This window comes from Brachycentrus maculatus, unplaced genomic scaffold, assembly GCF_059751285.1.
Source record: "Brachycentrus maculatus isolate JH-2025_06_01 unplaced genomic scaffold, ASM5975128v1 h1tg000090l, whole genome shotgun sequence".
Taxonomy (NCBI): Eukaryota; Metazoa; Arthropoda; class Insecta; order Trichoptera; family Brachycentridae; genus Brachycentrus; species Brachycentrus maculatus.
In genome coordinates, this window is record NW_028280844.1 from 1628305 (window position 1) to 1700393 (window position 72089).

Sequence of the window (72089 nt, forward strand, 5' to 3'; positions counted from 1 at the left end):
ACATAAAACACAAGTAATATTCACCATTCTACCTATGATTGAAAACCATATTACTCAAATCTCGGAATTTGTATATATCCTTTAAAAGATACCTTCTTTCATATGCGATTATTTGTCACCATCTATGGTTGAGTTGAGTTGGTTTTTATTTTTGACAGATTTAACTTAAATATATAGATTTGAGTCAAAAGCCCTGTAAATGTCCAGACTTCCATATTTCCCTCATTTATATTGAGATGTCAATACATTTTAGTAGAAAAATTTTAATTTAGAGACACTCAAAATATTGTTCTTTATATTTATTAAAAATCTGCCTTGATATACATTGACTTTTTTTTCTTCTTCTTAAGTTGAAGTATGTACTTCTAGTTTACTTATTGATTTGGCGTTTGATTTGTAGGACTCCATAATTCATTTTTTAAATATTCAAATCAAATACTGATTTTTAGGAATTTTTTATAGTAGTTTGATAATGCCCTAACAAAGCTGAACAACTGTCATGAATTTTTATTTTTGTTTGTTTTTTAAATAAAATATACAACAAAGTAAACCATTAAAATCATTGTATGATTTTAATATTTAAAATTAAGTGGCTACAATTCCTTAACTATTTACGTATCCATTAAAAATCTTTAAAAATAATGTTCATCACTTTGGCCTTCTTAACTATCGTCATCTGCATCCTGTTAAAAAAATATGCAGTTTTTCATAAATAAGCAATTTATATAGCCAAAGTTTTTGTACATATAATACAAGAACGTCGAGATAATATTATAATATGTTACACATAATGTAATGTATGTGTTATGTATTATATTTAATGCACCAGATAACGACGCTTTTGTTCAGGCGCCGTGATGCGCACGGGCGCTGTTAACGTCCACTGAATACCGGACTAACAAGTCGATAATCAATACACTAACGGCCATCAAGACAATCAGGGAGATCTACCATCCCTGAAAGCGCGAAATTGGAAAATCTGAAATTCAGCGCATTACAAAACAAACGTAAATAATGGTGTAGATAATTCAATAAAACAAAAATCTATGTATTATTTAAAGATCAGGTGTTTCATTTGTAGAAGTCAATTTTAATTTATACAAAAAACAAACATTGATTTTTAGATTCCACTAAATTTTATTATATTGTTAAAAAATACATAAAATAAAAATTTGGTAATTGTTAACCTTTTTATGTCATTTTCAATCTCATGTGTTTTTAACAATAAAATGTAATTATGTAGACTCTAAAAAATATTGTTTGATTTTAATATTTAATGTAAAAATATTTATTTTATTTCATTTTTATAATCTCCTATCAGTGGTACCTAGCTTACCATACTACCTACTTCTACTGCTTACCTTAATTAATTCTCTGTGTACGTTACTGTATATATATATGTTCAGTAAGCCCCCCTGTAACACTGAGATAGGTACCACGTTATCGGAGGGGACGTTATAGGAAAGTTTATTGTTTTCAAATCGTATTTGAATTTGAAATGACTCATAAAATTAAGTAACTAGTGGAAATTTACTGATTTCCAGTAGTGAAAATGTGAAAATAGAATTTAAAACATTAACCCCTTATAAAATCCCCTAAGATACAAGGGTATCTATATTAAAGTTTTATGGGAGTAAAGTGTGCATTAAATAGAGAAAAATCTTCAAAACAACCCCATTTCAGTATTTCATCCATTGTTTGTTAATAAAAATTTAAAAGTACTAAAAAAAATTGTTTTGTTCTTAATAATAATAATAAAACCCTTATCCACACCCCAATGGTGCATAGGGCACTGCTTCATATAAATGCAGTGTTATCTTAATCGTTTACACATGAAGGAAAGGTGATCAGCCCTCCGCTTCAGGTAATATTGAATAAATATTAGAGTGAAAAAAAATCACTTTTATTTATTTGACCCCCCCTGGGAATCGAACCCGGGACCTCCAGAACGGTATCCCAGCGCGCTGACCATTACACTACGGAGGCGGATAAGTTTTGTTCTAAGAAAATACGATTGCATCCCCATTATATGCAATTTACTTTTTTTTTACATTGTAATGTGACCGTCATCAAATATTCCTTTATTAAAACTAACCTTGATTTTATATTTGATGAATGAGCCTTAAGTTGTTGTAGGAAAATTAGGGGTGGAACATGCACGAAACCACGTGGAGCGAGGATGTGACGTAATAGCGTGACGTTTATTGTGTTAAACGACAAAGGTGGAGAAACTAGTTTCGTAAATCTAATCTGGGAGCATTAAATCTTACTGATAAACGAGTTTATATATAATATATAAAATGTTTCATGGATACGACAACTAGTATTTCAATATAAATTACGAATGAAAACATTTTAAAATATTATTATCTAGGCAGAAAATTGTGGGAGAGAAATTACTGCAATAAATACATTTTTTTTCAAATATGACGTATTTAAAACGATTTTCCGCATATAATTGCAATTTTTACTGATCGGGTAGTTTTGCACATTTCTTTTAGAGGCTTTTCTGCTGGTCGGGTAGTAAGGATAGGAAAGGTTAATAATGTAAAAAATGCATTACAAACATCCAGACCAATTGAAAATAAATATTTTTTGAATTTATAATGCAACTGGGGGGAATCGAACCCGCGACGTCAATTTCGTAGCGAGCGTCTACCCAATTACGCCACGGCGCCTGTCTTGTATAATATATGTGTTACATATATAATTTTGTACAAAGATTCTCAATAATAGGATAGGTATTTAAAATCAGTTTAAATTATTCTTTATCTTCTTCTTTTTCTTCTATTTCTTCTACTTTTACTTCTTTCTAACCTTATCCACATCCAATCAGGTTTGAATGGCACCGGGTTGTACTGTCGTATTTTCAGCTCAACCGCCAAATATCTAAAGGAAAACTGATCAGCCTAGCCAAAAACAGTAAAAATAAAAACATATATATTTACTTTTAAAAAAAACTTAATCACATCTGATAAACAAAACCTAGGGAAAGCTGTTTACTTTTCAGATTACTTTTCGAAAATCAATCCTTTGGATGGCGAACGAAACTGAAAACTGAAACTTTTGCAAAAACAACATAATAAAAAGTCAAATAGAAAGTTTTAATGTTGAATTCCACTTTCAGTAACTTTTCGTAAGTAAAACAAAACATATCAGACGGGTTACCTTTCTGTTATCTGATGAGCTAAACCTGAAATCGTTTTATTTATATCTACATTAATGCTTCATAATTATTGTGTATGGAATATTGAAACACCAAATAATATTTTTGATTTATTAAAGCTTACATGTACTTGAATAAAATATTTTTACAACATTTTGAGTGTGTCCAAATACTTGAAAATAACTCCTGTAATTGGAGATAATCTAGATTTTGTGAACAAGTATTTTGACACACTCAAAATGTTGTAAATAAATTATCTGGTCAAATTATAAGCTTAATAATAAAAATGAAAATGGTGTTTTCTGGCGTTTCTCATGTGTGTGATTATAATCCAGGATTTGGACCTCACATACTAATATAAGAGTTTCTGCTTGGTAAAAAGCTTCTTTACATCTCACCAATAGATGTCTCTAGTGAAGTTCTAGTGATTCAAGAACAAGGTTTCTAAATAGGTTCATATATAAAGAACTTCGTTTAGGTAGAATTTTTATTTAGGTAGAATATTAATTATAGTCAATAAATAATATTCTACCATATTAATACTTTACAGTGTATTAAACATATATATTTTAATAAATATAACCAAAAAGCCAAGGATGCTTTAGAGATTTTAAACAAGACAATAAAAACAGGTCTTGAACCTTGTAAATGCTAAAACTTCAATATTACAAATTATTTTTTGGCATCTCATCAAAGATGAAGAAGAATATGGAAGTCTGGGTATTTACGGGGCTGACGACCGTCATAGGCTGGTTTAAGTGATCACTTTACACACGTGTAACATTCACCAATTCTACCCATTATTGACAACCACACCACTCAAATTCTTGGAAGTTCTATATATATGAACCAATTTAGAAACCTTGTTCTTGAATCACTAGAACTTCACTAGAGACATCTATTGGTGAGATGTAAAGAAGCTTTTTTTTATGAGATGTCAAAAAATGATATGAAAATAACTCCTGTAATTGGAGATAATCCAGATTTTGTGAACAAGTATTTGGACACACTCAAAATGTTATCAATATTACAACTTCAAGAAACTTTTGTTTTGTTGATATATCAATAATAATTAAGTAATAATGTATTACTGTTTTTTGTAATGCAAAAAACGTGTAAACTCAATTTGATTTACGAATCAAATGTCTATTGGCGTCTTTTGAATGTTAATATACCAGGAGTACATGTGTCAGCTGAGTGATCTCACACCATGTCCATAAATTTATATGCAATAAGGGTGAGTTAATGCGTGTAACTGTCGACGTGCCTTTGGTATTAAATTGCCATTCGGTCGACCCGAGCCTACTAATGCCCGTATGAGTCTCAATTACTCTGCAAAGCTGACGTATCGCACACGAAATGGATATATATTTTTTGGTTTTTCAAACATGTACTTAAGCTTGTCAATATTTTACTTTTACGTTACTTGAAAAATCATGCCATAAAGAAATTAAGCACTTTGATAAATACTGAATTTTTAAAAATATATTTAAATTTATAAACATAGTACTTTTATATTATTTCGAGAAATAAAAATACTTTGTGTTCTGATCCACTCACATTTTTATTTAACCAACTAGTTTCGGCAACATCCTGTTGCCCTCTTCAGGGTTACATTTATCACTAAATATATATATAAAAAGAAACAGTGTACAAGTTGTTGTACACTGTTTCAACAACTTGTACACTGTTTCTTTTTATATATATATATATATATATATATATATATATATATATATATATATATATATATATATATATATATATATATATATATATATATATATATATATATATATATATATATATATATATATATATATATATATATATATATATATATATATATATATATATATATATATATATATATATATATTTAGTAATAAATGTAACCCTGAAGAGGGCAACAGGTTGTTGCCGAAACTTGTTGGTTAAATAAAAATGTGAGTGGATCAGAACACAAAGTATTTTTATTTCTCGAAATAATATATCAATATGATCCACAAAGTTAATGCTTTCAATATTTAAAACATAGTACTTTTACATTATTTTTTGACATCTCATCAAAGATGAAGAAGAATATGGAAGTCTGGGTATTTATGTGGCTGACGACCGTCATAGGCCGGTTTAAGTGATCACTTTACACACGTGTAACATTCACCAATTCTACCCATTATTGACAAACACACTACACAAATTCTTGGAAGTTCTATATATAAACTAATTTTGAAACATTATTATTGAATCAACAAGATCTTGGTCGACAGCCCCGTAAATGCCCAGATTTCCATATTCTTCTTCATCTTTGATGAGATGTCAAGAATAATATAAAAATAACTCCTGTAATTGGAGATAATCCAGATTTTGTGAACAAGTATTTGGACACACTTAAAATGTTGTAAGTAGTACTTTTATGTACGGATATATAATTCTTATTATTATTTATTGAAATACGTAAGTTACATTGATGTAATTTTGACGTAACAGATTGTTAATTTACTTTTAAGAATACTAAAACTTCAGGAGATCAAAATGTGAAATGAAAAATAATTATTCAATAGATAATTCTGTCGAAAACCTATTAATAATGGGTTTGTCTGTTACTGACAACATCGGTTCATAACCTTTATCAATGATATTATGCTTTTAACATTTTGTATACCTTCAGTGGACTAAGTAGGATATCCGCAACCGGTTTTCGATAAAAGGTTAAGCGAAAAATTTCCCCTTATTTCCAAAGTCGTTAAATAAAAGTTTTATTACCGATATTTGAACGAATTTTTTATTTAACACTCTCCGCATCATTCATCATTTACTTTGTGTAATACCACTTTAAATTGGTATAACTTTTAATGTAGTATTACACAAAGTGAACGAAGAATAATAAGGAGAGTGTTATATTACCATACCACAAATTTAACAATGCTTTTAATTTAGAAAACATATTCTTTATTTCTTTAAAGGACGTAGTTTCATAAAATTTGTAGATGTAATATCTCTATAGCATTTAAAATTAAAATTAAAATATTTTGACAAATACCAAGTAGCATTCGTTATTCCCATATTTCTAAAATGTTGACATGTAACTCATTTTCAAGATTTCTGTGTTTCTGAATAGCGTAAATGATATTCTTATTTTCAACTTTGTTTTGTGACACATGTGACAACAAAAAATATAACTCATGTTAAATCTTCATTCTATTATTAACTTATTTTTTTATAATGCAATAATTTGAAAAATAATTAAAAAGTAAATTAGACAAATAATTTAATGATGGAATAAGTTTTTGTGAAAAAAACTATAAAATGTTGCCGTGGTATTCACTTTTTACTAGTAAGTTCTTAGTTAATGGTTTAAAATTCATATTTTTACCAATGAACAGAATATTTTTAAGTGTTTTTTTTTCAATAATTTTAAAAATAAACTTATTCTTCTAATAATAAATAAACATTTTATTGTTTATTATTTAAATGCTTAATTTTAAGTTTTGTGGCATATTTTATGAACTTTTTAAAATAAATAAATCAGAAATTTTGTTTTAATTTTTTTTTTTTTTGATAATATTAATAACCGGTTTAAACAATTACCTCGTCTTTAGGGATAGATACTACTAAGTCGACGTACTTTCTGTTATCGGGGTTAATAATAGTACCAAAAATATTTATTATTCGGAATAATGGTACCAAAAAAAAAATGAATAAATACAAAGTTTATTTTTTATTTATTTAAAGTTAATAACCATTCATTCACTTTGCATCCTTTACTACCAAATCACATATTTTCCAGGGGGTCGAAACACTATTTGTCATAATGTACATAAGTTGTCACATTCCCCATTGTTAGCGCCATGTGAGCATTCGTCGAAGTATATTATTGATTACGTCAGGGAGATGACGTAAATGAGGTTTTCGTTCACCAACCAATTAAGTTAACGACCAAATTAGCGAAAAGGAGCTAGGTTTCTATTTTCTCTACCATTTTGTCGTATTCGGTAAACTAGCGGAGCCTTCTCATTTCCAATTTCCCTTTGTCCTTACATAACCAGTGTTAACAATACCAAAGATTTATTTTGTGGCACCATAAGATAACGCCCTCTACTTTCTCTTAATATGTTCCTTTATCAAAACCATTAATCGGTTAGCCGAGAACAGAACCATTGCGACCCGAATGAATAGTGACGTTTTAATGTTGTTATTACTTATACCTAAGGCGGAAATAAAACCTACTTATTTACCTACGCGGTATAATATTATTTTTACAACCCTAATCTCGAGATATAATTATGACATATTACCTTACTTCAAAATATTTGTAGTGCAGTGGGTGTATAAAATAAAATTCATGTTTTAATAACGTCTGAGTAGTATAACAAAACAATGAAAGTGGTCAGGTCAAGAGTCGGTATAATCGTCATGTATTGTAAGAGATGCATCAATGTGGAAGAGGCGTAGGTTGTTTGCATAGACATATTGTTGTGGCTCTATCATCTATTATCTCTTTTACTCCTACAGGAAGTGGCGAGATGGCAATTAAGATAGTTTTTGGGTCAAGGTTTGTGCTTCAATATTATAATTAAGTTATGTATAGTGTTTTTAAGGTAAATTATAAGTTTGTCCTTTAAACATTGGTTCATACAAAAATTGAAATATGTCAACTTATGAAAATATTGTAATTCGTAACGTTTTCAGAAAGCAGTATTTCATTGACATTTACCGTTGAATCGAAAATTCATATTTACAAGAATGTATGTTCACAACATTTTGAGTGTATCCAAATACTTGTTCACAAAATCTGGATTATCTCCCATTACAGGAGTTATTTTCATATTATTTTTTGACATCTCATCAAAGATGAAGAAGAATATGGAAGTCTGGGCATTTACGGGGCTGACGACCGTCATAGGCTGGTTTAAGTGATCACTTTACACACATGTAACATTAACAAATTCTACCCATTATTGACAACCACAGTACTCAAATTCTTGGAAGTTCTATATATATGAAGAAAAAAATACAATGTTTGTTCATTATTGCAGCAATAACGAAACCAGATATCTAAGCAAATACTTAAAATTTTGCGTGGGTGTTAAATATCCACGTTTCCTGTCTGTACTTTCCTATCCTGAACTTTTATATCAGGTGTGTAATGCTCTAGCTACATCATTGAAATACTACAAGATGAACTCGAGCTAGTAGGGGAACAGGTGGAGTAGGGAAGTGGGTAGAGTGGGGGTGGTAGAAAGGTAGACTTGCGAAAGGGAAGTAAAGAGGATCACAGTACTTACAGAATATAATATAGGGTGATATTATTCACGAGTAGAAAATTTAGCTTAATATGTAAGCACGTTATGCACATGCTCTTTTATACGTAAAAATATATATGTTTGTCAAAAATGGATGCTTCAAGCATCGTATTCCACATTTCATTTTGAAAAAATAAATATGCAACTATAGACTTTAAAAAATAGTTTTTAAAATTTTGTGCATATAAATATTTAACAAATGAGAAACTAGAGCCACAGTAGTGTGGATACAGTCTTAGTGTGCAAACACCCAGGGGATGATATCATTAAGACCCCTTTGATTTGCTGCCTCTTAACCCGTAAGCTGCGGATCGCATCTATTGTCGTTTTTTTATAGAAGTACCGTTGACTGCGTATCGCATGCATAGTCGTTTTTCAACATTACGTACTTATATCAACACCTATGGATAATTTTTTGCACTTAAATTTGGTTCGAGGTATGGATAAATTAGTTCTCTTTGATTTATTATCATAAAATATCAAAATTATTTTAATGTAGTGTCAACTTTATCGTGAATACTTCCGGTCGGCTCGTGCTCCGCAGATACGACAGCCGCGTCTTCTATACAGCCGCCATACTTTAGGCCGCGAGTCCGTAAATGTTAATATTTTTGTGTAAATACACCATAAAAACATAATAAGTAAAGTGCATTGTGTACTGTGAACATCTATGATGGATATCCGAAAGTTTCACTACAAAAAATAGGCAAAAATATGCTCTTTTTGTCAAAAATATTGTAATGTAAAATAATCCAGCACGGGACGGAAAGTTTGACACTCGAAATCGAGCAGCTTAGAGGTTAAACTCTTATTACTGTATGTGTTATTACATGAACCATAGAGGCTTGCCCACGTCGCCTCAAGGTTTGAGATAAATAAAATTCTTCTTGAAATAGGATTATCTACTTACTTTTAGAAAGAAATGTTTTTAAATAACTTAGTCAATCCTATATCTTTCATTTACTGTTTGAACAAATTATTTGGCAAATAACAACATTATAAGTGTGTCCCAAGAGTGATAAATGTGATTGTCAATCACAGGCAGAACAGCGAATGATGTACATGTATAAAGTGAACACTTTATTTTGAGCCTATGACAAGTCTTAGGCTCTATAAATACCCAGATTACCATATTCTTATTCATCTATGTTGAGGTATCAAAATATTAAAAAAGTATGTTTTTTCAGCCAACAGAATGATAAAATTTGATTTAACGGATCGATTCTTCATTACCACCCTTGAACTTAATCCTTGAATCGGAGGCTGTTTTCAAGTAACTTAGTGATATTTTTCAAATGCCTTTTTATCATTAGCTTTTATTTACTAAATTAAAACATTGTTAGAAATTCGATATTAAATCATGATCATTTCCGAAACAAAAGTAATTATTTTTTAAACATCCTATAGCTGAAATGTCCGCATTAAGTGTCACCGTTTCTGCATAGGTTTTTAATGAAGGCTTTATTGTATGAAGTGCAAAATACCAGAGGGTGTATTTAGAAAGAGGAAGTGAGCCATAAAACGAAAGGGAGAATATTCCATGGAGTTTAAACAATGGCTTAAAAGAATCATTTTACTATTCGAGTTAATGAATTTTGTGAACTTCAACAAGTATTGTGTTCTTCATATATTTTGACAATAATTATTCTGAACTTTTTGTCAAAGTGAACCTCTTATAAGAGTATGCATTTTTTTATTGTGCCCAATTTCGCAGTATTATCTTGACCGAAAACGGAATGTCACAAAGTTTATGATGAGATTAATCGATCAGACATATTTTATTTTAACTTACATATTTCAGCCTAAACGACGCGACGCCGACGTCTCAAACATTCTTGAGGCTCAGATCGCAAGCGTTTAAATCAGAATGATAGAGCCGCAATCAGGACTCGACGATTTTTTTAAAATAGTTTATATTAAATACATTTTTTGTTTTTTAGACTATATACAAAAATGTTTTTGTTTATATTTTTAAAATTCTAACTTTTCAATAACTCTTTTCTATTCAAAACCAACATAATTATTTCCAAGAAAAAAGCACTAATTTTTCAACGCACAAACGATGTTTTTACGTAAATAAAAATAAATCATTTACGTAAAATGTTGCCTGGATTAAGAGAAAATAAAGTAGCGATTTAACGAATACTTGGCCTTAAAGCCTAAATGGAGAGCAACCTTCGGTTATCAACAATTGAAAGTCAAGTTTTTGCATAAATATTATCAACCCGTGTTTCTCACAAACATTAACCCACTTATATAAGGGGTCGTTGAAAGCCTAGGGTAGCTTAACGAATCAGTTAATTTATTTGCGCCACTGAACCAGTTCTGTTGTTTGGTAATGAAAACTTAAACCGATGCAACTGTTGTGGGCTTACTCAACAAGCATTATAAATCTCACCCTTGAAGGTAGATTCAGCCGTAAATACACCAGGAATAAACCAAGATAAATTTACTTTCACCATGTTCTAACACAGGGAAAATTTAAATGGAATCTTTTATTTGTTTAAAAAATAAAATTAAAAAAGTAGAGGTTTTAAAAGTAGAGGTTTTCGCGTTTGTGTGATCACAAGTCGGAATATTCAACTTATTTTGTTAAAAATAAATATTTGAAAATCAAAAAACATTAAACGACACATTAAAATTTTATTTTAAATAAATTTGATTTGAATTATGTAGGTTAATAATCAATAACTTGCATCTATATCAATTGCTAAAAATTTGAAATATGAGGATAAATTATAAATGAATTACGAGAAACTATTTGTTTATAACAAAATAATCTATCTTTCAAAATAATCTCTGTTTCTTATTTTTATTAAATAAACCTTTATACAATGTATATATATATATATATATATATATATATATATATATATATATATATATATATATATATATATATATATATATATATATATATATATATATATTGTATAGATAGTTCGGCTCCCTAGTGTAATGATCAGCACGCTCCGCTACCGTTCTGGAGGTCCCAGGTTCAATTTCCAAGGGGGGTAAAATAAATATAAGTGATTTTTTCACTGTAATATTTAGTCAATATTACCATGGACTGGCACCTGAAGCGGAGGGCTGATCACCTTTCCTTCATGTGTTAACAATCAAGATAACACTGCGTTTATATGACACAGTGCCTTGTGCACCATTGGGGTGCGGATAAGGGTTTTATTATTATAATATATTTATAAACACCACAGATATGTAGTCAATTAAAAAAAAAGTTTTTAAATAATGTGAATTATTTTAAATTTAGTAAAACCGATGGATTTTTAAATATTCCTTTCAATTGTACATTAAGTATGTCAAAATAATATTCCTCTGTAGTTACGAGTAAAATACCCTATTATTCATGCCGCTCTGCAAGCTTTCATTATTTTCCCGAAATTATCAACTGTTATTAATTGAAGTAGCATTTACTTCACAGGGTTTTGAATTGAAATGTGTCGTATTTTATTTGTAATCATTTTTTATAATAATTTTTGTAATTTTTACAAACTACAAAAAACCATATTAATATTTTAGTGTAGTTAATTTAAATAAATATATAACTTTTATAATTTTGTGAAGAGACTAGTACAAATAAGAAGATTTAAACCTTCACAAACTAGTACTTATACAAGTATGTTACTTGAAGTGCCTCAGCCGTCGATACTACATACCATGTTCTACCTTATTTTTCTACTCTATTCCTTATTTTAAAGTTATACCATATCCCTAACAAAACATTCCTTACCTTACTTTTTCAATATCCCAGTATACATATTCCACTCCTGTATCTATTAACTATGTTAATAATCAAAGAATATAAATACGTAAACAATAATGAAATCATTATTACACAAGGTGTACATGTACATATATCTCCCTCCGTGGTGTAATGGTCAGCACTCTCAGCTACCGTTCTGGAGTTCCTTGGTTCGATTCCCAGAGGGTAGGGTTCAAATAAATATAAATGATTTTTTCACTCTAATATGTGTTCGATATTACCCTGGACTGGTACCTGTAGCGGATGGTTGATCACCTAACGTTCATGTGTTAACGATCAAGATAACACTGTGTTTATATGATGCAGTGGCCTATGCACCATCGGGTGCAGATAAGGGTTTGAAGAAAGAACTTGCGGCATAATATGCTATCTAAAGCGCGATTTTATTTAAATTTTGTTAGTATTACATTAAAGTTTTTGAAATAAATATCGGAATGGCAAAGGTAGTCGTCAAAAAACTTCGTACTTTTTTTATAAGGTTTTGCCACTTTTGCTATCGCGCGTAAATTTTATTGTATTGTTAATACATACTTTATATATTCTGTGTTTTAAAGTAAACAATTAGTCAGTTGTTTTTCAATAATATCAATTTTTTTTTGTCTGTTAATAAAAAAATATTTAAAATACTTTTAAAGTTTATTTTTTATCATTTTCTGACACATTGTTATATTCTTTTGCAGTCTTGATATTCACCTCTGATAATCTGAAAATCTAAAAACCTGAGTTAAGTACTTTGTCACAAGCGTATCATTTTACTCGCAGAAATGAAATCGAGACCTTGTTTAGTTATTATCGCCCCGCTGTATTATAATATCCTTGTAAAACTCGCGTGAGGTAGCTAAGTGCTTCAAACCCTCAGATTTAACTCTGAGACTCGAACAAGTTAGTGTTTCAGGCGAATTAGAGTCGTAGCACGGCGGTGAACCGGACGCTTTCTGAATGGTCATTGAAATGGAATCAAAGCAATCATCACTAACAATTTGAACCCAGTGTGTATTAATGGTCAGATCAAACACAAATAGATCAACCATTATGGTGACTATGATAGAAAATTTCAACTGTATAATTTAACTGTTCTACTGTTTAGTAGGTTATGTTAGGAATGTTATGAATTTTAAATTAAAAATCATCAGGATAATGAAAAAAAAGGATGATTGATATTGCGCCATTTTCTTAAAATATCAACTTAAGAGCGCGTCGTGTCTTTAATGGTCAGCACGTTCGGCTACCGTTCTGGAGGTCCCGGGTTCGATTCCCAGGGGGGGTCAAATAAATGAAAGTGATTTTTTCACTATAATATTTATTCAATATTACCCTGGACTGGTACCTGAAGCGGAGGGCTGATCACCTTTCCTTCATGTGTAAACGATCGAGATAACACTGCGTTTATATGAAGCAGTGCCCTATACACCATTGGGGTGCGGATAAGGGTTTTATTATCACATATATATATATAAATATATATATATATATATATATATATATATATATATATATATATATATATATATATATATATATATATATATATATATACATATATATATATATATATATATATATATATATATATATATATATATATATATACATATATATATATATATATATATATATATATATATATATATATATATATATTTACTTATATATATATACATATAAATATATATATATATATATATATATATATATATATATATATATATATATATATATATATATATATATATATATATATATATATATATATATATATATATATATATATATATATATATATATTTATATATATATATATATATATATATATGCTTTAGTTTAGCATTCGTATAAATTTAATAAAATAACAATTATCTATTTTTTTCCACATGAATTATTCGCATAAATGTTAAGTCATGTAAAACGATTTAAGTTTAAAAATAAGACATTTTTTAAATACCCCTTTTGAGTTAATTGATAGAAACACAACTAGTTTTGAAAACTATAGATATTCTCATGAATGGGTAGAAATACAAAATACATACTTTAAATTCAAACTAGTTTGTATTTTCACCTCTTTATAAGAATATTATAGCTCTCCATAATGCTTTTGCTTATTTTATGTAACACAAAAGAAGTTTTGTTTTCTCATGTTTTAATCATCAAAACAAAACATTAAAAAATATCCCTTATATTGAGTGCTGGAGCATTCTGATGTTAATGAGAGAAATTGTATCAGAGATTTGATTTGATTCCCACAATTAGTATTACTGTAATTTCAACGCGTGTTGATAGCATTTCTGAGTATGACTAGTAAATCCCTTTGATCTCATGCTGAGAGTACCTTAGAGACATCTTAGCGCAGTAGGTGCTGAGTACTAATGCACTCATATTACCACAAACCCTACTACATACAAGCTAATGCATCCTTAACGCCACACACATACGGATTCAAACGTTTTAACCGAAACACATTAATGCGTCCTGTTAACTTCGTGTATGGTGTACCTACTTCTGAAAATGTAAATTTAATTTTTTATCATTAAAAGTACAAATTATTAGGTCTTACATATTTTTAAGATTTTCTCGTTACCGTTTAATGCTAGGCTTTTTTCACAAAAATAGAAATAAAGATATCAGATTATTTTATTTTATTAAAATAGTTTACACTATCAATAAGTTGTCTAGTTCAAAAAAATAAAACAGAAGCAATGAAAATTAAAAAAAGATTGTAAAAAGAAATAAAAAATTAAACATAGTAAAAAGATAAAATTTGGTAATTTATCGTAGAATTTCCAATAAATAGCATCAAATGGCAACTGGGAAGCTCGAAAACAAACAATTCTGAAACATTTTTATTTCCTTTAAATGCATGCACCAGTTACTAGATTTTTTACCCCTATCCGCACTCGAATGTACATAGGATACCGCATTGAATCGACGCGATGTCAATTTAATAGTAAATTACATGAATTATTTTGATCAATTCTTGGCTGAAGATTCCAGTTGATGCAAATAAAGTAACTTATGTTGTAGGACATAACTGATCAATGGCAAAATGAAATAAAGGAGTATTTCAAAGTAGGAATGGGAAAAAATATATTTTTAAAGACACTCAGGGTTACATACCCACACTCGTTCTATTGTGTGTAAGCTTTAAATTGAAGAAGTCCCTTGAGGAAAAATATATTCCATTCATGAAAATAATCAATCGCTGTGCTTATTCACTTCTAATGTTAATTTTAACGTTGCAGTCAATAACACAAATATCTTCTTTTTTTAACCCTTATGTAAGATAAAATCCAGTGCATTGGATTGGTGCATAGGACATTGCAATGATTCATAGGACATTGCGTTGTTTTGACGCAGTACTAATCTGAATTATTATTATACTTACACACAGGCAAGGTGAGTAATCCTGCGCACAGGTACCTCCAACGTATTATTTATTTTTAAAAATTTAACTTTTGTATTAAACCACTTATTGTTTTTTATTTCATTTCACATGACTAGTTTCAATAACTTTATATGGTTTTATCGACAAGTGCACAAAAACTATTTTTCAAACCATTCCACAAAGTAATTAATATTAATATGAATCAATAAATAATGTAATAAAATAAGTATAAGGGTGGATATCACTGAAATGATATTTATTTTTACTCCCCTGGGAATCGAATCCGATGACGAGCAGTGCAGCTACAGCGTTAACCAATACACTACGGAGGCGGACACATACTAGTTTGTGCCTACCTAATCCCAGTTATAAACAGTTTTTCTCAAGTTTCTTCTTAGCTTTCGATGAAAACCTGTTTTTGCGAAAAGGCTTTCAATTCTTTTGTACATTTTATTATCACTCGTAACACCTGCAAATTTTATATTACGTCATAAAACTAGAAGTAGGCATACTTTAAAACTTTATGCTGAGTGAGTCCTCGGGTTTTATTTTCTTTTCAGGAAATTTAATGTTTCCACAACTTTAAGATAAAATCGTTTGCATAATCCGTAGGGGTTCAATAAAATGTTTTATTTCAATAAGTTCTTTCTTGGGTCAATACAAAATCTCATTCATATATACTTTATACATCCGGTATATTTGGTGCCATTTCTGTCATTCATGAATACTATGTTTCAATCTTGTAACGTAAAAAGGTGACAGAAGATGAATAGTAATAACTCTCTTGCACTTAAACATTGGTTTATTATATTGTACATAAGTATTACTAGGTAGCTCTAAGTAATTGACTGATTTCTATAAGAAACAAATCTTTAATGAATTCGCTCAACTTTACGCGTATGCTCATGATTGCGGCTATGTTGTTGTCACCAATACGTCAACAACATGCTCAATTTCCTTACAAATTTCAATAGCAGTAAAATCTTTTGTTAATTAATTTGAAAATTCTCAGTACAAAACGCTAAGCAAAAACAAAAATAAAAAAGAAGATAATATTTTATCACAATTCATTGATTGGTTCCAAATCATGGTCACAAATCTGGGTTTGTCCACTGAAAAGTCATTTATATTTTAAGGATAAAATAGTTTTATATTAAAATTGTCATGAACATATTACTAGAAATAAGGATAAAATACGACTGCTATTGTTGAAAAAATACCTGAATGTATGAAGAATGAAAAGAATCTGAATGAATTTGAATGTATATATATATATATATATATATATATATATATATATATATATATATATATATATATATATATATATATATATATATATATATATTTATATATATATATATATATATATATATATATATATATATATATATATATATATATATATATATATATATATATATATATATATATATATATATATATATATATATATATATATATATATATATATATATATATATATATATATATATATATATATATATATATATATATATATATATATATATATATATATATATATATATATATATATATATATATATATATATATATATATATATATATATATTTATATGTATATATACATACATATATATATATATATATATATATATATATATATATATATATATATATATATATATATGTATATATATATATATATATATAAATATATATATATATATATATATATATATATATATATATATATATATATATATATATATATATATATATATATATATATATATACATATATATATATATATATATATATATATATATATATATATATATATATATATATATATATATATATATATATATATATATATATATATATATAAATATATATATATATATATTTATATATATATATATATATATATATAAATATATATATATATATATATATATATATATATATATATATATATATATATATATATATATATATATATATATATATATTTATATATATATATATATATATATATATATATATATATATATATATATATATATATATATATATATATATATATATATATATATATATATATATATATATATATTTATATATATATAATAGTTTACATAAGTTGTCATATAAGCTAACTTAAGAAAAAAAATTAATACTACCATCTCACCATAGATGATGAAGAATATGGAACCGTAGATGGTTCCGAGAACCTTTATGTGAAATAATATATCAATTGAAGTATTAGTACAACTTCCAAAGTAGAGCGCTTGTCAATCATGGGTAGAATGGTGAATGTTACAAGTGAATAAAGTAATCACTTAAACCAGATCGTGAACCCTGACTTCCATATTCAACCGACTTTATCGGTGTTGAGATGCCAATAGAAAACATATTTAACATATACCAGTTACTTTTGTAAAATCTAACGCTTTTTTAAATCATATGCTAGTAAATATCTTATGATTTAATTTTTTTTTAGGAAAAGGTAAAAAGACGGGAAAGGTATTTCTGCCCGTTCGGTCAGAAGGGTATTTTTACCGTCTGCGCCGGCCTCATTTTAAAGTCAGAAAAGAAGGAATTATTCATTATGTTTTTTCATATAGATTGGTTTAAATTACTTTTATAAATATTATGTACCAATCGTATTCTTAAGGTCTAAACCATGTGTGCACAATTATCAAATCCCGTCTCCAGCAGTCCGCAGGTGTAAAAAAACACCCGTCCGTAATTTGTTACGGTTGATGTACCACTATATCAACGGAATAATACATCTAGAAATCAATTAATTTCATGAAATAAAATCAAAGAGCAAAGACGATATTTGAAATAAATAGAATAGCCAGCAATTGGACCTATCCTTACTCATAACAAAACTTGCTGAGGTCATAAATAAACAAGCATGCTTGGAATGAATTAATTAATGTTTATATTCAGTGGCGTTAGTTCTAAACAAGACTTTAAGTCCTACTGCACTTCCGGCGACCTGCTTAGTTACACAATATGTTAATTATCATTAAACCAAACGGATTCCACATTACACAGACTATTGTCAGAAAACAGCCAGAAAGTTCACTTTGCACCGCAGCTGCGCCTGCGCCTGCAGATAGGCAACTTGCTTAGCGTGGCTTAAACAACTTCTCTGGAGGTTTTATTATGAACATTCTAACTGCGATTATTACATGCCAAGTAATAGCGCTGATGCTGTTTAAATTCATATTTAACAGTTCAGAGAATAGCGTCCGTATGATTCGGATTGTTATTTTATAATTATCTGGTGAAAATCATCTAATCAAATAAAAGATTAACTGAATTCGCAGTTTCAGTTTATTTGACCTAATCATTGTTGATACCTGTTGAAAATAACTTATCTGTATATTCAACTATCAGTCACGTTAATTTTTTTTTCATGTAAGCTCGCCAATAATTTTATTTATTACAAACCACGTTTAAAGAGTCAGTAGTAACGCATTTGTACTTGTCTTTGTTTTTTCTGCTGATATTTTCGTAAAAATCCATATTGCCGTAATAATTCCATGAGATAATTGTGATGTTATTTTTACTATCATCCAAAGTATAAAAGCTAATCCAAATATATTTACAGACATTTTTTTTTAATTTAAGATGTAACACAATTCAATTCAATTCAAGTTATTCAAAAAAAAATATATACATTACAAACAAATATTTTAGGCGTATTTATTAACGAAACGATTTTGTATTTAAACCATCCCAATATTTTATATGATAAAACAAAATCAAAAAGTACTACAATCCCAATTTTTTTTATATATTTAGACTATTTTTTGTGTTCAGTAAAAATCAGGGCTCATTAAACTCCATGTTTCATTGAACTATGAAGCAAATTTATCAGATATGGTTTCTCATTAACTTGATGACGTTGTTAAATGGGATGCTCACGCGACCACTTTGTTGAAATATATACAGAATTAATGCTAATGTAATAAAAACTAGACATAATAAATTACTATTAATATAACATCAAACATGACGATGTAACATTGCTAGTTTAATAATTATTATCATGTTTATTGATCGATTCGCGTCGGCCCTAATTTATTATGTAAACTAATTTATTATCATTTTGTTTTGCGTGTCAGTTTTGTGTAGTCAGTAACACGTACAGATCTCAGGTTGGATTGTCAGGTTATTAAGCAAAACTAATTATTGATCTGATCAGTTTATCTTAAAGATAGAACTAGTAGAAACTTTGTTTTTAAACCACTTTATTTGGCTTTATTGGACTAGTTTAAGCATTGGCATGCTATCATCAGAAAAAAATATCAACCTTTTATCATTATAACTAACTTACTAATCATCACGCCGCTTCCCCGCAGGGATAGGCAGAAAGAATAGAACGCCACACCACTCTGTCCTTGCAAACATTCTTCGCCTCTTCCACGTTCACGCATCTCCTCATACATACCCGCCGATTATTTCGACTCCTAACCTGACCACTTTCAAGTATTTGGCATACTTGATCGTGAAGTTTTTCTCGGACTTTCTCTGCTCCTTTTTCCAATTACATTCGCCTCATAAATTTGTTTTACCGTTCTTTCCTCACTCATTTGTCAAACCATCTCAACACACCTTTCTTAATTATATCGATAATGCTTGTCTTAGCTTTGCATTCCTTATATATCCTCCTGCATGATTATACAGTAAATATATAAAACTAGCTGGATATAACATAATAAAGTTTTATTTGCACCTTTAATATTATTTTTTACATCTTCAATCGCGAAAACTGATTTATTGGTTTTGTTCAATATTTGAAAAAACTTTAAGGAATGCAATTTAACTTTAAAATTAAACTGAAAGAAATAAATCTAAATTAAAAAGAGAATTATTTACTTAGTGTTGAAAGGTTATCAATTGAGCTCCAAGCTTTTATATTTAATCATAAAATGAATTTCTTCTACCTCAATTTTGCTAATAAGCGAATACAATTTTTCCCCCATTATTTTTTTATAAAGTTTTATTTTTAAAACAGATAGAACTTAATCTTTTTTTACATTTTCCTTTTTTAATTTGATTGGATGAAAATCATTAAAAAGCTTTATTGTGAAATGCACCTCGCTTGATTGGTAATACATCACAACGTATTTATATCACAATTTTTTTATGTTTTTATCTTAAATATATATTTTTAATAAAGATTTTTTTGTTTTTAATTTTACAAAAAAATTTAGCATTAATCAAAATGCTGTAAAAATAATGAAAAAATCCGTACTTCTTCGACGAGACTCTGAGAGCTAGTTTTGATTTTAACTTTATTTGCGATCGACTCCAAAAGTAATTTATATAATATTTTTTAGGAAATGAAAAACTTACAAAGATAGAAATAAATACATACTTATTCGATAATTATCACAATTTAACAATATTTTTTTTCCAAATTTCCATTTTTTCGGAATGCAACAAATTATATTTAAGCACATTGCATTTTATCAGGTGAGTTTCCGTACTTCAAAGTGACGATCGCGGAATGAACCCTTTATGGTATTTCAAAAATAAGTTTTAACATAAGTGAGTAATTTTCCTCGTCATAAAATCTAGGAGCTTGAAAACTTACAACCCCGTCAACGTTAAGTGCTTTGTTAATGTTCTTTCACAAAAACAATAATACTTTGCAAATAATACATTTATGGCCCATAAAATACAAGTAGCCATTCGGCAAGAAACAGTAAAATTGATCACCGTTAAAGGCGCTTGAAAGCGGAATATTTCCAATAAATATTGATCAATTTGTATGTTTTACGGCTTTTCTATAAATAAACGTATTTGTACAAAATATCTGCCACGGAAGAAGAAATTTGTAAGTTTATTTTACTTTTATTTCTATTCGGATTAGAAAAAAATTAGAAGTTAGAAATAATAATCAAATAGAAATATTTGTATAAATTTATTCTTTGTAATTTATCATAGCATTTTTTATTTGTAGTTTTCGTTTGGAAAATAATTTTCTCATAATTTTTACATTGTTGTTCAATTAATATTTTTTTTGAATTATATAAATATCGGTAAATATTTTTTCCACTTTAAACGGTTAAATTCAAATATGTTTTTCATACCTTTAACAAACTAAAACGTTACAAGTTATTTATTGGTTTATCATAAACTTTGTGGAGTTACATGATGTTTAAATATTTTAATTAAAACTTTTATACTAACATTGAAGGTTTGTATTTTAACCCGTTGATGAGAATATCTGTTGTTTTCGAATCTAGCATACAAATGGTATAAGAATACTAAAATATTTCGTTATTTAAAAAACACTATATTTAGTTATTTTAAAACAAAAATAAATTTTTGATCTTATATAAAATGTAAAATAACAGAGTTTGCGCTTTTAATATTAATTATATGCTAAAAAAATTGATTCTTACGTTTAATTAACGCCAAATTTCCAGTAAAAACCAGAAATATCAGATTACAATAAGTATTTTTTTTCTGATTTGAAAAACAATCATCTGGTCCATTGCTCAAAGAATGATTATTTTTTCAGGAAATTAATTTTAACATTATAAAGTAATGAATAACATCCCTTTCTACTGTACTAACTTAATAACGTCATACTTCAAAAAGTACTTATTTATTGACTACGGGTTAAAGGTAGACGTGCATTTTCAAAATTCTATACCCGAACGCACCCTATAAATCATTCTACATAAACTGGGTGGGTAAAAAATGGTGATCACAAAATTATATTAGGATAATATTCAAAATAAAATTTTGGTTTTGGACGTATTTATGACAAATTTTAAAGATGATTACATCGTAAAACTAGTATTAACTATTTATAAATAGTTAAAATCAATTTATTGTAAATACATAAGAAATGACATCCGCTGCTTTCAAGTATACAAAATTATAATTTTTATGGAAAATGCTAATTTAAATAAGTTTATTCAATATTTATATGTGTACATTTTTAACATCTCAATATGGATGAAGAAAAATAGAATATTGAATATAATATCCAGACTTCCGTTTTCTTTTTATCGACGATAATGTAAGATGTCAAAATGTAAAAATAACTCCCTAGTGAAAAAAACCCAGATTTATAAACGAGGATTTGAACACATCCAAAATATTGTTTATTTGTGTACACAATACAATTAAGATGTTAAATGGTATATTTATGTAGTTATTTTATAAACATATTTTTAATTCAATATTTTCTTTGTCCGCCTCCGTAGTGTAATGGTCAGCACGCTCGGCTACCGTTCTGGAGGTCCCGGGTTCGATTCCCAAGGGGGGTAAAATAAATATTAGTGATTTTTTCACTCTAATATTTATTCAATATTACCCTGGACTGGTACCTGAAGCGGAGGGCTGATCACCTTTCCTTCATGTGTAAACGATCAAGATAACACTGCGTTTATATGACGCAGTGCCCTTTGCACCATTGGGGTGCGGATAAGGGTTTTATTATTATTATTATTATTTTCTTTTAACATTTTTTAAGCGTATTGATGAAATTATGTTATAAACGTATTTTTTGATGAAATATCATTTTTAAGTATACTGAAAAGAAAAACAAACATTTTACTAAAATAACTAGATTTGTAAGTAAGTTTAAATTTTTTTTTAAATAAAACAACTTTTTTTAACCCCTTTTTTATTGGTACACTTTTTCTCGAACCGGTTTCGACAAAAACCTTGTTTAAAAAGTTTTAAAATTATTTAAGTTATAACACATTTGAATACATTCATATTCAGACGTGAAAAACGCTAGAGTAATTAGATAAGACTCTTTTAAACAAGATTTCCCGCAAAGCTCCCAAGAGATTATATAATGAAGAAATTGCAAGATTAAAAATTGCATATTTTGACTCGAATACATCTTGTAGCACCCAATATATTCTGAACACATAACCTGTCTCTTTACCCTTCTTCACAACCCTTATATTTCGGTCACGCAATTTCTGAACCCTCATCCTTAAATCGTGCAAGGCAGGTGTTTTACAACTACCTCAAACTTTTTAAACGTAACTTTCATATAATTTTCATATTATGAAACTTATAACATACAAATCGTAGTCATAAAGGAGAAAGTGACCAAGTGCAATTTTTACAAAAACGTGATTATTGACTTTTTAAAGAAATATGATATAATATATTGACTTGTTAAAATGACTAACTGCTTTGATGTTTATTTTCTTGCCATGCAAACGTGATTTAAACGGCCCTTCTGAACATTTTACGTTTTGTTAGTTGGTCACTTTCGATTTTTTTTTAAAGGATTAAATTCACTTATTCATGAAAAATGGGATCTGGTTTCCTCTATTTAGGAGTTATTTACATAAATTTCCATCTCAACATAGATGTAGAAGAATATGGAAGTCAGGGTTTACTTCATTCAATCTACGTTCATTCTTCTTTTGCCAACTCCATGTTTCATCTTTTATACACTAGGGTTGGAACCAGGACTCCGCTGTGTACTGCCAGTTTCAGTTGCCAGCTTTCGCTGATAGGTTTTTATGTGCTTAATCAATCTCAACACATTATTCACTGGATTCCTTTTCACCTACGCATTAAATTTAATGTTTTTATATGGATTCACGAACTTTATTATGGCAATTCTGGTGTTGAGTTTAATAGCATCATTAACGTCCTCCTAAACTTTAACGTTTAGTGTTATTTATTGCAAGGAATGAAGCTTCCAATTGTAGCAAGAGTAGCTACACAGCGGTACGTACTAATAATATGCACTGAATAAATAACCGTTAATGAGTCTTTTACGTCTTATATTTAAGAATCCCTTCTTCTTTGAAGACGGTAGGTATTTATACAGATCTTGTTAAACAACAAATATTTTTATTCAATTAATTAAAAATTCGTTTTAAGGTGTTAGTATGTAGTTGTATATTCACGCATATAAGAACAATAATAAAGAAATCTTTAATCAATATGAAAGGTCAGAAACTCTAACACTTTGAAACGATGGAAACACTGAACATCTTCTTCTTCTTCTGATTCTCTGAGTCGGTCTGGAAGTCACGTACCTTGGTGTTGGCCGTGCAATGTAATGTTGAGGAGTCTGGATGACATTGAACATTTTTTATAAAGGAATAACATACCAAGCCTCTATTATTTTTAGAGGCTTATCTACAGGTAGGATAGTAAAGTTAGGGAAGGTAAATCACCCAGATCAATTGAATATAGCTTCCGTAGTGTAATGGTCAGCATGCTCACCTACCGTTCTGGAGGTCCCGGGTTCGATTCCCAGGGGGGTTTAATAAATATAAGTGATATTTATTAAACCCCCCTGGGAAATAAATAAATCTTTCATGTATTTAATTGCAATTGGCGGGAATCGAACCGGCAACACCAGTTTCTCAGTCAAGCGTCTACCCGACTACGCCACGGTGCCTGTCGTGTAGCATGGAAGGTAAATAATAATTCACCATATGACAGTGGTGAAGACCTCCCTCTTTTCTCCATGTTCCCACTAATAAAAAAAATAATCATAAATAATTTATTCAATAATATTTTTTTTGCTTCCTTTTTATCCCTCATCGTTCAAAGAGCTCAGATCTATAATTTGGACTTAGCTTCAAATACCGTATTTAAAAATGATGTGGAATGCATCAAAATGCGATTCAAAATATATTTTACGAAATAGTGATATAATGATTTAAAAAATCACTTGCTTTTTACCACTTGAGTTTTATTATAGACTACATGTTTCAGAAGTTAAACTTCCATCATTCAGGTCTGTATAATAACTAGACCTGAGTGATGGAAGTTTAACTTCTGAAACATGTAGTCTATAATAAAACTCAAGTGGTAAAAAACAAGTGTTTTCTTTAATCATTGTAACATGTCTTACCACAAAGTTAATGCCGAAACAATAAATAAAATAGTGATATTTTTCAAATAATATTTAAATTTAAAAAATGGATTGATATTATCGCAAAGCGGCTGTCAAATAAGTAATTAAAATTCACCCACAGATCTTTTCAAATACATTTTATTTCATATACTAAAACATGACATGTACGAAAAAATGGAAATTGATATCCAAGCACAAACGACTTTCCTCGATAATACTTAGGTTATACAAATGTTTTAGCTCTTATCATACGAGAAATATTGAAACACATTCTTAGAACTTGTGATTTTTTTAAGAGAATATTCCGTATAAAATGAGCTTACTTTTAAAAGTACCTTCAGTTTTTTACAGTTAAGCCTTCAAAAGCATAAATAATTTTGAGGAAATGTATTTGAGATTTTTCAATGAAGCTATAGTTTATCCATTTTTAAAATAAATAAGCTTTTCTGCCTTTTATCTCATTAAATGTTTTTTGAAATAAAAATTTTGTATGAAAATTATACCAGGAAAATATAAATTAATGGACTTTCCAATATTAAAAAATATTTCTGGAAAATTTTTCACCGGTAAAAAGTGTGAATTTTGTAGCGTAGTTCACTTCAATACACACCCTTAGGGTAACCTAATTAGCTTGACTCTAAACTTGTATGGAACCCTCCAACTTTGAACTTTCTTTCAAAATTTCAAATCAACCGTTCTATCATTAATAAGGGTCTGATATAAAAAATAATTTAATGTTCCTGAGGCACTAATAAATATTTTTAAATGTGAATAGAATCTTTAAATTTTTGCTTAAAAAAACTTTTATTAATATGTTCACAGCGTACTTGTCCCGTATTTGAATACAAAAACCTGTTTTTTAACTGTAATATAAACATATTATTAAAAACATTTTAAGTGTGTCCAAATACTTGTTCACAAAATCTGGATTATCTCCAATTACAAGAGTTATTTTCATATTATTTTTTGACATCTCATCAAACAGTTTTTACCGCAATGACAGCGCCATCTGTAAAACGTAACAGAACACAAGCAACATATTGTATACCCATAAGCATTGTGAAAAAAATGTATTCGAAATGTGTGCTACCTCTTTTTTCCATTTAACCAGACTAAGCCAAAGCAATGCGTGGCTGGGTAGAGCTAGTATTAAATAAATAATGTATTTACAATATTTTGAATGTGTACAAAATATTGCTTGTATTCTGTTACGTTTAACAGATGGCGCTGTCATTGCGGTAAAAACTGTTTTATCCGCTCACATTTTTTTTTTAAAACACGTCACAAAAAATATCAAAATCACCAAAAAATATGCACGGATGTAAATGCAACGCCATATCAACATTTTAAATCAACGGGTTAATAATTCGGGAAGATAAAAATTTTGTATTAACTAACCATAACATTTTTATTTATATAGATTGTGATATTTTTAATACCTTATCGATATACTCACATTCTGGTATCGACGAATTCTGCATCATTTTCAAACACCATAAGTAAATACTCTTCGCATCATTTATCGTTCACTTTGTATTATACCACATTAAAAAATACTACTCTGTGATTACCGGTTTCGGAATAATCAATCGTATGCGATGTTAAGTCCTAATTTTAGAGTTGGTCTTTAGGACGTTGAAGGGTTAAAAACAGGGGGTAGAAGCTTTTATTTTATTTTATTTATAACCCTTATCCGCACCTAATGGTGCATAGGGCACTGCATTAAATTGACGCAGTGTTATCTTGATCATTACTTACATGAAGGCAAGGTGATCACTCTCGCGCTTCAGGAACCAGTCCAGGGTAATATTAAATAAATATTACAGTGTTACATCACTAATATTTATTTTCACCTCCCCTCCCCCTGGGAATCGAAATTTACATATTTTTATTTATTTATTTATTTCGGTGGGGACATAGACGAAAGAGGGTCATTGTTTTATTGTTTATTACGGGTTTGTTGTCAATTATATTATACTGTATAATTAAGACTTAGCTTCACGTACGGTAATTGGAAATGATGCAAAATGCGTCAAAACACTTCTCTCAATATTTTTTTTAAATAATGGTGTTTACCAAGTAACATTTTAATAAATTACAAAAAAGTTTACGTAGTATTGTTTATTAGCGTTTATTATTATTTACATTTTACTCTAAAATTTATACTAACCATGGCAACTGTTACTTGAAAATGATGCAGAATGCGTTAAAACACGTCGTATTTTAAAGAAATAGTGGTATTTACCAAGTAAAATTATATTAAATAAAAATTCATTTATGCAGGTATGCCTTACTCAAAAAAGTTTCTGTAAAATGCTAGAAATGCATGCGAGGTGCGCTGAAAATTACTTGAAATAAAGGTGTAAATTTGTGTGCACTCCGCCGAGGATTCATCGTTATGTTGGTGCCGGCGTCGCGACGCGCCAAGCTCGGCGTCTGCTGAAAAATATTTTTATCTATGTTTGCACATAAGCACATAATGTTACCTGTGTTACTTTCTGAAAGTTTCTGCAGTTTCCTGTATGAGTTGAGCTACAAACTAGAGCACGTAATATATAGTTATGACGTACTTATTTTTTACACCGCCATTTTGCCGTCACTGTAAAGATTGCCATTGGCTTCTGGACATTATTTTATTAAAGTACAACATAGCTCTACCTTGCTACGATTTGCTGTGACTCAGCCTAGTTAAATGAAAAAATATGTAAAACACAGATTTTTCACTTACCCAAGAATCCAAAAACTTGTTCACAAATATGAATTATCTCCAATCATAGGAGTTATATTATTTTTTTATTTGGTCAAATTATAATCTAAAATAATAAAATGAAAAGGATATTTTCCGGCGTTTCTCATGTATATGATTATAATCCAGGATTTGGACCTTACATACAAATATAAGAGTTTCTGCTTAGAAAAAAAAAGCTTCTTCTTCTTACCGATAGATGTTACTACTGAAAATTCTAGTGGTTCTCGTACAATTTTTCAAAATAATATCATATTTATAGAACTTCCAAGAATTTAAGTAGTGTGGTTGTCAATCATGGGTAGAATTGGTGAATGTTCCACATGTGTAAAGTGCTCACTTAAACCAACCTATGACGGCCGTAAGCTCCGTAAATGCAGACTTTCATATTCATCTATGTTTAAATGTCAAAAAATAATACTTTATCTTTTTTTTCTATCAAACTGAGCCACACCAACACGTGGTCGGATCAGCTGGTAACTAAATAAATATGAAAGTAATTTGGAGGGCTCTGGCTTTTGCTGTCATTATTTTGTGAACTGGTACGAAGGAAAACATTTTTACAAATAACAAACCAACTTCTCCGGCTCATTTCCTTATTCGACCCCTCCTACATCAGGGGTCGGTCCTCACGGGATGTAAATTGTCTACTCCGGGAATTTTTATTTGCTTGGTTTCCAATTCCTTCATCGTTTCCGTTCTGGATTTGTTATCACTACTCAGTCAGGCAAACGCCCCCTTAACTGCTTCCCCTATCATTATTAATTAATATTATTTCATTTTTATCAAACCCTTATCCGCACCCTATGATGCATAGAGCACTGCATCATATAAACGCAGTGTTATCTTGATCATCAAAGATAAAGAAGAATATGGTAGTCTGGGCTTTTACGGGGCTGACGACCGTCATAGGCTGGTTCACGTGATCACTTTACACACGTGTAACATTCACCAATTCTACCCATTATTGACAACCACACTACTCAAATTCTTGGAAGTTCTATATATATATGAACCAATTTAGAAACCTTGTTCTTGAATCACTAGAACTTCACTACAGACATCTATTGGTGAGATGGTGAAAATAACTCCTGTAATTGGAGATAATCCAGATTTTGTGAATAAGTATTTGGACATACTCAAAATGTTGTTATCTTGATCGTTAACACATAAGGGAAAGGTAATCAGCCGTCCGCTTCAGGTACCAGTCCAGGGTAATATGGAATAAATATTAGAGTGAAAAATCACTTTTATTTATTTGACCCTCCTGGAAATCGAACCCGGGACCTACAGAGCGGTAGCCAAGTGTGCTGACCATTACACTACGGAGGCGGACAAATTGTTAACATTTATTAATATTAAACAAATAATTAATATTAACCAATTTTTATGAAAAGCTTTGATTTTTTATTCAAACAGTTGTATAATCTGCGTTCATAATCCATAAAGTCATTAAAAAATGGAAACATAATGTAAAGGGTTATTCATAAATGAATAATGCAGTAGATCTGAAATATTATATATGGCATCATTTGGCTACATCGTATTTGTATTTATTGTATTCATATTATATAGTTTTACAATCAAATATTATAAAATGTGCCCTCGCTGTGTTCCCGTGCCAAGGGATTATTGTAGTTTGAAATTTTTAATTTTGTGTATTATGAAATAAGAATTAATTAATAAATGTTTTTGCACACGAATTTTATAATTATCTTGAATAAAAATTATTTTTTGAATATAATAAAATTATGTAATGGGACCTTGACTCATATTAGACCATTGACCATTAGTACTGTCCACAAACTTTGGAGTTTTGGAAAAACATTAAGAAAACAATAAATAAATAAAAAATCAAATAGATTATGATTTTTTTTCGTGTTAATTAATTTCATTTAAAATAATATTGGTCCTCGAATTTAAAACTACGGTATAGCGTTCAAGTTTTGAGCAGCATCGTTAGTCTGTGTTTGGTTGGTTGGAAGTTATTTTATCTCAGCAATAAGTCCACTAATGCACAAATCGAAGTCGTAAAATAAAAAAGTGACCAACTAACAAAACGTAAAATGTTCAGGAGGGCCATTTAAGTCACTTTTGCTAGGCAAGAAAATAAACATCAATGCAGTTAGTCATTTTTAACAAAGTAAATATATTATACTTCCAAGTTTAAAATCCTTATTATGCTAGTAAGATATTATTAAACAGTCAATGATCACGTTTTTTGTAAAAAAATGCACTTGGTCACTTTCTCCTATATAAGAGTAGGTATATCGTAGTCATCTACGAATTTTAATAAATAAATAAAGTTTTATTTTCATTGTGTTCCAAAGTTATTAAGAAATAAAATGTCAATAACGAAGTGAAATATGATAAACTCACGATAATTTCGTTCATGGATCTGTTTTGTATTAAGGTTACGTGTCTGGAACGACGTTATTAATGCATGTTTAAGTAAAATACTACGTTTTGTTAAACTCCGAACAAAGTGTTACCAAAATGAACACATGAAATTTACATATTCTCATTTCAGACTTATGAAAGACTAACGATATGATATTGAATCACTGCTCGCTTTTCCAAGCCGAATCAAATTATGACAAACTCGTCAACAGCAAACCCATTCAGTCAAGTATTGACAAATATTGTAGTTATTAGTTAAACTATTTCAATTGAGTATTTTCGGAAAAAAATAAACCTTATCTGCATCAAAAACTGTAAAAGAAAAACACATTTTATTCAAAACTTTAATTTATTTTATTATGACAACTAGTTTCGGAAGCTATGCTTCCATCTTTAGGTCTAAATGTAAACGTAAACATACTAAAACACAATAAATAATTATCTGTTCTATAAATAAGGAGAGTGGTAAGTTAGGGGGAGGGGGATGGGGGTTAGTCAAGAGGGTGGAGTTTGAAAATAAAGGAAAAATGGAAAGCAATGGTGAAGAATTTAAAACAATATATTATCATTAGAATTAAAGTTTTCTTGGGTTTCTAAATTTTCTAACTTATTCATATTTTGGCCTTTGTGTGGTACTAGGTGTAATAAAAACAAGTGTTTTTCATTTACGATTTCATCATGTCTTACCACAAAGTGAATGCCAAAACAATAAATAAAATACTCATCTGCATCCATTAGTACATACGGCACTGCATCAAATTGAAGTAATTTTAAGTTGTTCGAAGGCAAGGTGATCAGTCTTATTCTTTAGGTATAAGTCCAGGGTATTATGAAATTAATATTACAGTGTTAAATTTATATTCATTTTCATCCCCTTGGGAATCGACCCCATTTCCAGGTAAATAATAATAATCCTGGAAATGAATATGAAGACAAAAAAATGATTCATTATTACATAATCACTATAACAGAGAAACGAAAAGGCTTTGTGTTAATCAAAATATTTTTAAAAATACACGTTTTTGGAAGTTACGATTTCTGAAAGTTATAAAAAACGATTACTTAGAAAATTAAAAACAGTTTTATAGCAAAATACGTTCTACTCTCACACAAATCAATGTTTACATTTATTCGTGAGAAAAGGTAGCGTCCTTCATTTGGGATACTGACATATAAAAAGATCAAGATCGATTCCCTTTTATTTCATTCTACTGGAAATTTGACGTATCTGTTACAAAAGTATAATATATAGTTTTTTTAACACAACATAAAAGAACAGTTGCATTGTTTTTTTCACGAATATTTTATTTGACCAATGGCCAGATTTTGTCGTTATCGACACCATCAGATTAATGGGAGGCTAGAAAAAATTATATGTTTTAAATATACACACCAAAAGGCAGGGGTTGAAAACCATAATTTACATTGAATGAATTTAAGCAGTGTATCATGATACATACATGTTTATAGGTAAAAGTGATGGTTAAAGAATGATTTTTTAAATTTTTTATTTTAGAACTAGATTTTTGTATTTTAATTAAAATAAGAAATGGACGAATCTGGAACTGTTGGTTGTGAACTTTTTCTACCGCACATTAGTATAGGGATATTATTTTTTGACATCTCATCAAAGATGAAGAAGAATATGGAAGTCTGGGCATTTACGGGGCTTACGACCGTCATAGGCTGGTTTAAGTGATCACTTTACACACGTGTAACATTCACCAATTCTACCCATTATTGACAACCACACTACTCAAATTCTTGGAAGTTCTATATATATGAACCAATTTGGAAACCTTTTTCATGAATCACTAGAACTTCACTAGAGACATCTATTGGTGAGATGTAAAGAAGCTTTTTATTAAGCAGAAACTCTTATATTAGTATGTGAGATCCGAATCCTGGATTATAATCACACACACGAGAAACGCCAGAAAATACCATTTTCATTTTTATTATTAAGCTTATAATTTGACCAGATAATTTATTAACAACATTTTGAGTGTGTACAAATACTTGTTCACAAAATCTGGATTATCTCCAATTACAGGAGTTATTTTCATATTATTTTTTGACATCTCATCAAAGATGAAGAAAAATATGGAAGTCTGGGCATTTACGGGGCTTACGACCGTCATAGGCTGGTTTAAGTGATCACTTTACACACGTGTAACATTCACCAATTCTACCCATTATTGACAACCACACTACTCAAATTCTAATAATATGAAAATAACTCCTGTAATTGGAGATAATCCAGATTTTGTGAACAAGTATTTGTACACACTCAAAATGTTGTTAGTATAGGGAAGTCCATGTTCTCTGAAATATGTATTTTTTTCGGTGGTTATTTCTTATCAGCATTACCTTTTTTATAAAACGTAGTTCCATCAAGAAATGTCAGTACGAAACTTTTATTTTTATACTTTTTTTTTTAAACTTCGTTTAATAATTTCGTACTACCCCCCATTATTTTTATTTTTACTTTCTTTTCTGCAAAAATACTTAATTATTTATGGTCCTCTTAACCTAGACGGAATGGCAGCTCCTGTACTTTATTATTTATTTAACACGAAGGAATTCATCTTGTTTTCGCTTTATCTGTCAGTTTTGCGAAAGCGAATATTTTACGTGAGAATTTAAACGTTTTTCCTCCTAAAAGGGATAGAAATTTTTAATATTCACATTTTTCAGAACAACCCTCTGATCCAAGCAGGAAATTTAATCTTGGAAAGTGCTTTTAACACTTGTAAACATTGTTAAATATCTATCTTTCGGATCGTATACTCGTCATAACAACACAGCTTTATTTTGTAAACCGACTTATATTTTTCACCAATTACATACCCACATCATTTTTTTGGTAAATGTTTTATCAAGTTCTTCCAGTTTACACACCCTTTATATCTTAAACCAGATAACCAGATCAGACTCTCTGGTTTTAGATATAAAGTGTGGACAAATTAATGTTGTACCAGACGTTTGAACCCAAATTCGATACACTATAAGATTGCCATTCATTTCGAGATGTCTGAACTAGTCATCGTTTAAATAGTGGTATTTTGATGCTTAATTTTCTTGATAGTATCTTGAAAATAAATTTTACTAATCATCATTGATTTAATGTAAACTGCGATGTAGTTACTGAAAGAGAAAAAAGATTTTGTGGCGAGTAGGTGACAAAACAACTTTATAAATAAGTTTCTAAATTTGTGTAAATATTAATTGTTAAGCACAAATTACTTTTTCTTGCCCTTTTCCGCTCCAAATAGTGTCTAAAATAATGTATCGCATAGACATAGTGTTACATTAATCGTTGAATATATGAAAAAATTATGATCAGTCCTGCGCTTCAGAAACCACTCCTGGATGATATTAAGTAAATTTTAGAGTGAAAAATCAAATATAGTTATTTTTACCTTCCTGAAAATTAAATTCATTAGTAGCTCAACAAATTATACTAACCATTACACTACGGAGGTGGAAAAAACTACTCAAGTCAAAATTTAGACAATTCTTTCCTATTTATTATCAGACACTGGATTATTAACCCTACCGATGATATGTCAATATTAAAGGTGTCTCAACTTAAGTGAAACATTACACGAAAGGAGAAAGTTGTCTGAGCATCCCAAAGCTTACGACCTGGTATTTGGGTGGCTTTAGTTACTTCTTCATATCAAGATTATTGCATATATCGCTCACTCCTTTCAACAACGTCATATTTCAAAAATCGTCAATTTTCAGTTGTGCATTTTTTTGGAATGCCCAGAAAATGTACTATATCCCAGCAAAAGCGGCATATTTTTAACTAAATATTTACCCGAAAGTGTTGTTTTTGCCTTTTGAAGAAAAGGTTTTGTTTAATTATTTTAATAAATGTACTAAATATTTTTCAAATGGATAAAAAAACATTCAGGTTTTACTTTAAATGATCTGTTACACAATTAAAAGTTCAATATGTGGCTTGATATTTATTTTTAATGCATTTCATTATATTTTTAACTTTAAAAACGATCTTCTGAAAAATCAAGTTTTTTTATATATAACGTTGAAAGGAGTGAGCGATATACAAGTTCTTAAAATTAATGCTATATGGATGTTTAATAATGGGCAGAATGGTACACAAATGTATAAAGTCAGCTATATCCTAGGTCGTATGCTCAAACTTTCATCTTCAATAATTTAAAAAAAAAACTATGTGTCTTATCAAGTTAAGACATCTATGATACAAATTTAGACACTTTATTAAACAAAGTACTTGTTTATGAAAAGAGATGAAGTTAGTAACGTAATAATAATAATAATGAATTTGGATAACTTATATAGCGCCATTTTCGTAAAATACACCTCAAGGGCGCTGTTTTTTATCGAATATTATCGCTTCATGTATTTTTATATTGAGAGTATACTTCAATGTTTCTAATTTTTTTTTTAATTGTATACTGCACGAAAAAAATGTCTCTGAATATTTTTATTTCATCACAAATTCATTAGATTGCAAACGTTCGTAGTTCATATCTCAAAATTCCCTGAGCAAAGTTTACAAGATCTCTGTTGGACCTACATAAGTTACCCTCGGTAAAGATAACCAAAACCAACTTATTGCCGCTGCTTTTATTTGAATAAGTTCTAAATAAATAATTAACATCACAAGAAAAGTTTTCCCAGAAACACAAATTTCCCGTATTATTTCTTTGACAAACTTAAAATAAACTCTAAAAGTCTTTAATGTCTTAATATTAATCTACGCAAAAGATTATTTTATGCAGGTACCGTGTTAAACACGCATAAATATACTTTTACTCATATGTATAGCAGTTGAGGATAAAGTCGTTCTACCAGAAATACGAGGAACAACCCATTCAAAAATGTTTGCTCATGTTTGAGCAACGTAAATTATTCATGACGACAATATTTTCGTCCGTTCAATTCACGTTTGCCTTGATTAATTAAAAAAACTGGTCACTTGGATGGGATGACTGAAACACTGTTTTTATTTTAATCGCAATAATAAAAATCGGGTTGTGGTTCGATGGTTATTGTAGCGAACTCTGTAGGTTTTTTGAGTTTGATCCCTTCTACAACAGCTTTGATTTTTATTTTAATAACATGCCGCTTAGGCCTTCACAAAAAGTGTCTTACAGGTTAAATATATTTTTACATTAAATAAAAACACTGTTTTTTTTAATATTTAGTTAAATTTTCTAAAAACAAATGTGACAAATAATATTGCTAATATGAACGTAACAACAACAAAATGTATTTTTTTTTTTTACTTTTATTCAATTAACCACTAACTGAGTTACTGACATCTTGTCAAATAGGTTTGATGATGTCAGTAATGACTGACAAACTGGAAAATCTATTTAGTTGATTGTTTTATTCTAACTTAAAATACATTTTTTCCATTGAAAATGCCAGCATATGGTTTAAAAAAATTAATATTTACATACATTCAGAATTCAGTTTTAATTTTTTACAGATTAAATCAAAGCAACGTATATATTTATTCGTGTTTTAGTTTTATTTATTTTTATTTCAATAATTGATGTTTCTACCATATTTTATTTATATTTGGAAGCGAATCATTATTTGATATGAACAATTTATGTAATCAGTATCTAGACTAATTGAAGACTATTAAGCATAATACAAATTATTTTGTCTAATTGCATAAGGCTTTTCACCGAAGTACTTTACCAGTTTACCTTAATTAATTACCTAATTAGTGACTATAATAAGCGTAATTGTGCATTAACTTACAATCAACAGAATCCTTTGTTTTTGTTTAAGCAACACACATGGAGACATATACATATCTGAGGACACCTCATTTAAAAGGTACAGAACGAACACCAGATATCTCAATTTGGTTTTTTTTTGGTGCTAAATATTATTGAAATTCTAATAATGGGTTCGGGTATATTACTAAAGTAAATGAAATTTTGATTAATATGTTTATTTAATTATTTTTTATGAAAATATATTGATATTGATATTTATATCTTGATACATATCTTAATAATTAGTCTTGTTATCAATCTGTTAAACGAGAAGATTAATCAAAATGTTATTTCTAGCTCCCTCTGGTAATTTTTTAAAGAGAATTGCTTTGAAAAGGATATTGCGTATGTTCAATTGGGAAAAAACGTTATACGGCAGCTCCATCTGTCAAAATTGCAAATTCAATAAAAATTCAACCAGCTTACGAAAGGAATTTCACAATTGTGCAGTGTATAGTATACCAATTTTAAAACCAATGCAAAAAAGATGTTCGAGCAAAACTTTCACCGTTACCAAATGTATAAATCAATCACTTAAGTTACCCAAATATCAAGTCGTTACCCTTGGAATGCTAAGACTTCCATCTTCCCTTCGTAAAAATTATAAATCCTTCCTCTCAGTTATGATTTGTTTAATAAATAGTAATAATACTATGGAAATTTATTGTACTTGTGCATTTATTCTAGCGATTTCAACCTGTTGAAACGTATATTTAAAAAAAATGATGTTGATAACGATGAAGCCCAATCACTGGCCAAATAATAGGAATGCGGAATAAAAAACTATACAGGCGTTATTTTATTACATAAAATATAGTACCAAGAAATATTAGTAGAAAACTTAAGTCTCATAAAAAATAGTTCAAATAGTTTTGTAGGAGGTTTCTACATTTGAATCTCTTCTTGATAATGACGGCTTATAATTAAAGCTGTTTAATAAATATTTAAGCTCTCAATGTTACATCAATTATAATTCAATTACAGCTATTTTACTATTTACACGTATATTAACATACGCATAGAATAATATGTACAATACACAAAACACGTGAACGCAAAGCCTTTTAAGGAAAATGTGGCTCACCAGATGAATATTTCCAATTTATATCTTATGTATTACAAATAAAGTTCCTACCAAAAACTACTTGCAGGTAAGCACGATATTTGGTATAAGAACAACCAAAAGTACCATATGGGTATATAGGTACATAAATGTAACAATTAAAAAAATATTAGTACAAACCATATCGTAGGTATACTGGCAAAAAAAATAACTCAAAAATATGACATTTTGACTTAATGATGCATATTATAAAGTTTTCAACGTTCTTTTAACTGGCAAAATACACTTAGTAGTTTAAAATGTCATATTTTTATGGTTTTAAAAGTACATTTAACTTATAGTTAAAATAGCGGGTGTTAAGGGCAAGCTTAAAGCTTTAAAGAACAGGGATTATTCCAACATGGTTTATAGAGTAAACGTTTTTTGCCAGTATACCCACGGTTTTAACTAGGATAAGAGTGTGAAAAAAGGTACAAATTACGTATCGTTTTGAAATAAAATCTTTTCTAAAAAAATATTTGAAAAAGAAAAAAATGACCAACCAAGTGTTTGACAACAATTGTCTGGAGTTTTTGTCCGTTGTATCGGAAGTTTGTTAAATAGAGGTCCGTTATATGGAGGATTTACTTTCTCGATAGAGAGGAAGTAGTACATTGAAATGTGCATATGGAAGTCTGGATATATACTGGTTTGAATGATTGCTTTATATGCTTTGTAACATTGTGTGACTTTGTGATATAAATAACTCCTAACTGGAGTAAATCCTTTATTTGGATACACCCAATAATAAAAGCTTTTAAAAACGTAAAATATTACTCAATTAATCAACAACAACAAACCATTCACGTTTTGATGGAGTAGCATATCTTAAAAAAACAACTTATGAAAAAACAGTAAAATCTTTAATTTTTAAATATATTTCAAAAACGTATTTTATTCAACCTTGTACACCAAATAAAGCCATATACTGAAAAGAGTGGAACAAAGGATTGAAACAAAAAAAGTAAAAACCTAGACGGATCGAGACTATCTCGAACCGATACCGATTCGAGCAAACGTATTTTACAACCATTTTTATCCTTAAAAGAAATAAAAATATCTTGAAATAACCTGACATCTGTTGGGTTTAGCCTTATTGCTGGTTTTACTAGAATCTTACAATTCTATGCATTTTGTTATGTAAACTTGTTGAGAAGATTGTTGGAACATATTTATTTGTTATTTAAACAGTACTTGATTTCCATTACAAAGGCGAACTATATATGTATTTATACATAAATTACACAAAAATAAAAACAGCCCAAAAATGCTATAAATATATTGGATTTTAAAGGCTCAACACTGTAGACTCGTGATAACCCTATACACCCTTCAAACTTTAAAATAATCATGGTAATAAAATAAACAATCAATTAATTTCATGTTTCAGTGAAAAAGAATGAATTAAGATTTATTTTGATTCGGGATCTCCAGCACAAGAGTTAATTGCGTTGACCTCTACATTAAGAAGGTATACAATATATATATATATATATATATATATATATATATATATATATATATATATATATATATATATATATATATATATATATATATATATATATATATATATATATATATATATATATATATATATATATATATATATATATATATATATATATATATATATATATATATATATATATATATATATATATATATATATATATATATATATATATATGTATATATATATATTATATATATATATATATATATATATATATATATATATATATATATATATATATATATATATATATATATATATATATATATATATATATATATATATATATATATATATATATATATATATATATATATATATATATATATATATATATATTTATTTAAATATATATATATATATATATATATATATATATATATATATATATATATATATATATATATATATATATATATATATATATATATATATATATATATATATATATATATATATATATATATATATATATATATATATATATATATATTTATTTAAATATATATATATATATATATATATATATATATATATATATATATATATATATATATATATATATATACATATATATATATATATATATATATATATATATATATACGTCCGCCTCCGTAGTGTAATGGTCAGCACGCTCGGCTACCGTTCTAGAGGTCCCGGGTTCGATTCCCAAGGGGGGTAAAATAAATATAAGTGATTTTTTCACTGTAATATTTATTCAATACTACCCTGGACTGGTACCTGAAGCGGAGGGCTGATCACCTTTCCTTCATATGTAAACGATCATATAACACTGCGTTTATATGACGCAGTGCCCTATGCACCATTGGGGTGCGGATAAGGGTTTTATTATTATATATATATATATATATATATATATATATATATATATATACATGAATAAAATATCTAATAATGACCTGCTTAGGCCCACAGAAATGCTATGAAATTGAAGTATTCATGTAAATAAGAAAAACGCAAATAAAGAGCTATAAAATGCCATAAATATATGGGATTTTAAAGGCCCAACACTATTGACCCGTGACCACCCTGTACACCCTCCAAATTTGGCACATCACACACTCTCGACCCATATCATGGACCCGGTCCGCATCGCACCCGTCTGCGTATTTTTCCTAATTACTTTTAAATCCTTACACCGTACACCGTACGCTTTCCAACGTGAAGGATTTCCCTCCAATAAATGGCGTCACCCCTTTCACACATATTCACATTCACCCTCACATATGTAAACCCGTTTCACGGCCGTAGGCTATAGCCAATCTTGTGAAACAGGGATAGATATATAAATGTGGACCTATTGTTTTTTACATGCATTATTTGCATGTAAAAAACAATAGGCGTCAGTTGAGTACTTTAGAGTTTAGGTACCTACCTTTTAGGTCGCTAAATTAAATAATATTTTTTTAAATATAGGATAGTATTATAATTTGTAATACAATCCTCTCTTAAATAAAGTTTAAACATAGATTTTAACATTTTAACAAAGATAAAAAAAGGAAATAGAAGTGTGGGTATTTACAGGTCCTTATATCTGTCAAAGGCTAGTTGAGTGATCACTCAATACACGTGTTACATTGCATTCACCAATTTACCCATGATTGACAACCACACTGGTCAAACAAAAATCACCAATCTCATGAGTTTAAGATTGATATTATTTTTCAATATCTCAACATAGATGAAGAAAAATATGGAAGTCTAGGCATTTGCGGGGCTTACGACCGTCATAATATCCAGATTTGAGGACAAGTATTAGGACACATTTAAAATGTTGTAAGTTCATGATTGATTTCACAACATCCGTGTATGTTGGATTTAGGAAGCATTTATTTAGCAGAGGCCCTTTTATTTATATGTACGCAAAATCCGAACTCCAGATTTTTTAACATATTGGGAGAGAAATCAACTTATTGCTAATATTTTTGCTGGTACTTGTAAAACCTCAAAATTTATCATATAAAAGTTACTAAGGTCCTATTTTCCATATTCTCACAGATAAAAATATAAATTACAAAAGAAACAGCTTGTTCTCTCTCTCCATCATTCAGTGTCTTAAGGATAGAATTCTAAAAGTTTGACTTAGATTCAGATACGGTGTTTGAAAATAATGCGGAATATATCCAATCAAGTGTCACAATACATTTGAACAAACATTTTTATTTACACATCGAATTCATTAAAGAGAATTGATTAACTATTGGAAAATATGAAAGTATATATAAATATATATATATATATATGTATATATATATATATATATATATATATATATATATATATATATATATATATATATATATATATATATATATAAATATATAATATACTGAAATTTCAGTATGTAATATAATGAAATTATTTAAAGCATAAAGGGAGGATTAAAATATCACTGAAGGGGAGGATTGAATAGTGCGAGTCTCGTCACTTCTAACATACCCTTTTAACAACGTCATGCATCGAAAGTCGTTAATTTTCAGTTGTGCATGTTTTCGGAATGCTCAGAAAATGTACTTTATCCCAGCAAAAGCGTCATATTTTAAACTTAATATTTACCCGCTACATTGCAAAAAATGTTGTTTTTGCATTTTGAAGAAAACGTATTGATTTTTTTTTTAATATACTAAATATTTTCCAAATGGAGAAAAAACGTTCAGGTTTTTTACCTCGAAAATTTGTTGCGCAACAATAAGTTCAATAAGTGGCTTGATATTTATTTTTAATAAAAGTTTTATTTATTATTATATGTATATGATTTAGAAGAAAAAAAAATAGTGGAAGAAATTTTCAACCGATAAAAAAATCATATCTGCGGTCAGTTTATTTTCGGAACGAAAACATAAACATTTTTCTAAAATTAATTTATTGGTATATCTGAAAAACGTTAACATGATAATTGAGAATAAATTGAAAATGAAAGAATATTTAATAATTTTATATTTCCATTTACCCATTTCTCCTTCGCTTTGCGATGTTTTGGACCACTTAATCATACCTATCTGTATACATATATCTAGTATTTAAGTTAATTTTAGATACATATACTCATGATATCATGTTATTGTTTAGGAACGTCGTTCATATGTGCATATACGTATTTATATCTTATGTAATCCATGATTTCAGAGAACAAAGGGCATTTACCGGGTATTGGGTTCCAAAATTACTCCAGGGCTGGTCGATTATTAATAGTTTAAGTAGCGACATACGTTTTAATCTATATTAATCAATTTAATGGTGATATAAAGAAGTGTGATGAAATAAAAGTAATGGTGATATGAGGAAATAATGCAAGGCTGAGATAGGCATTATCGTTTAATTAAGAAATATGTGTTTAGATGATAATTTGGGCATGTGAATCGAATAAGTGAAGGAAGAATAGTAAAAAACTTATGAGATCAATGTAGTTGGTAAAAGAAACAGAGGAGGATCGAAAAAAAGTAAAGATAATCAAGTTTTTCAAAAACTTGAAAGTTGACACGTTTAGAGTCGGAATAATCGGCGGTTATGTATGAAGAAATGCATGAATGTGGAAGCGGCTAAGATTATTTCCAAAAATCAGACCGATTGGTTTGGCGTTTTAATCTTTCTTCCTACTCCTACGAGGAAATGGCATGATGGTTAGTTAGTTAATTAATTAATAATTATAAATAAAATAATTATAATAAAATAATTTTAACCCCCCCGTAACCCACCCGATGGTGCATAGGGCACTGCATCATATAAACGCAGTGTGATCTTGATCATTAACACATGAAGAAAAGGTGATCAGCCTTCCGCTTCAGGAGCCAGTCCAGGGTAATATTGAATGAACAAATAAATATATAAGTGATTTTGAAACAAAATAATAATAATAAACATAAAATGTATCTTTTTATGACAGAAATCAAATTAATGTGTTTTCAAAATATCGTTGAAAGTGAATGATAAAATAAAGACAAGTCAGAATAATGAAAGAATGGACTGATTTAAAATTTACTCAACATTTCTTTTAGGCATTAATTTACCTTTGTTGGAAATTTTAGAATTTCGCGAGGATTTATTAACGTAACTCAATGTTACACATTCATTATTTCAATTCAATGTTTCGCGATGATGGATTTTACGTGATTTCGCATGAATTTGTTTTTATTACAGTGCACAAATTGGAATGATATTGTCCACCCATTTACCTGAATCTCATGTATCGTGAAATTTCATACTATACGTGTTTATATTTTGTATAAATCAAATCGTAGGTAACGTGTAATTATTATAAAATCTTTTCACATAAATAAAATCTGTATACTTAAATTTGATATTTTCTATTCACTTAAATATTCGAAATTTAAGTTTAACTTGGTTAATATCAATTTTTATTTTAAGTGGTGGTTTTCACGAAGTAAATTTTTAACTTAAAATGGAAAGATTTTACAACACTGTGACTGCCGAATCAATTGATCAAATTTTTTAAACGTCAATATTTATGTGGTCGAAGTCCAATCTTTCAGATGAATGAGCGGCAAAACGATGAATGAAAGATGTTTGAATTGTGATATAAAGAAAGAATGCAAGGTTATGATAAGGGTTATCGATAAAATTAAGAAAGGTGTGTTGAGATGGTTTTTACGTGTGCAACAAATAAGTGAAGAAATAATAGTAAAACCAATTTTACTATTTGTTTAATAGTCGGTTATGGAAGCGGAGGAAGAGCGAAATACATTTGATATGTTCAAGTATTTCAAAAACTTGAAAGTGGCCAGGTCAGAAGTCGGAATATGCGGCTGTTATGAATGAGGAGATAGATGCATCTACAAGAGGCGAAGATTGTTAGGAATGTAAGATTAGTATGGCGTTCTGTTCACTCTGTCTTCTTTTGTGGGGAAAAATAAAATAAACCAACAAGACTTAAAATGCCGAACACAGTATGAATGAAATGAAAAACATTTTCAATTGTCCTGCGTCTCCTTTTGAGTTTTATATCGTTTTCTCTTAGCATGATCCATACCTAAATAACATATCCCCACTGACCTGGCACAAAAAATAAGATTAATATAAATAAAACATGTCAATTTCGCTTCATAAAATAAATACCCTCTATCTGACAAGATCATTTTAAGTATTTTCAATATCTAACCAACTCTCATCCCTTAAAAAGACTTATTTTACACCCTCTTTATCATTCATTGATTATTTTATATAATAACTTTAAACTTTTTTCGCGACGGCCGTTTTCACAATTATCATTCTCTTGTCAGGCCAACTATAGATTACAACTTAAGTCAAGAATAGAATGGTGTTACACAAAGTGAACGATTGATGATAAGAAAAACGCTAAATTATCATACAACCGGGTTCATATTGCCATATAATTTTATTATTATTATAGAATCATTATTAACTCTGCGATATGATAATAAAATACCTTATTTATCATTCATTATTCTATGTGTGTAATACCTCTAAAAAACTTTACCATAGGCTATAGTTGGCCTTACGTACCTAATGGTTTTTAAGAAACAAGTAATCGTGAAGTATAATTGTTTAGTAGTATTACACAAAGTAAACAATGAATGATAAGGAGAGTGTAAAAGAAAACTCACCTGAAGTATTACGTCAATAGTTATAATTTTATAAAAAATCATTAATTTATCTGCTTCCGTAGTGTAGTGGATAGCGCGCTTGGCTACTCTGCTGCAGGTTCCAGGTTTAATCCCTTAGAGGTTAAAAAAATGTGATTTCTCACAATAATATTCATTCGATATCACTCACTCTTTGTCATATGATCCTTAAAACTCAGTACTGATCACAACACCTTCTGTTTGACCATATGCAATTTAGTTGTACCCTATGCATAAATAAGTTTTTAAAAAATGCTATTTTAATATCATATATTTATGGCTATATTCACATACAACGTTTTGAGTGTGTCCAAATATTTGTTAACAAATCTGGATTTTCTTTTCTTAGGAGTTATTTTTACATTTTGATATCTGAATAAAGGTATGTCTATGTAAAATATAGATATTCTGAATATAGAAAGTCTGGAGATTTACAGAACTTACAACCTTTTATTGGTTTGTTAAGTGATAACTTTACACACTTTGTATCTACCAAAAACTACCAAAAATATTCGGTAGTGTGGTTGTCAATCATTGGTAGAATGGTGAATGTTGCACGTGTGCAAATTGATCACTTAACCAGCCTATGACAACTCGTTACCTCTTCAAATGCCCAGACTTCTAATTTCTTATTTTCTATGTTGTGGTGTCAAAATGTAAATACAGACGTAATTTTTGACAGATACTAAAAGCTATGTTTCTTATACATAACAAGGTGAACCACCTTTTGAGTGATACCTTGAGAGAATTCCTTCAAAGCGTTACGTTTAAGCTACCCTGGCAACGCAGTCTGATATCCACCTGAGCATTTTCCCAACAGATTCACCCCCAGTACCCACCCCTCGCGCGTGTCCACCCCCAGCCCCTGGCCGAGGCCTCCCCCTCCCCCTAACTCGCTCCGACGAACATCCCTCAATCCCTCGGTGAATCAATATAATGGTCGTCGAAACGCGGCCTAATTTAAGATAATTCAATCGAATAATTGGAGCTGGAATGTCGAGACTAAGTGACTTCGTATTGCGTCACAGATTGTTCAAGATAATAATCATCTACAAAATTGTGTACGGCGAAGTCGAGCTTATTTTCACAAATTCGCTTGAAGATTTCAAAGATGTTTGTTAATTCTTAATATTTTGCGCAAATAATTCTGCAAATTAATGAATTAAATTTTTTTGTTGTCAATTATTTTTAACTCAAATCCAAATTACCTTAATAAAAAAAGTAATACAGATTTTTCAATTGGAAAGAACAATTTGATGCAGCGCTAAAATATACTCATTTTAATAACTTCTTCTTCTCTGATGACATCTAAATATAAATATTATTAATAACCATTTTAAGAATTTAATCCGTTTTTGTAAAAAGATATTTACCTTAAAAAATAATGTTTCTCTTTTTTTTAAGGAATAACCCGCAAAGCTTCTACATTGAGAGGCTTGTTTGCAGGTAGAATAATAAAGATAGGAAAGGTAAATGTGAAAAATACATTTTATGTTTTGTAATTGGCGGTAATCAAACCCGCGACGCCAGTTTCGCAGTCGAGCATCTTTTCAACTTCACGACGCGTCGTGAAGTCGCGATGGCGCCTGCCGTGTTAATATTTTTTTTTAATTAAAAAAAAAGTCTTGATATTTTTGTAAAAAGTTATATTAAAAATCATACGACAATTCCAAAGAATAAATTAAATTACTCATTTCCATTCAGAGTATGAATTTCATTATTAAACTGTCCTCAGAGCCTTAGTTAGGTACTAGCTTAAGTAGGTAGTAGCTTGCAACTCCGTAGCACTTGATGAAACAGTTTCATTAAATAACAAAGCTCGGTGCGTTGTAATAAATAATATGAAACCCGGCATAAAACCCATAGAACAAACTATGCTCGGTTCCCGACAGTTCCCGCCATATGGGATGTGGTAGGAACGGTATACAAAATGCACGGTAAAGCGGCAAAGTGTTGCCAGTTGTAATTAAAATTTATCACTCGTCGCTTGCGTACAAAAATGCCCCTCTCCGTTCTGATGCAATTAGCGTTCAGCGGCTCTCTGCTTACTTCATTCCAATATTTAACGTAGGATTCGCTCTCTGCAGTACCTACTCGAAAATCAAATGTTCTACCTGTTATGCAGAACCTACTCTTGACGCACGTATATGAAGATAAATTTGTTGGAAATCTATTCAGAGAGATTATAAAAAAAGGATAGTTTTATTCCATGCAGTGTATAATTTGACCACTTATTATTATTATCAACATTTTGAGTATGCCCAAATACTTACAAATCTGGGTTTTTCGCAATTTTTTTGGCATCTCAACATACATGACGATGAAAATACAGCTTTGGGTAAGTAGAGAAAACCCATATTTGTGAGTATTTTTTTTTTAAATATTTGGACATACACAAAATGTGAGGTTAGAAATATGTAGAGAGAAAAAATCTCGATTATTTCTTTTGATATATGTATGTTATAGAAAATATCGCTTTTATGATGGTAAAACCATTTTAGTAAACAAAGGAGGCCTATGGTATTTTCCTAACTCTTTATAAGCTCCCACATAACACCGAGAGGGCGGAGTTTCTAAGGGAAGTAAATCAATGGTTAATCAGCGCTATCAAAGCAATTTGTGAAAGGGGTGATGTTACCCTCGGTCGATACTGGATTGGAAGGGTGGATTCAATTAGAAGGAGGTGTGACAACCAGAAAGTTGGCCTTCAATGTTTCACCTGTATTGACAGACATATATTCGTATTTATGTCGTGATCAGGACCGGTATAACCTAGGATTTAAGTGACCTTCGATCGATCAATTTTATCACCCCCATCTTATTTGTATTTTTTCCCCAATTAATTTGTTTTCTCCTTAACTATATATCAATTCATCAATACAAATTAGTAATTATAATTTCATATTTCTTTGCTGTATTTATTGGCTAGGAGTTGGTGAAAAAGTATCTATAAGATATTTTTTACTTTATTTCCTCATCAGTTTCTCATTCGAGAGGTTTTCAATCGATCCTATAACTTAGAACTTGATATTGGGATTCCATCGTCGTCATCAGGATTCGTCTACAAATATTTGTTTTTACTAACCTAATCTATAGATTTCCTCTTAAATCTACGCAAAACTAAGTCATAACAATTTATTTTCCTTTGTTTTTCCATAACGATAAAATAAAATTAATAAGTAATGAGGAATAAAAGCAAGTATAAATATACGAGTACATGTGTCATGAGTATTTTTTTCATACTTGAATATTTAAAATGTATCCATTCCAGGGTCCCTCGAATCTGGGGGCTTCAACGACAATACATTCGGCCTTAAGATAAATCCGTCCTTTCGCCTTGCTATGATCTATCTCATTGCATATCCACGGATCTACATAATATGATTCGTAAAAAAGCAACCATTTTTTTGCATGTTGTCTACATGGATTATTTATTTATATTTTTATTTAAAATCACTGAAAATTTTGTCTAATTTAAGACTTTTATTACTCAAAAATTGTATAACGACGTTAATAAATGTTGTGCAAAAGGTTAATTAAAAATAATGAATGCTTGATTTGATGCTGATCAATTTATAACTAAGCACGAATATAAATGGTATTTATTTGTCCTTATGATTACAGGTGTAGAAACGAGTAAATAACAATATTTCTTCACTTACATAAGGGAACATCTAATTTTCTAGATTTTCCTTTATCTTAGTAATATTTGGAATGTGTCATTCTTAATTGAATGTTCGTACATATTAGTGACATAGTATTGCTATTCACTTTTTTCCATATCGTAATACACACAAGTGTAAAGTGATCACCTAACCATACTTATAACGGTCGTGTGCCCTGTTAATGCCCAGACTTAATTAATTAAAATATAAAAAAATTATTTGTCAAAAAAATACAGCCAAAGATCATGGGGTCAAAAAAATGTGCCACCTTGTATATGTATTTAAAAAAATCTAGTTAAGTATTTAAATCTCATTGGATACTTAAAAATGTATTAGTCCATATTAAATATTTTTTCAAAAGCGGTATTTCTTTGATAAATGTATAAATGTACATTTGTGCCACCTTGTTTATGTATTAAAAAAATCCAGTTAAGTATTTAAATCTCAATAGATACTTAAAAATGTATTAGTCCAAATTTAATCTTTTTTAAAAAGCGATATTTCTTTGATAAATGTATCGTAAAACGATAAAACCTTAAAATATTGTAGGACTGTTCGCCTAAATTTAAATATTCGTAAAAATTAATAATTCACATATTTCAATCTGCGATCGCTTTGATTTACTGTTTCGAAGGCTTTAAATGAATTAATTACTATGAAAAATAGACCGAATGAATGAAAAATTGAATTGGTTACACGTTTTTCCACTTGGGCACGATTTTTCGCTGCGAAAATACCTTTCAGGGATTTAATCGCACACTCGCCAATTCGAAGGATTCCAAAAAGCGTTTTTATTGGCAGCTGTCAGGTAGCGTGCGTAGCTTACCAAATTTGCCCACGCGAAAATATGCTATGGATAGGTTAAACATTTTTTTAATTACAAAAACTGTCTGTCCAATATCGAAATATACACTGATTTTTTATCGTTAATTCGTCCACTTTTGTCCGTATACATAGGATAAATGTGAAATAAAAATTGAAAATCAGTCACTTATTTATTAAAAAAAAATAATATGAACCAAATATTGTTTTAAAATCTTTTTATATTCAAATAATATATAAAGCACTTCTTCCGATCGTTGATTTGATAGGTGTTTTAAATTGATTGTCAATGATAAGAAAGAATATTAAAAGAGCTTCTGCTCAATAAAAAGTTTCTTTTCATCCCATCAATAGATGTCTCTAGTGAAGTTCCAGTGATTCAAGAACAATGTTTCAAAATTGGTTCATATATATAGAATTTCCAAGAATTTGAGTAGTGTGGTTGTCAATAATGGGTAGAATTGGTGAACGTTACTCGTGTGTGAAGTGATCACTTAAACCAGCCTATGACGGTCGTCAGCCCTGTAAATGCCCAGACTTCCATATTCTTCTTCATTTTTGATGAGATGTTAAAAAATAATATTATAAGAAAGAAGTTATACGAATAAATAATTTATAATAAATTATTATGGCATATTGACGTCCGCTTACGTAGTGTAATGGTCAGCTCGCTCGGTTTCCGTTCCGGAGGTCCCGGGTTTGATTCCCAGGAGAGGGGGGCTGAATAAATATTAGTGATTTTTTTCACTCTAATATTTATTCAATATTACCCTGGACTGGTACTTAAAGTGGAGTCTTTTGACATTAAGGTGTAAACTGCCAGTAATTTACTAGAAATAGTTGTCATGTCAACTGGATGTTGTAGGATGCAATGGATAGGGATCAGCCCAATTTTTTTTTAAACACATATAATATATATGATATTTTATTTTTACAAATTTTGAAACACAATTTTGAAATACGCCATATTCGTAAATCATATTTGTTTTTATTTCGGAAACGATTAATATTTATATTGTTAATTTTAACCTCAGTTTATTTTATTAAAAATGTTTTCGTACCCTGTTTTTAGTTCGGTCATTATGGTACTGTTTGCTTGGAAACCATTACAGAGGATCTCGTTGGGACATACAAACAACTAACGCAAACACATATTATTATTATGTTTTTCTATAATGTTGCAACAAATTCATAAAACGATTTTTGTACACAATTGTTAAAAATCCAGTCAATAAAACGAATGTACCTACTTCAATTTTGTACTATGGAAAAACGAATAGACAATTTCATTTGCTGTAATAGTAATTTTTCAGTTATTTGTTAAAAATACCCACACATAATATAAACCCTTTGCACTCGAAAGTTATTTGGTATGTGCATATGCCAACTCAATTGAATTCCGAGACTTATTAGTATTTAATTATTTTTTTATGATTCTGGTTTAATTATATTGAAAATAAAATTCATTAAAAATATTGAGTAAAAGGACTTTATTTTCTTGGCGCAATAGCAGCGGCACTCGAGTAATACGGCAAAACCAGGGAAGCCGCTTCTATGGCGGCATTCGAGTGCTAAGGGTTGTAACCCTCCATTTATTCCCTATGTTTTAAATAAATTACATTTACCTGAAGTGGAGGGCTGATCACCTTTCCTTCATGTGTAAACGATCAAGATAACACTGCGTTTATATAACACACAGTGCCATATGCACCATTGGGGTACGGATAGTGGTTTTATTTATTTTTATTTATTTATTTAAATATAAAAAAAAAAACATTATTAAAATATTTTTTTTACACTTATATCGTTATGAAAGAGCAAGCTTCATATACTAACAGCTTTGGTTTTCTTTATCAGGATGTGCTCTCAAGACATGGAGAAATTCTTGCCTTAAGCTGGCAATAATTCCCAGCGGCTTGCAATCATATCCTCGTTTGTGGTGGGGAGAGGGGGCAGGAGTTGAATCTCGAAGGGGGGATCCGGTCCAGTTTCCTCAAGAGAGTGGACTTGAGGCCAACGTATTTATCAATTTTTTTTTTTTAATTTTCACTAATTAATTTTGAAAAATGCCTTTATCTAAAAATCGACAATAACAGCAACAATAAACAGTTGTCGAAATTTTAAATGGAATATCCTTTACGAATATTTTTATTATAAATCACAGACCTCTATCCACTACCAATGGTGCATAGGGCATCGCGTCGTAACGGTAGTAACTTGATCTGTAATAACTTTTAGGTACGGTTATCAGTCTTACGAGACTTCTATTTAGATAGCTAAACGCGCTTACCATTACGCTACGGAAGCAGACAAGGCTTTTGAATTTAAATAATGGAAAATACATAGTCAGTAGTATTAAAACAAAGTTGCATTTTAATTATAAAATGGAAAATCACAATCTTAGTGCTTCAAATATAAATTAAACATAATAAATAGTTTCTTAATAACATCTGATGACTTGAATACAAGAGTAGAATGAGAAAAAGATGACTTGAGTGAAGGAACTCAAGCAGACGAACTGCCAAGTGGACAACGAATATTGGATAAAGAAAAATTAGAATATTGGGTATAGAAAGTAAATAAATGAATAGCAAAGCCTAGATTACACGGGATAGTACATTTATACTCGTTAAAACTCGTGCAATGTTTTCGAGACCTTTGAAAAAAAAATGACAATAAAATAATATGCAATTTATTATTAAAATGTAGTAAATAAATTATTTATCAGTTTTTTTTATTAAATTCTAACTTCTTAAGTATAATTTATTTTTAAGTGCATTAAAAAAATCTTTATTAAAAAAAATACAATTTATTATAAAAATCTAGTAGGTAAATAATTTTTGTATTATTTTAATTAAATACTAGCTACTTAAGTACAATTAATTCGGGTTCCACATCCGTTTTGGCCAATTATCTGATTCATAACATGTATCCTCCTTTACGTGTAAACCTTACCGCAACCTTGGGTGTATTTCAGCTGAAGGCATGAAGCTATAAATAAACCTTAAGTTTCGAAGGAACTAGAGGCTTTTGGGGTATAAATCATTTTGGGCCTTACTCCAGAATACAGTCAACTTATTTTGGGAAATTCCTGCGTCAGATGATTGGTGTTAAGAGGAATTTAGGGGGTCTCAACCGTTCCGATTTAAAAGGCGCTATTAGTACATTAATATACTTATTTATTAACTGAATTAGGGTGTTCGTGAATCACCCTTATTATAAAAATAATTTATTAAAATTTCAAATGAGATTTTACTGTGTTCAAATATTTTTACACAAATAATTTAACCGCACAAAGGGTTGATTAAAATGGTACTTACAATAACTACTGAAACCATACAGAATTATGACAAATCAAAAACCTGCAAATCAGATTTTCATATTTTCATATTAATAATTAAAAGATAGGTGCCGTGGCGAGTTGGGTAAACGCTCGACTGCAAAACTGGTGTCGCAGGTTCGATTCCACCAATCCAAAAATAAATTCAACATAGATTTATTTTCAATTGGTCTGGGTGTTTTTGACATATTTTTCACATTTACCTTCCCCATCTTTACTTTTCTACCTACAGACAAGCCTCTAAAAACTTTGCCTTTAGAAGCTTTGCGGGTTATTTATTTTTTCAAATATATAAGTGCATTACCCGTGTGCATTTTCAAAAAACAGCTACATTATATTTATTTCGACACTCCGCGTTTGTGACTTTCAAAAAATTAATGTTGTTAATCTATCAAGAAAATGCGAGTGAAATAAATTTAAAAACTCTAATTTTTTAAATACATAAGTTTACTCTTTTTTTGCCATGTTTTAGTATATTTTTATAGAATACTTTCTTTTCCTCATCATCATTCTTCAGTCATTCGTTTTCTGCCCAAGCGGCCAGACTATGTAATGATTTACCTCTTTATGTGAAAAATGCACTGTGATGAATTTCAAGAGTCGCTTGAAACATTACTTTCTATCCTTGTAATCCTAACTGTCCATTATATAATTCATCATTGGTTTCCTCTGCGTCTACTCACTTACTCCTTACCTAATCCTCCTTCCTTTGCCTTCCTTATTTTCATAAATTTACCACTTCATTAAAATTTGTTATAATTATTTATTCATTTATAATACGATTAATAGTAATTAATGTGTTTTTTTTTTCGTTTTTGTATACATATGTTCAAGTCCTACTATGTGCCTCTTATTTCAAACGGTTGTATTAAGTTCAAACGTTAACCAATATTACAAGTCTGTTTAGTGGATGGTTGGAAGATATTGCTTTTTAGCAGAAAGTCCGCAAATGTAAATTAATATGTATTCTCTAAGATAAGTTTATTTAATAATTTAATATACAATACAATTCTTTTGTTTTTAAGAATACTGTGAACTTTGTACCTATTATGACCAAAGTTTCATAAGTTGCTAAAAGTTAAATAGTAATTAATGAAGTTTCGTTAATTAATGTTTTAAACCTCATTGTTTTCTAGTGAATCACCTAACTAGGGAATAGTTTAGCATATTTCAAATAATATAGATATACGATTTGCAAAAACTTGTACACGATTTGAATTTCATTCAGAAACTTTCTCTTTCAATTCAAGTGATTGAAAAATTACGTATGGTACACATACAAGTATATAAAATAACTTGGGGCTTTAATAGTAGTTCTATGATTTTTTATAATAATATTTCAATCATATTCAGTTTGAGATGAAATTTTAAAGCGCCATAGGTCTACTGCCATCTGTGAGAAAAGGAATAAATATCAACTTTGTACTAAAACTGTAATTACAAAAATAAGAATAGTACCATTACTTCTTGACCTGTATTTACAACGATTTTGATATTTTAAAACTAAGTATCGATCATTATTATCAGGATGTTAAAGAAATGATGCCGAATATAGTATTAATGAAAATTTGTACGCTACCAAATAGAAGTCAAGATAAAGATATAAGTATGCACTGCATTATTATCATTTTAGAATTTTTAAATTAATTATAGTGAATGTTAAAATTATAACTGTATTTTTTAAACACCTTTAAAAAAATAACAAAATGATAGATCATAGGATTACGTACAGTTTATAAAGCGACTAAACATTTTTGTTATCCGTTAGTATTCATCACGCTCTTAAAAAAATACATATTTTTTCTTTTAAGATATCTAAAAATTATTGACTTTTGTTAATGCTATTACAAACAAACAAACATTACCCCAAAATCATCTTTTCTTCGTTTTTTTTAACCGCTATCCACACTAAATCGTGCATAGAGTGCTTCGTTGGATTTATACGGTGATAACATGATCGTCAATTGTAAAATATGAATGCGAGGTGATCAATCGTTCACTCTGACAATTTGTAGTACTAAAATTTAATTTAATGGGATATCGATGACGTTAGTGAAAAAGTTCAAGTTGAACATTACTTCCATATGTGAAAGGAAATGAAGGAGGTATTATTTTAGCACGTTGCTTCTTAAGCAATATAATGGAACCTCTCATAACGGGTAATTCGCATAACGAGCAAAAAACAATGTGAAAAAGTTGCTTCCTTAACGAGTGATATTTCGTTTGAGTTACAGGGAAAGGGCAAGTTCCTTGTTCACAACATTCACTTGTAAGCTGGAACTTGTGCGCCAGTCAAAACAAAAATGTTTCGCTTAAAGAGTGATATTCTGGGACGAATTATGCTCGTTATAAGAGGTTTCACTGTATTTGGATAATTTTGCCATAAATGACAGAATTTTACTCGAGTAGCTGTCAAACGAGGAGTGAAGTCTGGCGGAGCTTGACACGGCATAATGTGATAATTACTATCGCCATCTGGACATCGTCCGACCAACCTTCTGATCGCAAAATGTAAACATGAGATAATTACATCGAACCCCTAAAATGAGGCGATAAGGGATGGTTCGCCCCCTCAGATTTATCATTGTCAAATTAAATGATAAAATCGGAATATAGGAGGCAGGCAAGGGTAGGTAGGGTTTGATTGATTTTGCGTGCAAACGATTTATGAGCTCTCTTGCGTCGCTCTTTGGGGCCTTTCTCTCGTCAAGGGCTTTACCAGACATTGAAGGTTTTTTGTTCCAGTTAAAAATACGTGCCGAATGAAATTAGACAGCTTACATTGAATTTAACACCATTTTCTATGTAAAAGCAGAACTTAAATGGAATTTTTCAACAATTTGTGATAAACTGAACACTCTAGGATGTTTTCACAATAATTTTTTTTGTCATTGTTTTGAGATACTCAATTAATATTATTAGAAATTTAAGTTTTGTGCTGAGATTTCTTGATGAAATTATGTTTTATATATCATAAAAAACAAAAAAATATGTAGTTTTTTTTCTTTTAATTAATTTGACCAGTGACTGGTTTTTAACGTTACCCACATTATTAGACTGGCGGCTAGACAAAATTTTATGATTCATTCACTACAAGGCAGGGGTTGCAAACTATGATTTTAAATAATTTTTATGACATAATTTATTTACATAAATTGAATAAATATAAGTGGTTTATGATTATTACATAAAAATGTGGTTAGGGTTTTAAGCAGGAATTATTTTATTAAATTTAATAAAGAAATACTTTTTGCAGCTAATTCAAATAATTTATGGGTGAATCTGGAACTATTGGTTGACCGCTCCTCAAACCGTACACTTTTATGGACGAGTCCGGTGTTCTCTGAAACGTTAAATCTTCGGCATTTATGGACAGCACATTTAAGTTGCAATTGTTTATTTTCTAATAGATATATGCAAAATAGTATAGGTGAATGTATGTATTTGGTTATCGATAACGACAAAACTCGGTCATTAGTCAAGTTAAATAAAAGTGAAAAAACTTTATATGTTGTAATGGTATTAATAAGTGGGGGTTCTCACCAAAACGTTACATTTCAATTATAAATGATTTTAAGTAATCAGGAATTCTAGTTTGTGAAATTGTTACGTTTTGGTGCAATTGAATGATTTCATATTGGTTTAACACAGGTTTAACACGTTTTGTCCAAATCTTATTTCAGATTTCGATAGAATACAGTAAACATAACAGATTTGCCTTTAAAGGATTTTTTGTGCAATATTGGAAAAGTAACATTTTGGTGAGGACCTCCACATATATTAAAAAGAAACATGAAAATTCAATATTTCAAGTTTCAATTTTTATTCTTCTCTATTATTCCTCAATATACCTTCATAAAATATATTGGGATAAATAAAAAGTTTTTGGGAAATACTAGATGTCTCAAAAACGAACAAAAAGTATTTTTTTACGCTGAGGGACATGAAATTCTAGGCATTTACGACCCGACATAGTTGGCTTTTAAACGTGTATAAAATGATCAATGTGTGATCAAAATATGTGTGATCACAATATGTATGTAAAATGATCACAACATATTTTTCTCATCATACCGTTGTCGAATCTACATCCGTTAAATACCTGTATAAGTTATATTTACAAACTTGGGAATTTCTTTTGGAGATGAATGAAGATGAATCATTCTCAATTTTGACATGTTAGAAAAATCCATTAAAACATTTCTGGAAACTTCTCGAATATTGTAAAAGTTTTTTTATTCATTTTTACCTTAATAAGACGTGTTATAATAATTCGTTTGTTGGATATTACATAACATTACCATAAATGTATTACAATAACCGTCCTAAAAAAATCACTCAATGTGAGCAAAGTCTATTTTAAACGAATGTTACGTTTGGTCACTGGTTTCACCTGATTTTTATTTTATTTCTTACAACCAGATATAACGTATATTTGTTCATATTACAGTCAAACTTAGATACAGGTGGCTCAAAATTAATCACTTTATCGGAAGATATCACAATTTTTGAAAATGGTACGTCAATCATATTTTACATTTGAGAATAAGACAGTTGCAGAATACAAAAAAAAAAATAAAACGGGCATAAAAACTAGCGGTAGCAACTTGACGGATATCATCTTTGCCACTTAACAAAAAAAATTGTAATGATCCAAATAAACATTTTAATTACTCAAATATTTTTTTTTAGTTAGAAGAAAAGTTATTCAAAAACGCAATTTGATGATTAATTTTGAACCATTCAAAATCTGTTTGTATACTGAGCTACCCAGTTTACAAATTTTATGAACGTACGACGTCATTTGCAAAAATTACAATATCTTCCGATAGGGTGATTAATTTTGCGCCACCTTAGATATGTGAAAACTATTTAAAAAAGCTTGTCCTCATTGTCCACCGAATTGTCAGTAGTGGACGTCCTGGGTGGTACAAACACGATGCCATGTAAAAGAGACAAGCTTGATGGCGGATCTCGGGAGGCATGCGAAGTACGTACACGGCCTAGCCAACTAAATCGCCTTTTCTTGACGACAGAAGTTGTGACTTAAGGTTGTTGCGCCATACGCCGTATTTCCTAGTTCTTCACAAATCAAACCACCGCGCACCTAAGATTCTTTGCAAACCGGCGCTGAACATAAGGCTACTAAGGGCCCTCGCAAGATGATATATCTCACAATCGTATAAGAGAATATGAGTGATACAGCCATTTTATTGATTTTATGCCATATGATAAATTTCCAGAATAGATACAAAGAAAATTTTGAATTTCAATATTTATACTATTTACGGTAAAAAGACACCATTAAATATTTCATATACTTGTAAGTTGTCAGGTCAGGAGTCGAAATAATTAGCGGATATGTATGAAGAGATGCATGAATGTGGAAGAAGCGAGATCGTATGCAAAGATAGATTGGTGTGGCATTCTATTATCTCTGCCTACCTCTGCAGTGAAGTGGCGTGATGGTTAGTTAGTTAGTTGGTTTAAACACCATCAGATCGTTCAATTCTACAATTTTATGAATATCAAATGTGGAAAAAAATTACGTCTATTTCTTTGTTGTATTGTGAAATTCAAGGTATTTATTTCGCTGTAAAATATGAAGGTTAATCGCAATGTTTATTGGTAGACGTGTTTTTTTTTATAGTAGTATATGAATTTGTTTTGAGTATGTTATTATTCCTGGGTCATGCATGGAAGATTGGTGAACCCGCCTCGCCGCGGCAAAACCCATAAAATCCAGGCGAAATCGCTATTGAAATGCGCTAAGCTTTCAGTGAAAGGGGGGAATCGATATTTTCGCAATAAAAGCCGGCGATAAACATAAATTTTGCGGGAAGGTCGTATTTTATGCATAAAAAAAGTCAGATTCGGCGGAATCTTTTCCTGACCCCTGTATATTAAGTATTATACACCACGCATATAAACATAAACATTAAGGAAGATGGTGATCTTAAAATTTCAATATGGGAAGAGTATAATGATCTTTATTTATTCAGCGCTAGCTGTATCCAGCCACGCGTTGCTGTAGCTCAACATTTTGAGTGTGTTCTAATGCTCGATCATAAATCTGGATTATCTGTAATTACAGACGTGTTTTTTTTTACAGAAGTATTGTATATCAAAAAATAATACAAAAAAAACTCTATTCATTGGAGATAATGTATATGTGTGAACAAGTATATAGACACCCTAAAAATGTTGTAAATACATTTACTGGTCAAATTATAAGCTAAAATAATAAAATGAAAAGGATAGTTTCTAGTGTTTCTCGTGTATGTAATTATAATCTAGGATTCGGACCTGACATACAAATTATAATAAAGAGTTTCTGCTAATAAAAAAGCTTCTTTTATCTCATCATAGATGTCTCTGGTGAAATTCTAGTGATTCAAGCACCATGTTTCCAATTCAAACAATGTATACAGATGTTTCAAGAATTAGGGAAGTGTGGTTGTCAATCATTGGTAGAATTGGTGAATGTTACATGTGGGTAAAGTGATCATTTAAATCAGCCTATTACGGTCGTAAGCCCCTTAAATGCATAGACTTTCATATTCTTCTTCATCTATCTTGAGATGTCAAAAAATTGTTTGAACTTAAAATATATGTTTAGTAAGAAAAATTTAAGAAGTGTAAGTTGTTAAATCTCAAAATCAAAATATAAAACGCTTTCGTAAAAACCGATAGTATAATTTATAAACTGAATACGAAAAAAGTGAGAAAACAATTACATTTCACTCATCGTTTTTACATTGTCCTACACAAAAATTGTAGGTTAACATTGCTTCTCTTTAAATATTCATGAAACATATATACAAATATGTCTAAAACTAGTTTTGCAATTAATTAGTGAAACGAAGCCTTATCAACGTTCTTCTTCGGGTCACAGGACACAAACTAATCCCTTGAGGAATTCTCTTCAATACCAAATAACCGAACAGAAATCCGTTTCATGGAAATCAGCCAAACCACAAATATTTCATTATATTACTTTTTTTTAAATCTAATTAGTTCTGAATTATCATTTAAACTGCTACTGAGAAGGAGAAAAAAACACGTTTAAATATGATAACTCTTTCCAATATTTTTTTACCTATAACTAAATACATATAGGTATTCATTCTGACTCTACATTTTCAAATTACAAAGCTGTGTCAAAGATTGATAACTATCACGTAAAGCAAATTGATAAAAGAATTCGACATGATCTAGTTAACCTGTTTCAACACGTAAAAACCTTTTTTTTTATAAAAAAAATACTCATTAGGAGTGAAATAAATAATTTTTTGTTGAACGGATTGCTTTTTTTTTCTTACGTAAACAATACAAAAATGTTTTGTTTCGTACGTTTTCTCAATATTTTTTTTTTATTATTTGAAGGAGAACAATGTTTTTTAAAAATGTTTTTATTACAGTTGATAATATTTGGTATAGTAAATATGGTAAAGTAGAAAGAAACATATTTATTTTTCAAAATAAAACACCACATCGTTTAATTTCCACAAATATTTATTTGACATACAAGTGTTTATATGTATGTACATTTATAAAATAAGATCTAAAAAATAAACGAAAACTTGAGATAAATTTATTTAAAGCTTAAAATTTTACTGATATTTATAGTATAAAATATGGTATTAAAATTATAGCTTTTAAACAGTGTAATGATGCTTTTTTGGTTATCTTTTATTGTGTATTTATTTAGCTTATTTTATAAATATGATATAAAATATGGTAGAACCTTAATATCAGAGACATAGAAATAAGTGAAACCTCTTTAAAATAAAGCTGATTGAGGGTCCTGTTATTTTAATCTTCTTTAAAAAGTATATGAATATAAGAGAGATTTCTTCATAAGTGGAAAATGTCTTAATGCCATGAGCTTTCTTTTAATTAATATCGACTGTATATTACTGTACTTCACTTCATTTTCCCTTAGATGATAGCTTACCAGTTTGCATTTATATACAAAATATGAAGAGTCATAAACAGTTTATACGAAAATTTAGTAAATCTGAATTATACTCCAAAATTCACTACAAGAATTTACTTATATCATGACAATACAGCGTTGGAGAAATATCTCCAAAATGTGCATAGATAATTGTGTAGTCCATCGTTAGTTAGTAAGTTTTCCCTTGAAGTGATGTAGTTTCATTGTGCATAACGCTGGCCAATTGCATTCCCCGTCTGGACGCTTTAATTGCCTCTCCTGACTCCAGCACTGGTCCTCTAGTTACTGACGCGTGCCTTCACCCCTGAACAATACAGAACAAGTCCAACCGACTGAGCGCAGGGCCGCTCGGGGTATTTGTCCAATCAACTTATTCCCGAAGTGCTCTCGCTTGTAAATTTAACCAAATTCAACAAATTTGTGCTAGCATTAATTTGTATCTTACCTCTAAAGCATGTCTGCTCTCAAATTAAATTAATTTAACAAATTCTGTTTTACAGAGATATCAAGATAGTTAGACAAAGTTTTTGATATTCACCAAAATCAATATTTTAATAGCATTACTTACATTTCTAGTTATTCAAACTTAAGTAATGTTAAATTTATTTTTCGATCTTCCTGTAAGAGATAAAAAAATTCAAAAGTTTTATAAATCCAATTCAAATATAATATATGCTTAAATTTATATTTTAAATGTAAATAAAATTTGAAATGTAAATAAAATACTTAAAAGCTAGATTACATTTTCCTTAAGTAAGAATCATTAGTTTTAAGCTATTCAAAACGTGGGAATGGTTCTAGTATTACTTCGATAATAGACATCATCAAAAATATTTTATCCAAAGTTAAAATCATCTTTTTTAATCTAATAATACGTAAAAAAAATGTGGAAAAAATAACACAAATGGAGAAAGGTACCGTAGCAAAATTGGGTGGACGCTCGACTGTGAAACTGGGGTCAAATGAAATGATTTCAAGAAAGATTAATTTTCAATTCGTCTGGGTGTTCTGAGTGTCCATACAAAATCAGGACAAATCAAAAACCTGCAAATCAGATTTTCAAATTTTCATAATATAATTATTAATAATTTAAAAGACAGGTGCCGTGGCAAGTTAAGTAGACGCTCAACTGCGAAACTGTTGTCGCAGGTTCAATTACCGCTAATTTTAAAATAAATTCAATAAAGGTTTATTTTCAATTGGTCTGGGTGTTTGTGATATATTTTTCACATTTACTTTCCCTATCCTTACCATCATACATGCAGACGACTCTCTTAAAAAAGGGTTTTGCGAGTTATTCCTTTAAAAAATCCTGTTACTTAAGTAAAGAGATCAAAAATTCAAATTTACTGTCATTACTTCCTTTTCCGGTCCTGTGCAAGTGCTATCGATTTGTGAAATTACCTGGCGTAGTGTAGTTCGCACGAAGGTGAATTGCATTTTATCGAAATCCTTGCTGAAAATGAACAATAGAATCGATCTGAATAGTTACTCTTGAATCTGAGTTCATTATGAATTGAATGACTCGCGATATTCTAGGTTCCAACTACTCTTACTTACTTCAAATAAGTCTATATTAACTTTTACATTAACTGAAGTGATGAAATATTATTATTTCTACAAAATTTACCATAATTGCGTTTTGTGACATATTCAATTTGTTATGTTGAGAAACCGGTATCGTGGTTTAGTTAGTTTCTCTTTGCAAAAATATTTTGTTAATTTAATAAATTTTATTCCATTTTTATTTAAAATTTTACTTTGTAAATACCACAACTAAATAGTGATTCCCGAATCAATTCATGAAAATAATATTTCAGCTTAAGATATCAACGATTGACCACCCGATGTTTTATTTTTTTATATATTTTTTTTGTTTTCATCAAAAATCTGACATCTTATTTTAAAAGAAATGTTTAATTATTTCATTCAGAAAATGTTTTTTTCTACATTGCAAAGAAATATTTTTTATGGATAAGATTTTTATTTTTATTTTTTCAATGCTTATGATACATGATATAAATTATCAGTAAGCTCAAATGCTAATCTAAAATTGTCAATATTGATATTTAGTCCAACCTTCGGAACAATAAAGTACTCGTATAACCGTTTACGGTTAAAATAAAATTAAAATACCAATTACGTTTTCATCCCGATATTGCATTAGTTGAAAAAAATAATTTCAGAAAATGATGGTTTTCAAGGGAAGCTTTTAATTTAATGCATTATAATATTTTATCTTCATGCTACGGGATAACTTAGAAACGATGGTTTTATATAATTAAATTTATAGCTCACGATAAAGCAATTACTCTCATTCCAAACAATACTTTTTTTAGTAAAAATAATATGTTAAACAAATATGTTCAACACCAATTTTTTTAAGATGCATAATTTAAAACTCCTATGTTTTTTGCTATAATAAGGGTTACATTTTACGTTGCTAAAATAAGCTTTCCTTCAATACCTTCCATTGAATAATTTGAAAATAACGTGTGGTTTGAAATATCAACATGGGATAAGTATAATTAGTTTTCGATGTTATTTTCAAACGTTTACGTATATATTATATGCAAATATTGGTTATCTATTTTACTAGCCAACGTTAATTTCAGTTAAAAAGTTATTATTTTCATGATAACAAATTAAACGAGAAAAAAATGGCTGTTGAAATTATCAATATGCGTTCCATGTTCGCTCACACAATTTTCTTAAAATGCAAAAAAATACCTCAGGCATGAAATTTGTTTTTTGATTCTTTTTAAATCAATCGTTTTCTTGCGAATCAGGAAAATTTGTATAAAAAACTCTACTTAACCATAGTAAATTGCATAATATTAAAACAGAATTTTTTATACCAATGACCTCTATCTTTTCCCTTGCCATTAAACTAATTTTTCTTTCGATAAATATTTCAAACTCATGTCCTGTGCAATTCGAATGCCCATACATAATAAACGGCACTAAAAGCTACCAAATAGAGCCAGAATTCCTATCATTCACCCCTGCATACATACATACATATGCAAGAGGAATATACTAAAGCGCCTACAAGGTGAATTCCGCTTCGCAGTTGGCGCCTAGAATTTCCAATTTCGGCAGAACCCGCGTAGAAAAGAACAAGAGAGACGAGATAAATAGTTGCAGTGACAGTGGGGGAGATAGAATATTTTTGTGCGGGTTCTTCGGGAATGGCTATCTCTCAGGGCGTCCCTGCGAACTAGGATCTACGGGTACCTGAAAGCAAATGGAAAAGGAGCCGCCGCGCGCCGTCTTGGCATTTCACTTACTACTCTGGCGGGGGCATATCCGTGAAATATATTAGCGAATTCCACCGACCTATTTCCAATAATGTATTAAACACTCCCCCCGATGCAGACCTTTATGTGCTTATATCGCTATAATAGTTAAAGCCTTGAAAATATTTCTCAATATATCATGGACATACAAAAGGTGCCCTAGGTACGGGAAAAGTGAGAGCACAGTACCGTTATTATTTATATGATGAAAATGAATAAATACACGCATAAAATACACTACAATTTGGGTGAGTTCAAATCCTTCTTTACAAATCTGTGTTTTACACTAAAGAATTATTTTTACATTTTGACAGCTCAACATTGATAACGAATAATATAGAAAAAAATTAAAATCATGTTTTCAGGCGTCTCCCAGTATCTAAAATAATTCGGTAAGTTTCTCATATATATTTAAATTACAAGATCTCTGCTAAATAAAATATTTCTCAAATCAACTATTTAAACTGTCGTAAAATCACACATGAAGTGACTTGAGATTTAAATGATACGTAGATGATTCCAAAAATTTGAAGATTGTGGTTGTAAATCATGGGTAGAATGGAAAATATTACACGTGTATAAAGTGATTACATAACCAGCCTATGACAGTTGCATAAATCCTGTAAATACTCAAGCTTCTATATGATTTTTCATCTATGTTGAGATATCAAAAAGTATAAAATACGTCGAAACCCAAATGTAACGTTTGTTGGAATCCGATTAGAACGTTTTATACGAATCTTAATATTTAATAGATTTTAATTACGGACCTATTCCAATGAATTAAAAAACAAACTAGTAGAAGGACATTAAGATACTCTCTCTTCATCCTTCAACGTCCCAAGGACATAACTTCACATACATTAAATTTAGACATAGTTTCACATACGGTGTTTGAAAATAATGTGAAATCACAACACATGTCTCAATAGAAATAGTGGCATTTCCTAAGTAAAATTTAAATGAAAAATGGATTGATATATTTTTTTTTAAGTGTCTGCCGAATAAATTAATTTTGACCCATCTGGTGATCGAGCGTAAGATGTCCAGCATGCTAGTCAAACTCGCTGACTACTAGGTACAGTACATAGATGGACAGAGGCGAACTTTTTCTTTCACAAGACTGCACAAATAAATAAAAGTTTAAACAAAGCTAATCGCACATTATGTAAACAAAAGCCTCTACAGATAACCTTCGTGCAGCTTCTCTTTGTGACATCACGAAATACTTAAAAACGAAAAACAAAGGGCACCCTACAAAGTTCAGGAGCTTTTTTTTCGCCCAACTATCATAAATTTAGAAGTTTCACCAAAGAAAGTTCCCGCGCTATTGTTTTTATCATTCGCTCGTGTAATTAACGCTACGAAAGTTGGTTATTCCGATCCAAGTCTCATTGTTCAAAGTTTTATCGTATTAATAATACTGCTTGTTCATAATATCGCGTTATACGATCCGAGGATGAGTTTACGTAATTTAACTAACCCGGCTTTCATTATATTCCCAATTATAATGAGGAATTAAGGTGTTTTAATTTATTTTTAATTTAACCCTGAAATGCAATTTATTTTTTATTAATAAAATGTGTCTGACAACAATAACTTAATTTCAAGAAAGTACTCACAAAGCCATCTAGTTTTAAAAGGCTGACTTAATTTTAGCACCTAAGTGTGTGATAATATGCAACAGTGTGAATTAAAACAATTCTAGGCGACTAAAGGATGGTTCAACTGATGTGAAATTGTTGTTGCAGAATTGCAACGGTATGCATTTAAAGGTTAAGTTTTACTTCGTAAATGCCACTTTTTATTAAATTCTATTGTGACACGTGTTTCGATGCATTCCGCGTTATTTTCAAACACCGTATATGAAGCTAATTCTAAATTTTAGAGTTGGGTCCTTGGGACGTTGAAGGTTGTAGAGGAGTCGTTAATTAGTTATATTTATTTATTTTTAAATAAATTTTGAAAGGTCTTTTCGTTTTAAACACGATTGATAAAAGTAAATAATTAAACACACAAGTCTATATTCGGTTATTTACTTCCTTAACATTTCGTTTTTTTTAACCCTTTTGGCTTCAATAATTTAATCAATTGATCTATGATTTTATAAATATTGTTATTTTCTAAGTAATACTAAAATTAAAAATGGATAGATTTTTACCATAAATTGACTGTTAAATCCATTAATGAAAATTGTACTAATTTAAATAGATGGTCAAATAGCGATGTAAGGAATGAATGCAAAGCTGAACTAGCATTATTTTTTTTTATATAATTTCTTCACATTGATAGGTTCGTTTTTAAATCAGCATTTTTTTTTTTCATTTATTAATTATCAAACCCTAGAGTATTTTATATCCTAAGGATGAATAATAATCTATAATATTAATATGAAGAATAATCTTTTATACATATACTTTTTTTATGTTAATATTTTTATACATAAAAAAATACGTAATAGAAACGTAATAAATAAAGCAACGAAAAATCTGAAAAAGATGTTGGATTATTAGATTACGTATTCTTTATTTTTTGTTTACTTTAAAAACACTGGCTTATTGTCAATAAAACGAAAATCCATTGAAAATTATTTTTTCTGGAGTTAGGCTGTTGTTTTCCGAAGAAAAATAATACATTTTACCACAAGGCAATAATCAAATAAAACAGCTTTATAACTCTCGGTCAACAGAAGAAATAAAAGGAAATATGTAATATTTATTAAGCAGGAGTTGAATAAAAGATTTGGAGGGAACGGGAAACAAGAATTACATTACAACAAGAACTTTCCTCTTACTGAGGTGAGGTATTTCCAGACTTACAAACAAAAGCCGCGCTTTTTATCATTTCTGTGAAGATCTTTCCTTGGACACTGCTCAAAATACCGACACTTCAAATCGAATTTTTCAAAATTATTGTAAGATCGCCAAACACGCCTTAATGAATAATGGAAATTTCAATGTTCGTTTGCTCAAAATATCAAATTCCCTTAAGTATTTAAAAGTTATTCGCCAATCACTCTGAATTTTTGACACAATATTGCATATGATTATGCGAGTATTTTTTTTACTTAATTACGGGTATCAACATGTTTTTTTTCTGACTTTTTTTATCAGCGATAGCAGCGCTATCTGTTGAACTTATAGAAAACGCACAAAATACCAAATATTTCTTATGGCGGACAGCCTGCTTCTTGACAGCTGCTGTCATGTAGCATTTTATATGATTTTGTAAGATATTAAATTGATATTAAAAGCATTTTTCAGAATGAGGAGATGCATGAACGTGGAAGAGGCAAAGCATGTTTGCAAAAACCGAGTGGTGTGGCGTTCTATTCTCTCTGCCTACCCCTGCGGGGAAGTGGTGTGATGGTTAGTTAAAAGCCTTTTTAACTTTTTGGTATGGTAATATAACACACTCCTCGTCATTCATCGTTCGCTTTGTGTGATACCGCGTTTAACATATACATGTTAAACTCTGATAAGGACAATGTTCTTATAGTTGTTATATTTTATACACTTTATATTTTATACACTTTAGATATATTTTATTAATTCAAAATATATCAATCTCTTTCATGCAAACATACTCGCAAATACGCGTACATTCTGTAGCACAGAGTTGATCAATTACATATTTGATTATCGGTTTTCTCAACCGCAAGGGAATCAATTTCATTTTTAAAATTCATTTGTGGATAAAATGACCATTCAAATGCCAATCACCGTTTGAACATTACTCGTAATTCGGCATTTGTAACGCATAAGGCATCTCGCGAGATTAAATTATGCGTTTTATGTAAAGGTCAAAGCGGTTATCTGAGTGACCTCTGGCATTAGAGAGGGCTTCACCGCGACCTATTAAATTTAATATTCTGCCAGAGTCTCGACTAATTACACAAACGTAACCTCACTTGTTTAGAAATTATTTATGAATGATTCTGGAGAAATTAAAACCGATTCCATCTACCAAAGTACGGATTTTTTTTACAATGCTATGGGTGTTTCCAAATACTTCACAAATCTAGATTATCTCCAATTATCATCTCAATATGTAGTCAATAAATTATCTGGTCAAGTAATAAACTAAAATAATAAAATGAAAAGGATATTTTCTGGCGTTTCTCATGTATGTGATTTTAATCCAGGATTCGGACCTTACGTACTAATTAAAGAGTTTCGGCTCAATAAAAAATCTTATCCAATAGATATCACTTCTAAAATTCTAATGATTCAAGTAGAATGTTTTGGAATTTGTTCATATATATATATATATATATATATATATATATATATATATATATATATATATATATATATATATATATATATAGAACTTCCAAGAATTTGAGTAGTGTGGTTGTCAATCATGGGTAGAATTGGTAAATGTTACACGTGTGTAAAGGATCACTCAAACTAGCCTATGACGGTCGTAAGCCTCGTAAATGCTCAGACTTCTATATTTTTCTTCATCTATGTTGAGATGTCAAAAGAAGAAATATTTTCCTTTATTTATATAAAATAAATCTCTAAATTTAATAACGCTGAAATCAGGTATGAGGAAATGGCGGAGGATTTAGTATTAATGGACAATATGAATCAAATATAGATAATAAGCTAAATATGAGCAAACGTTCCCGATACGTATTAATGAACACATACTCGTACTTATTAATTGACATCACATTATCTTATTACTATGACTGTTCAAATTATTGCTCACATATTTTCATGCTTTTGTGAAAAATGAAGATAGAAAAAAAACTCAAGGAGTGGGGACTTTTGAGAAGAAACTTCTAGGCCCCTGAGGAACAATGCCAAAAATCGAAACTAGGTTTTTTTTAAGGATATTTATGCCTGATATATTGTATGCCTGTACTTATGTATCCTAACCCTTATCCGCAATGGTGCATAGGGCACTGCATCGTATAGAAACATGTGTTATTTTGATCGTTAAATACACAAAGGAAAGGATATCAGCCTTCCGCTTCAGATACCAGTCCAGGGTTGTATTAAATAAATATTGGACTGAAAAATCACTAATATTTATTTTGACGCTCTTGGGCATCCAACCCGGGACCTCCAACATGGTAGCCAAGCACGCTTACCACTACACTATGGAGGGGACAGAAGTATGTTTAACCTCATAATATATATAGACTATACATACTGAATAAGTACTGGCTGCTTATCCAGCAACTTAAAAAGCGGTAAATAAGCTCGCAGAGAAGGCGCGTAGACGTCGGGCGTGTATATCCTTTAATGTTCTGTGTGCTATGCAGGTCCTTATATTTTCACAAAGCTCGCGTGAAACACTCTGCAAAGAGCGGCGAGATATTCAAATCACAGAGACTATATTATTTTATGGAAATAACAGTCATTTTGAATGACAAAATCTCTTTTCTCTTGAATAAATTCAACCTTTGTCTTGAGACGTGCCAACAAACTTGATACTGAGAGAGCATTTTTTCACTTCCATTATCTCCTCTCCATAATCCGTATCCCTTAGTCTCTGACACAAACTAAATAAACTAAACTCAGACATTTGTTTCGGGGAATAGAGAATTACAAGTGGTTTCTACCCCTCAAGCGATTCAATTTCCATTCGAGAAAAGAAATATATTTAAACTGCGTTATTGATGACAAAATGTTGATCCATTCATTCATTAATATTATATTATCTACCTTTTTTTCAAACGCGAATATTTATGAAAAGATTTTGAAAAACTACTCGTGAAACTACTCGTAAACAGATAAAACAAATAAAATAATTTATTGTAACTGCAGACAGCTAGTAGAATTCCATATTAAATTGTTGGGTAAAATATCCAAAATCAAACAAAGTTTATTGGATTGAATTCTACATTTATTTATGTTTATGTTAATACGTGACGCATTTCGTCTTATTTACAGAAAAAACTACTCGTAAACAGATAAAACAAATAAAATAATTTATTGTAACTGCAGACAGTTGGTAGAATTCCATATTAAATTGTTGGGTAAAATATCCAAAATTAAACAAAGTTTTTTGGATTGAATTCTACATTTATTTATGTATATGTTAATACGTGACGCATTTCGTCTTATGTAAACGTTATCAAACACTACAGTGAGTTTTTGATAATGTTTCAATAAGACGAAACGCGTCACGTATTAACATATACATAAATAAATGTAGAATTCATTCCAATAAACCTTGTTTAATTTTGGATATATTACCCAACAATTAAATAAAATAATGCTTTTATTTAGTCGCTAAATACTTACAATTTTAAAATTAAAGAACTTATTGTAAAATGTTCCATATTTTGATTCATATATGTCTCAAAAGAGATGAAGAATATGAAAGTTTGAGTAATTACAGGGTTTTCGACCTGTCATGTGCAAGTTTGATTGATCACTTTATACACGTGTAACAACCACCCATGATTGACAACCTCAGTACTCGAATTTGGGAAGTTGTATTTATATTGACGACATATACATATGTTTCAGTAGAGTTATTTTTTTTAAAGTTATTAATAATTTGGAAAGAATCTCAAATACATATATTTCAAGAAAATTTCTGTCATTATCTTTCATCCGCAGTTACCAGATTTATAAAAATTTCACTTTCACTCTTACCCGTAGACATAATTTGCATCCCGTATCTTTCTTTATGTAAATAACAAATTGTAAGAATGACAAACTGCAAAACTTAAAATTGATTGAAATTGTAAAGCGACCTTGATGTGATCTCTATTTAATTTAGTAATATTTTTAGGATAAATTTCGCTCACTCCTTTCAACAACGTCATATATCCAAAATCGTAAATTTTCATTTGTGCGTGTTTTTGGAATGCCCATAAAATGTTCCATATCCCAGAAAAAGGGGCATATTTTTACTTAATATTTACCCTTCAGGGTAGAAAGTTTTGTTTTTGCATTTTGATGAAAAGGTATTGTTTAATTATTTTTTAAATGCACTAAATATTTTTCAAATGGAAAAAAAACATTCAGGTTGTACCTAAAAAGATCTATGGTACAGTAAAAAGTTTAATAAGTGGCTTGATATTTATTTTTAATATATTTCATTATATTTTTAAACTTTATTTATCCTGAAAAATCAAGTTTTTTGACTTATGACGTTGTTGAAAGGAGTGAACGATATATATAAATCCCAAAAAATTTAAGCCTAAAATTTTTTTTATCAAATTTTTTCATGAACATAGTACTTGAAATAAAAATAAAAGAAGCCATTTTTGAAAAAAACAGAGTCGCAAAATTGTATGATGTATTATCGTTTGAAAATATATGATGAGATGCCTGAATGTATGAAGAATAAAAATAGTCTGAAAGAATTTTAAAAATAAATGTTTTGTTTACTGTTAAAAGATGTATATATATTTATTTTATGTAAATTATGTATAAAAATAAGTTTGTATTAAATTTAATATAAGCTAAGTAAAGAAATTTATTAATGTTTTAATACCTAGCACAATCTGTCGTATACTCGCACACATGTACAAGTATATTTTATACATCAATACTATATACGTATGTATAGTTAGTAATCTAGTCGAGAGGATCTAGGGACTGAATTTAGTCTCCCCTTAAAGGCTGCATTTCTATTAAGGGATGATAACTTAATTAACTGAAACTGATTCCGAACTAACTACGCTCAACTTCGCACATAGGTATTGTCTTTGAAGGATATTGCGGGAAATGGTTCATTACAAAACACGATCGGTTTAAAGGTTTTGCTAAAGTGGGTAATATAACTTCAGTAAAAGGAAGTATTTAACAATCCACATTTCCTCTTATATGGTGGACTTTCAAATTGCAATCTGGAATTGTGGGATCTTTGATTTCTAATCTGTAAAGATCCAGCAGTATTTCAGAGCATTGATATTTGTAAGTTCCAAAAAGAATTCTCATTTTAGTTGAAATTATGATATTCATTAATTTGGTTAAATGGAAGAATCAAGAGAAAGATATTTTCAATAAACGCATAAGCACAACTTCTGAAGTAATATGGTTGGCAATCGTATGGTTGTCAAAAGTGATTATTACGCCGTATATAAAAAATCACTTAAACCAGCCAATGACAAGAACTAAGTCCTTTAAATACCTATACTTCAATGCTTATTTTTCTTCATCTTAAATTAAATATTTAAAAAAAATAAAAATAAAAAACACGGAGAAAATTATTGATTCCATAACTGACTGCACATCAAAGTATTTCTATGCAGTGAGTTATTGAATAAATCACAAATAAACGATAGTATGTTTTGGGATGACTGTTTTTCCAATAAACATTTTTTATAAAGATGCCCTTGGAAGGTGA